The following is a 72,089-nucleotide window of genomic DNA, read 5'->3' on the forward strand; positions in this document are numbered from 1 at the left end:
GAGGGGCTGATCTGGAGAGAGTGTAATGGAGGGTAACAGGGTGAGGGAAGGAGAGAGGGGCTGATGTGGAGAGAGTGTAATGGAGGTAACAGGGTGAGGGAAGGAGAGAGGGGCTGATGTGGAGAGAGTGTAATGGAGGGTAACAGGATGAGGGAAGGAGAGAGGGGCTGATGTGGAGAGAGTGTAATGGAGGTAACAGGGTGAGGGAAGGAGAGAGGGGCTGATGTGGAGAGAGTGTAATGGAGGTAACAGGGTGAGGGAAGGAGAGAGGGGCTGATGTGGAGAGAGTGTAATGGAGGGGTAACAGGGTGAGGGAAGGAGAGAGGGGCTGATGTGGAGAGAGTGTAATGGAGGTAACAGGGTGAGGGAAGGAGAGAGGGGCTGATGTGGAGAGAGTGTAATGGAGGGTAACAGGGTGAGGGAAGGAGAGAGGGGCTGATGTGGAGAGAGTGTAATGGAGGGTAACAGGGTGAGGGAAGGAGAGAGGGGCTGATGTGGAGAGAGTGTAATGGAGGGTAACAAGATGAGGGAAGGAGAGAGGGGCTGATGTGGAGAGAGTGTAATGGAGGGTAACAGGGTGAGGGAAGGAGAGAGGGGCTGATGTGGAGACAGTGTAATGGAGGGTAACAGGGTGAGGGAAGGAGAGAGGGGCTGATGTGGAGAGAGTGTAATGGAGGTAACAGGGTGAGGGAAGGAGAGAGGGGCTGATGTGGAGAGAGTGTAATGGAGGGTAACAGGGTGAGGGAAGGAGAGAGGGGCTGATGTGGAGAGAGTGTAATGGAGGTAACAGGGTGAGGGAAGGAGAGAGGGGCTGATGTGGAGAGAGTGTAATGGAGGGTAACAGGGTGAGGGAAGAAGAGAGGGGCTGATGTGGAGAGAGTGTAATGGAGGGTAACAGGGTGAGGGAAGGAGAGAGGGGCTGATGTGGAGAGAGTGTAATGGAGGGTAACAGGATGAGGGAAGGAGAGAGGGGCTGATGTGGAGAGAGTGTAATGGAGGGGTAACAGGATGAGGGAAGGAGAGAGGGGCAGATGTGGAGAGAGTGTAATGGAGGGTAACAGGGTGAGGGAAGGAGAGAGGGGCTGATGTGGAGAGAGTGTAATGGAGGGTAACAGGGTGAGGGAAGGAGAGAGGGGCTGATGTGGAGAGAGTGTAATGGAGGGTAACAGGGTGAGGGAAGGAGAGAGGGGCTGATGTGGAGAGAGTGTAATGGAGGGTAACAGGGTGAGGGAAGGAGAGAGGGGCTGATGTGGAGAGAGTGTAATGGAGGGTAACAGGGTGAGGGAAGGAGAGAGGGGCTGATGTGGAGAGAGTGTAATGGAGGGTAACAGGGTGAGGGAAGGAGAGAGGGGCTGATGTGGAGAGAGTGTAATGGAAGGTAACAGGGTGAGGGAAGGAGAGAGTGTAATGGAGGGTAACAGGGTGAGGGAAGGAGAGAGGGGCTGATGTGGAGAGAGTGTAATGGAGGTAACAGGGTGAGGGAAGGAGAGAGGGGCTGATGTGGAGAGAGTGTAATGGAGGGTAACAGGGTGAGGGAAGGAGAGAGGGTCTGATGTGGAGAGAGTGTAATGGAGGGTAACAGGGTGAGGGAAGGAGAGAGGGGCTGATGTGGAGAGAGTGTAATGGAGGTAACAGGGTGAGGGAAGGAGAGAGGGGCTGATGTGGAGAGAGTGTAATGGAGGTAACAGGGTGAGAGAAGGAGAGAGGGGCTGATGTGGAGAGGGTGTAATGGAGGTAACAGGGTGAGGGAAGGAGAGAGGGGCTGATGTGGAGAGAGTATAATGGAGGTAACAGGGTGAGGGAAGGAGAGAGGGGCTGATGTGGAGAGAGTGTAATGGAGGTAACAGGGTGAGGGAAGGAGAGAGGGGCTGATGTGGAGAGAGTGTAATGGAGGTAACAGGGTGAGGGAAGGAGAGAGGGACTGATGTGGAGAGAGTGTAATGGAGGGTAACAGGGTGAGGGAAGGAGAGAGGGGCTGATGTGGAGAGAGTGTAATGGAGGGTAACAGGGTGAGGGAAGGAGAGAGGGGCTGATGTGGAGAGAGTGTAATGGAGGTAACAGGGTGAGGGAAGGAGAGAGGGGCTGATGTGGAGAGAGTGTAATGGAGGTAACAGGGTGAGGGAAGGAGAGAGGGGCTGATGTGGAGAGAGTGTAATGGAGGTAACAGGGTGAGGGAAGGAGAGAGGGGCTGATGTGGAGAGAGTGTAATGGAGGTAACAGGGTGCGGGAAGGAGAGAGGGGCTGATGTGGAGAGAGTGTAATGGAGGTAACAGGGTGAGGGAAGGAGAGAGGGGCTGATGTGGAGACAGTGTAATGGAGGTAACAGGGAGAGGGAAGGAGAGAGGGGCTGATGTGGAGAGAGTGTAATGGAGGTAACAGGGTGAGGGAAGGAGAGAGGGGCTGATGTGGAGAGAGTGTAATGGAGGTAACAGGGTGAGGGAAGGAGAGAGGGGCTGATGTGGAGAGAGTGTAATGGAGGGTAACAGGGTGAGGGAAGGAGAGAGGGGCTGATGTGGAGAGAGTGTAATGGAGGTAACAGGGTGAGGGAAGGAGAGAGGGGCTGATGTGGAGAGAGTGTAATGGAGGTAACAGGGTGAGGGAAGGAGAGAGGGACTGATGTGGAGAGAGTGTAATGGAGGGTAACAGGGTGAGGGAAGGAGAGAGGGGCTGATGTGGAGAGAGTGTAATGGAGGGTAACAGGGTGAGGGAATGAGAGAGGGGCTGATGTGGAGAGAGTGTAATGGAGGTAACAGGGTGAGGGAAGGAGAGAGGGGCTGATGTGGAGAGAGTGTAATGGAGGGTAACAGGGTGAGGGAAGGAGAGAGGGGCTGATGTGGAGAGAGTGTAATGGAGGGGTAACAGGGTGAGGGAAGGAGAGAGGGGCTGATGTGGAGAGAGTGTAATGGAGGTAACAGGGTGAGGGAAGGAGAGAGGGGCTGATGTGGAGAGAGTGTAATGGAGGGGTAACAGGGTGAGGGAAGGAGAGAGGGGCTGATGTGGAGAGAGTGTAATGGAGGTAACAGGGTGAGGGAAGGAGAGAGGGGCTGATGTGGAGAGAGTGTAATGGAGGGTAACAGGGTGAGGGAAGGAGAGAGGGGCTGATGTGGAGAGAGTGTAATGGAGGGTAACAGGGTGAGGGAAGGAGAGAGGGGCTGATGTGGAGAGAGTGTAATGGAGGGGTAACAGGGTGAGGGAAGGAGAGAGGGACTGATGTGGAGAGAGTGTAATGGAGGGTAACAGGGTGAGGGAAGGAGAGAGGGGCTGATGTGGAGAGAGTGTAGTGGAGGGTAACAGGGTGAGGGAAGGAGAGAGGGGCTGATGTGGAGAGAGTGTAATGGAGGTAACAGAGTGAGGGAAGGAGAGAGGGGCTGATGTGGAGAGAGTGTAATGGAGGTAACAGGGTGAGGGAAGGAGAGAGGGGCTGATGTGGAGAGAGTGTAATGGAGGGTAACAGGGTGAGGGAAGGAGAGAGGGGCTGATGTGGAGAGAGTGTAATGGAGGGTAACAGGGTGAGGGAAGGAGAGAGGGGCTGATGTGGAGAGAGTGTAATGGAGGTAACAGGGTGAGGGAAGGAGAGAGGAGCTGATGTGGAGAGAGTGTAATGGAGGTAACAGGGTGAGGGAAGGAGAGAGGGGCTGATGTGGAGAGAGTGTAATGGAGGGTAACAGGATGAGGGAAGGAGAGAGGGGCTGATGTGGAGAGAGTGTAATGGAGGTAACAGGGTGAGGGAAGGAGAGAGGGGCTGATGTGGAGAGAGTGTAATGGAGGGGTAACAGGGTGAGGGAAGGAGAGAGGGGCTGATGTGGAGAGAGTGTAATGGAGGTAACAGGGTGAGGGAAGGAGAGAGGGGCTGATGTGGAGAGAGTGTAATGGAGGTAACAGGGTGAGGGAAGGAGAGAGGGGCTGATGTGGAGAGAGTGTAATGGAGGTAACAGGGTGAGGGAAGGAGAGAGGGGCTGATGTGGAGAGAGTGTAATGGAGGGTAACAGGGTGAGGGAAGGAGAGAGAGGCTGATGTGGAGAGAGTGTAATGGAGGGTAACAGGGTGAGGGAAGGAGAGAGGGGCTGATGTGGAGAGAGTGTAATGGAGGTAACAGGGTGAGGGAAGGAGAGAGAGGCTGATGTGGAGAGAGTGTAATGGAGGTAACAGGGTGAGGGAAGGAGAGAGGGGCTGATGTGGAGAGAGTGTAATGGAGGGTAACAGGGTGAGGGAAGGAGAGAGGGGCTGATGTGGAGAGAGTGTAATGGAGGTAACAGGGTGAGGGAAGGAGAGAGGAGCTGATGTGGAGAGAGTGTAATGGAGGTAACAGGGTGAGGGAAGGAGAGAGGGGCTGATGTGGAGAGAGTGTAATGGAGGGTAACAGGGTGAGGGAAGGAGAGAGGGGCTGATGTGGAGAGAGTGTAATGGAGGTAACAGGGTGAGGGAAGGAGAGAGGGGCTGATGTGGAGAGAGTGTAATGGAGGGTAACAGGGTGAGGGAAGGAGAGAGGGGCTGATGTGGAGAGAGTGTAATGGAGGTAACAGGGTGAGGGAAGGAGAGAGGGGCTGATGTGGAGAGAGTGTAATGGAGGGTAACAGGGTGAAGGAAGGAGAGAGGGGCTGATGTGGAGAGAGTGTAATGGAGGGGTAACAGGGTGAGGGAAGGAGAGAGGGGCTGATGTGGAGAGAGTGTAATGGAGGGTAACAGGGTGAGGGAAGAAGAGAGGGGCTGATGTGGAGAGAGTGTAATGGAGGGTAACAGGGTGAGGGAAGGAGAGAGGGGCTGATGTGGAGAGAGTGTAATGGAGGTAACAGGGTGCGGGAAGGAGAGAGGGGCTGATGTGGAGAGAGTGTAATGGAGGTAACAGGGAGAGGGAAGGAGAGAGGGACTGATGTGGAGAGAGTGTAATGGAGGTAACAGGGTGAGGGAAGGAGAGAGGGACTGATGTGGGGAGAGTGTAATGGAGGTAACAGGGTGAGGGAAGGAGAGAGGGGCTGATGTGGAGAGAGTGTAATGGAGGGTAACAGGGTGAGGGAAGGAGAGAGGGGCTGATGTGGAGAGAGTGTAATGGAGGGTAACAGGGTGAGGGAAGGAGAGAGGGGCTGATGTGGAGAGAGTGTAATGGAGGGTAACAGGGTGAGGGAAGGAGAGAGGGGCTGATGTGGAGAGTGTGTAATGGAGGGTAACCGGGTGAGGGAAGGAGAGAGGGGCTGATGTGGAGAGTGTAATGGAGGGGTAACAGGGTGAGGGAAGGAGAGAGGGACTGATGTGGAGAGAGTGTAATGGAGGTAACAGGGAGAGGGAAGGAGAGAGGGACTGATGTGGAGAGAGTGTAATGGAGGGTAACAGGGTGAGGGAAGGAGAGAGGGGCTGATGTGGAGAGAGTGTAATGGAGGTAACAGGGTGAGGGAAGGAGAGAGGGACTGATGTGGAGAGAGTGTAATGGAGGTAACAGGGAGAGGGAAGGAGAGAGGGACTGATGTGGAGAGAGTGTAATGGAGGGTAACAGGGTGAGGGAAGGAGAGAGGGACTGATGTGGAGAGAGTGTAATGGAGGTAACAGGGAGAGGGAAGGAGAGAGGGGCTGATGTGGAGAGAGTGTAATGGAGGTAACAGGGTGAGGGAAGGAGAGAGGGGCTGATGTGGAGAGAGTGTAATGGAGGGGTAACAGGGTGAGGGAAGGAGAGAGGGGCTGATGTGGAGAGAGTGTAATGGAGGGTAACAGGGTGAGGGAAGGAGAGAGGGGCTGATGTGGAGAGAGTGTAATGGAGGTAACAGGGAGAGGGAAGGAGAGAGGGACTGATGTGGAGAGAGTGTAATGGAGGTAACAGGGTGAGGGAAGGAGAGAGGGGCTGATGTGGGGAGAGTGTAATGGAGGGTAACAGGGTGAGGGAAGGAGAGAGGGGCTGATGTGGGGAGAGTGTAATGGAGGGGTAACAGGGTGAGGGAAGGAGAGAGTGTAATGGAGGGTAACAGGGCGAGAGAAGGAGAGAGTGTAATGGAGGGTAACAGGGTGAGGGAAGGAGAGAGGGGCTGATGTGGAGAGAGTGTAATGGAGAGGTAACAGGGTGAGGGAAGGAGAGAGGGGCTGATGTGGAGATAGTGTAATGGAGGTAACAGGGTGAGGGAAGGAGAGAGGGGCTGATGTGGAGAGAGTGTAATGGAGGGTAACAGGGTGAGGGAAGGAGAGAGGGGCTGATGTGGAGAGAGTGTAATGGAGGTAACAGGGTGAGGGAAGGAGAGAGGGGCTGATGTGGAGAGAGTGTAATGGAGGGTAACAGGGTGAGGGAAGGAGAGAGGGGCTGATGTGGAGAGAGTGTAATGGAGGTAACAGGGTGAGGGAAGGAGAGAGGGGCTGATGTGGAGAGAGTGTAATGGAGGGTAACAGGGTGATGGAAGGAGAGAGAGGCTGATGTGGAGAGAGTGTAATGGAGGTAACAGGGTGAGGGAAGGAGAGAGGGGCTGATGTGGAGAGAGTGTAATGGAGGGTAACAGGGTGAGGGAAGGAGAGAGGGGCTGATGTGGAGAGAGTGTAATGGAGGTAACAGGGTGAGGGAAGGAGAGAGGGGCTGATGTGGATAGAGTGTAATGGAGGTAACAGGGTGAGGGAAGGAGAGAGGGGCTGATGTAGAGAGAGTGTAATGGAGGGTAACAGGGTGAGGGAAGGAGAGAGGGGCTGATGTGGAGAGAGTGTAATGGAGGGTAACAGGGTGATGGAAGGAGAGAGAGGCTGATGTGGAGAGAGTGTAATGGAGGGGTAACAGGGTGAGGGAAGGAGAGAGGGGCTGATGTGGAGAGAGTGTAATGGAGGTAACAGGGTGAGGGAAGGAGAGAGGGGCTGATGTGGATAGAGTGTAATGGAGGTAACAGGGTGAGGGAAGAAGAGAGGGGCTGATGTGGAGAGAGTGTAATGGAGGGTAACAGGGTGAGGGAAGGAGAGAGGGGCTGATGTGGAGAGAGTGTAATGGAGGTAACAGGGTGAGGAAGTAGAGAGGGGCTGATGTGGAGAGAGTGTAATGGAGGTAACAGGGTGAGGGAAGGAGAGAGGGGCTGATGTGGAGAGAGTGTAATGGAGGTAACAGGGTGAGGGAAGGAGAGAGGGGCTGATGTGGAGAGAGTGTAATGGAGGGTAACAGGGTGAGGGAAGGAGAGAGGGGCTGATGTGGAGAGAGTGTAATGGAGGTAACAGGGTGAGGGAAGGAGAGAGGGGCTGATGTGGAGAGAGTGTAATGGAGGTAACAGGGTGAGGGAAGGAGAGAGGGGCTGATGTGGAGAGAGTGTAATGGAGGGTAACAGGGTGAGGGAAGGAGAGAGGGGCTGATGTGGAGAGAGTGTAATGGAGGTAACAGGGTGAGGGAAGGAGAGAGGGGCTGATGTGGAGAGAGTGTAATGGAGGGTAACAGGGTGAGGGAAGGAGAGAGGGGCTGATGTGGAGAGAGTGTAATGGAGGGTAACAGGGTGAGGGAAGGAGAGAGGGGCTGATGTGGAGAGAGTGTAATGGAGGTAACAGGGTGAGGGAAGGAGAGAGGGGCTGATGTGGAGAGAGTGTAATGGAGGTAACAGGGTGAGGGAAGGAGAGAGGGGCTGATGTGGAGAGAGTGTAATGGAGGTAACAGGGTGAGGGAAGGAGAGAGGGGCTGATGTGGAGAGAGTGTAATGGAGGGTAACAGGGTGAGGGAAGGAGAGAGGGGCTGATGTGGAGAGAGTGTAATGGAGGTAACAGGGTGAGGGAAGGAGAGAGGGGCTGATGTGGAGAGAGTGTAATGGAGGTAACAGGGTGAGGGAAGGAGAGAGGGGCTGATGTGGAGAGAGTGTAATGGAGGGTAACAGGGTGAGGGAAGGAGAGAAGGGCTGATGTGGAGAGAGTGTAATGGAGGTAACAGGGTGAGGGAAGGAGAGAGGGACTGATGTGGAGAGAGTGTAATGGAGGGTAACAGGGTGAGGGAAGGAGAGAGGGGCTGATGTGGAGAGAGTGTAATGGAGGGTAACAGGGTGAGGGAAGGAGAGAGGGGCTGATGGGGAGAGAGTGTAATGGAGGGTAACAGGGCAAGGGAAGGAGAGAGGGGCTGATGTGGAGAGAGTGTAATGGAGGTAACAGGGTGAGGGAAGGAGAGAGGGGCTGATGTGGAGAGAGTGTAATGGAGGTAACAGGGTGAGGGAAGGAGAGAGGGGCTGATGTGGAGAGAGTGTAATGGAGGTAACAGGGTGAGGGAAGGAAAGAGGGGCTGATGTGGAGAGAGTGTAATGGAGGTAACAGGGTGAGGGAAGGAGAGAGGGGCTGATGTGGAGAGAGTGTAATGGAGGTAACAGGGTGAGGGAAGGAGAGAGGGGCTGATGTGGAGAGAGTGTAATGGAGGGTAACAGGGTGAGGGAAGGAGAGAAGGGCTGATGTGGAGAGAGTGTAATGGAGGTAACAGGGTGAGAGAAGGAGAGAGGGACTGATGTGGAGAGAGTGTAATGGAGGGTAACAGGGTGAGGGAAGGAGAGAGGGGCTGATGTGGAGAGAGTGTAATGGAGGGGTAACAGGATGAGGGAAGGAGAGAGGGGCTGATGTGGAGAGAGTGTAATGGAGGTAACAGGGTGAGGGAAGGAGAGAGGGGCTGATGTGGAGAGAGTGTAATGGAGGGTAACAGGGTGAGGGAAGGAGAGAGGGGCTGATGTGGAGAGAGTGTAATGGAGGGTAACAGGGTGAGGGAAGGAGAGAGGGGCTGATGTGGAGAGAGTGTAATGGAGGTAACAGGGTGAGGGAAGGAGAGAGGAGCTGATGTGGAGAGAGTGTAATGGAGGTAACAGGGTGAGGGAAGGAGAGAGGGGCTGATGTGGAGAGAGTGTAATGGAGGGTAACAGGGTGAGGGAAGGAGAGAGGGGCTGATGTGGAGAGGGTGTAATGGAGGTAACAGGGTGAGGGAAGGAGAGAGGGGCTGATGTGGAGAGAGTGTAATGGAGGTAACAGGGTGAGGGAAGGAGAGAGGGGCTGATGTGGAGAGGGTGTAATGGAGGTAACAGGGTGAGGGAAGGAGAGAGGGGCTGATGTGGAGAGAGTGTAATGGAGGGTAACAGGGTGAGGGAAGGAGAGAGGGGCTGATGTGGGGAGAGTGTAATGGAGGTAACAGGGTGAGGGAAGGAGAGAGGGGCTGATGTGGAGAGAGTGTAATGGAGGGTAACAGGGTGAGGGAAGGAGAGAGGGGCTGATGTGGAGAGAGTGTAATGGAGGTAACAGGGTGAGGGAAGGAGAGAGGGGCTGATGTGGAGAGAGTGTAATGGAGGTAACAGGGTGAGGGAAGGAGAGAGGGGCTGATGTGGAGAGAGTGTAATTTAGGTAACAGGGAGAGGGAAGAAGAGAGGGGCTGATGTGGAGAGAGTGTAATGGAGGTAACAGGGTGAGGGAAGGAGAGAGGGGCTGATGTGGAGAGAGTGTAATGGAGGGGTAACAGGGTGAGGGAAGGAGAGAGGGGCTGATGTGGAGAGAGTGTAATGGAGGTAACAGGGTGAGGGAAGGAGAGAGGGGCTGATGTGGAGAGAGTGTAATGGAGGGTAACAGGGTGAGGGAAGGAGAGAGGGGCTGATGTGGAGAGAGTGTAATGGAGGGTAACAGGATGAGGGAAGGAGAGAGGGGCTGATGTGGAGAGAGTGTAATGGAGGGTAACAGGGTGAGGGAAGGAGAGAGGGGCTGATGTGGAGAGAGTGTAATGGAGGGTAACAGGGTGAGGGAAGGAGAGAGGGGCTGATGTGGAGAGAGTGTAATGGAGGGGTAACAGGGTGAGGGAAGGAGAGAGGGGCTGATGTGTAGAGAGTGTAATGGAGGGTAACAGGGTGAGGGAAGGAGAGAGGGGCTGATGTGGAGATAGTGTAATGGAGGTAACAGGGTGAGGGAAGGAGAGAGGGGCTGATGTGGAGAGAGTGTAATGGAGGGTAACAGGGTGAGGAAAGGAGAGAGGGGCTGATGTGGAGAGAGTGTAATGGAGGTAACAGGGTGAGGGAAGGAGAGAGGGGCTGATGTGGAGAGAGTGTAATGGAGGTAACAGGGTGAGGGAAGGAGAGAGGGGCTGATGTGGAGAGAGTGTAATGGAGGGTAACAGGGTGAGGGAAGGAGAGAGGGGCTGATGTGGAGAGAGTGTAATGGAGGTAACAGGGTGAGGGAAGGAGAGAGGGGCTGATGTGGAGAGAGTGTAATAGAGGGTAACAGGGTGAGGGAAGGAGAGAGAGGCTGATGTGGAGAGAGTGTAATGGAGGGTAACAGGGTGAGGGAAGGAGAGAGGGGCTGATGTGGAGAGAGTGTAATGGAGGGTAACAGGGAGAGGGAAGGAGAGAGGGGCTGATGTGGAGAGAGTGTAATGGAGGTAACAGGGTGAGGGAAGGAGAGAGGGGCTGATGTGGAGAGAGTGTAATGGAGGGTAACAGGGTGAGGGAAGGAGAGAGGGGCTGATGTGGAGAGAGTGTAATGGAGGGTAACAGGGTGAGGGAAGGAGAGAGGGGCTGATGTGGAGAGAGTGTAATGGAGGTAACAGGGTGGGGGAAGGAGAGAGGGGCTGATGTGGAGAGAGTGTAATGGAGGTAACAGGGTGAGGGAAGGAGAGAGGGGCTGATGTGGAGAGAGTGTAATGGAGGTAACAGGGTGAGGGAAGGAGAGAGGGGCTGATGTGGAGAGTGTGTAATGGAGGTAACAGGGTGAGGGAAGGAGAGAGAGGCTGATGTGGAGAGAGTGTAATGGAGGTAACAGGGTGAGGGAAGGAGAGAGGGGCTGATGTGGAGAGAGTGTAATGGAGGTAACAGGGTGAGGGAAGGAGAGAGGGGCTGATGTGGAGATAGTGTAATGGAGGGTAACAGGGTGAGGGAAGGAGAGAGGGGCTGATGTGGATAGAATGTAATGGAGGGGTAACAGGGTGAGGGAAGGAGAGAGAGGCTGATGTGGAGAGAGTGTAATGGAGGTAACAGGGTGAGGGAAGGAGAGAGGGGCTGATGTGGAGAGAGTGTAATGGAGGGGTAACAGGGTGAGGGAAGGAGAGAGAGGCTGATGTGGAGAGAGTGTAATGGAGGTAACAGGGTGAGGGAAGGAGAGAGGGGCTGATGTGGAGATAGTGTAATGGAGGGTAACCGGGTGAGAGAAGGAGAGAGGGGCTGATGTGGAGAGTGTGTAATGGAGGGTAACAGGGTGAGGGAAGGAGAGAGGGGCTGATGTGGAGATAGTGTAATGGAGGGTAACAGGGTGAGGGAAGGAGAGAGGGGCTGATGTGGAGAGAGTGTAATGGAGGTAACAGGGTGAGGGAAGGAGAGAGGGGCTGATGTGGAGATAGTGTAATGGAGGGTAACAGGGTGAGGGAAGGAGAGAGAGGCTGATGTGGAGAGAGTGTAATGGAGGTAACAGGGTGAGGGAAGGAGAGAGGGGCTGATGTGGAGAGAGTGTAATGGAGGTAACAGGGTGAGGGAAGGAGAGAGGGGCTGATGTGGAGAGAGTGTAATGGAGGGTAACAGGGTGAGGGAAGGAGAGATGGGCTAATGTGGAGAGAGTGTAATGGAGGGTAACAGGGTGAGGGAAGGAGAGAGGGGCTGATGTGGAGAGAGTGTAATGGAGGTAACAGGGTGAGGGAAGGAGAGAGGGGCTGATGTGGAGAGAGTGTAATGGAGGTAACAGGGTGAGGGAAGGAGAGAGGGACTGATGTGGAGAGTGTAATGGAGGTAACAGGGTGAGGGAAGGAGAGAGGGGCTGATGTGGAGAGAGTGTAATGGAGGTAACAGGGTGAGGGAAGGAGAGAGGGGCTGATGTGGAGAGAGTGTAATGGAGGTAACAGGGTGAGGGAAGGAGAGAGGGGCTGATGTGGAGAGAGTGTAATGGAGGGTAACAGGGTGAGGGAAGGAGAGAGGGGCTGATGTGGAGAGAGTGTAATGGAGGTAACAGGGAGAGGAAGGAGAGAGGGGCTGATGTGGAGAGAGTGTAATGGAGGTAACAGGGTGAGGGAAGGAGAGAGGGGCTGATGTGGAGAGAGTGTAATGGAGGTAACAGGGTGAGGGAAGGAGAGAGGGGCTGATGTGGAGAGAGTGTAATGGAGGTAACAGGGTGAGGGAAGGAGAGAGGGACTGATGTGGAGAGTGTAATGGAGGTAACAGGGTGAGGGAAGGAGAGAGGGGCTGATGTGGAGAGAGTGTAATGGAGGGTAACAGGGTGAGGGAAGGAGAGAGGGGCTGATGTGGAGAGTGTAATGGAGGGTAACGGAGAGGGAAAGAGAGAGGGGCTGATGTGGAGAGAGTGTAATGGAGGGTAACAGGGTGAGGGAAGGAGAGAGGGGCTGATGTGGAGAGAGTGTAATGGAGGGTAACAGGGTGAGGGAAGGAGAGAGGGGCTGATGTGGAGAGAGTGTAATGGAGGGTAACAGGGTGAGGGAAGGAGAGAGGGGCTGATGTGGAGAGAGTGTAATGGAGGTAACAGGGTGAGGGAAGGAGAGAGGGGCTGATGTGGAGAGAGTGTAATGGAGGGTAACAGGGTGAGGGAAGGAGAGAGGGGCTGATGTGGAGAGAGTGTAATGGAGGGTAACAGGGTGAGGGAAGGAGAGAGGGGCTGATGTGGAGAGAGTGTAATGGAGGGGTAACAGGGTGAGGGAAGGAGAGAGAGGCTGATGTGGAGAGAGTGTAATGGAGGTAACAGGGTGAGGGAAGGAGAGAGGGGCTGATGTGGAGAGAGTGTAATGGAGGGTAACAGGGTGAGGGAAGGAGAGAGGGGCTGATGTGGAGAGAGTGTAATGGAGGGTAACAGGGTGAGGGAAGGAGAGGGGGGCTGATGTGGAGAGAGTGTAATGGAGGGTAACAGGGTGAGGGAAGGAGAGAGGGGCTGATGTGGAGAGAGTGTAATGGAGGTAACAGGGTGAGGGAAGGAGAGAGGGGCTGATGTGGAGAGAGTGTAATGGAGGGTAACAGGGTGAGGGAAGGAGAGAGGGGCTGATGTGGAGAGAGTGTAATGGAGGGTAACAGGGTGAGGGAAGGAGAGAGGGGCTGATGTGGAGAGAGTGTAATGGAGGTAACAGGGTGAGGGAAGGAGAGAGGGGCTGATGTGGAGAGAGTGTAATGGAGAGGTAACAGGGTGAGGGAAGGAGAGAGGGGCTGATGTGGAGAGAGTGTAATGGAGGGTAACAGGGTGAGGGAAGGAGAGAGGGGCTGATGTGGAGAGAGTGTAATGGAGGGTAACAGGGTGAGGGAAGGAGAGGGGGGCTGATGTGGAGAGAGTGTAATGGAGGGTAACAGGGTGAGGGAAGGAGAGAGGGGCTGATGTGGAGAGAGTGTAATGGAGGTAACAGGGTGAGGGAAGGAGAGAGGGGCTGATGTGGAGAGAGTGTAATGGAGGGTAACAGGGTGAGGGAAGGAGAGAGGGGCTGATGTGGAGAGAGTGTAATGGAGGGTAACAGGGAGAGGGAAGGAGAGAGGGGCTGATGTGGAGAGAGTGTAATGGAAGTAACAGGGTGAGGGAAGGAGAGAGGGGCTGATGTGGAGAGAGTGTAATGGAGGTAACAGGGTGAGGGAAGGAGAGAGGGGCTGATGTGGAGAGAGTGTAATGGAGGTAACAGGGTGAGGGAAGGAGAGAGGGGCTGATGTGGAGAGATATATCTATCACAGCGTGCAGCGTATCTATCACAGCGTGCAGCGTATCTATCACAGCGTATCTATCACAGCGTGCAGCGTATCTATCACAGCGTGCAGCCTATCTATCACAGCGTGCAGCGTATCTATCACAGCGTGCAGCGTATCTATCACAGCGTGCAGCGTATCTATCACAGCGTATCTATCACAGCGTGCAGCGTATCTATCACAGCGTATCTATCACAGCGTGCAGCGTATCTATCACAGCGTATCTATCACAGCGTGCAGCGTATCTATCACAGCGTATCTATCACAGCGTGCAGCATATCTATCACAGCGTATCTATCACAGCGTGCAGCGTATCTATCACAGCGTATCTATCACAGCGTGCAGCGTATCTATCACAGCGTGCAGCCTATCTATCACAGCGTGCAGCGTATCTATCACAGCGTGCAGCGTATCTATCACAGCGTATCTATCACAGCGTGCAGCGTATCTATCACAGCGTATCTATCACAGCGTGCAGCGTATCTATCACAGCGTGCAGCATATCTATCACAGCGTATCTATCACAGCGTGCAGCATATCTATCACAGCGTATCTATCACAGCGTGCAGCGTATCTATCACAGCGTATCTATCACAGCGTGCAGCGTATCTATCACAGCGTGCAGCCTATCTATCACAGCGTGCAGCGTATCTATCACAGCGTACAGCGTATCTATCACAGCGTGCAGCGTATCTATCACAGCGTGCAGCGTATCTATCACAGCGTATCTATCACAGCGTGCAGCGTATCTATCACAGCGTACCTTATTCTAGCACTGTACATAGCGGTTCCTCCAGCGGTTGTATAACATCAAGCCTCGGGCAGCTGGCAGTGTAGCTTGGCGCGTGTACACAGCCTGGTCTAGGACACAGGGCGGCCAGCCTGTGAATGGTGGTCTAGGACACAGGGCGGCCAGCCTGTGAATGGTGGTCTAGGACACAGTGCGGCCAGCCTGTGAATGGTGGTCTAGGACTTAGGGCGGCCAGCCTGTGAATGGTGGTCTAGGACACAGGGCGGCCAGCCTGTGAATGGTGGTCTAGGACACAGGGCGGCCGCCTGTGAATGGTGGTCTAGGACACAGGGCGGCCGCCTGTGAATGGTGGTCTAGGACTTAGGGCGGCCAGCCTGTGAATGGTGGTCTAGGACACAGGGCGGCCAGCCTGTGAATGGTGGTCTAGGACACAGGGCGGCCAGCCTGTGAATGGTGGTCTAGGACACAGGGCGGCCAGCCTGTGAATGGTGGTCTAGGACACAGGGCGGCCGCCTGTGAATGGTGGTCTAGGACACAGGGCGGCCGCCTGTGAATGGTGGTCTAGGACACAGGGCGGCCGCCTGTGAATGGTGGTCTAGGACACAGGGCGGCCGCCTGTGAATGGTGGTCTAGGACTTAGGGCGGCCAGCCTGTGAATGGTGGTCTAGGACACAGGGCGGCCAGCCTGTGAATGGTGGTCTAGGACACAGGGCGGCCGCCTGTGAATGGTGGTCTAGGACACAGGGCGGCCGCCTGTGAATGGTGGTGTGTCAGGTAACCACATGGATGAGCCTTTGGGCTCTGCTGTGATTTTATCTTCCCATTCACACACTTGACAATGGACTGGTTGAGCTGGAGTTACTGGTGCGCGGTGCGGTGCGTCTGGGCCTCTGTGAGTTTAGGGGATATCAGTCAGAGAAGGGCAGCTGTGTTTGTGGTGCAGGTTATAGGGCACCGTGCAGTGAGGCGTCGGTGGCTGCACCTGTTATGTAGGCGATTAGTGGACAGTCCATTTATAAAGACCCCTCTCCTGGGGGTCACGCTAGCTCCTGTCCCTCTCACTTAGTTTGCCTGAATATGATATTTACCGGGTGGTTAGCCTGCAATGTTTATCTACAGTTGCAAGAAAAAGTATGTGAACCCTTTGGAATGATATGGATTTCTGCACAAATTGGTCATAAAATGTGATCTGATCTTCATCTAAGTCACAACAATAGACAATCACAGTCGGCTTAAACTAATAACCCACAAAGAATTAAATGTTACCATGTTTTTATTGTACACACCATGTAAACATTCACAGTGCAGGTGGAAAAAGTATGTGAACCCTTGGATTTAATAACTGGTTGAACCTCCTTTGGCAGCAATAACTTCCCCCAAACGTTTCCTGTAGTTGCAGATCAGACACAACGGTCAGGAGTAATTCTTCACCATTCCTCTTCACAGAACTGTTTCAGTTCAGCAATATTCTTGGGATGTCTGGTGGGAATCGCTTTCTTGAGGTCATGCCACAGCATCTCCATCGGGTTGAGGTCAGGACTCTGACTGGGCCACTCCAGAAGGCGGATTTTCTTCTGTTTAAGCCATTCTGTTGTTGATTTACTTCTATGCTTTGGGTCGTTGTCCTGTTGCAACACCCATCTTCTGTTTAGCTTCAGCTGGTGGACAGATGGCCTTAAGTTCTCCTGCAAAATGTCTTAATAAACTTGGGAATTCATTTTTCCTTCGATGATAGCAATCCGTCCAGGCCCTGACGCAGCAAAGCAGCCCCAAACCATGAAGCCCCCACCACCATACTTCCCAGTTGGGATGAGGTTTTCATGTTGGTGTGCTGTGCCTCTTTTTCTCCACACATAGTGTTGTGTGTTTCTTCCAAACATCTCCACTTTGGTTTCATCTGTCCACAGAATATTTTGCCAGTACTGCTGTGGGACATCCAGGTGCTCTTGTGCAAACTGTAAACGTGCAGCCATTTTTTGGACAGCAGTGGCTTCCTCTGTGGTATCCTCCCATTAAATCCATTCTTGTTTAGTGTTTTACGTATCGTAGATTCACTAACAGGGATGTTAGCATATGCCAGAGACTTCTGTAAGTCTTTAGCTGACACTCTAGGATTCTTCTTCACCTCACAGTCTGCGCTGTGCTCTTGCAGTCATCTTTACAGGACGGCCACTCCTAGGGAGAGTAGCAGCAGTGCTGAACTTTCTCCATTTATAGACAATGTGTCTTACCGTGGACTGATGAACAGCAAGGCTTTTGGAGATACTTTTATAACCCTTTCCAGCTTTATGCAAGTCAACAGTTCTTAATCATAGGTCTTCTGAGAGCTCTTTTGTGCGAGGCATCATTCACATCAGGCAATGCTTCTTGTGAAAAGCAAACCCAGAACTGGTGTGTGTTTTTTATAGGGCAGGGCAGCTGTAACCAACACCTCCAATCTCATCTCATTGATTGGACTCCAGTTGGCTGACACCTCACTCCAATTAGCTCTTGGAGATGTCATTAGTCTAGGGGTTCACATACTTTTTCCACCTGCACTGTGAATGTTTACATGGTGTGTTCAATAAAAACATGGTAACATTTAATGCTTTGTGTGTTATTAGTTTAAGCCGACTGTGATTGTCTATTGTTGTGACTTAGATGAAGATCAGATCACATTTTATGACCAATTTGTGCAGAAATCCATAACATTCCAAAGGGTTCACATACTTTTTCTTGTAACTGTATATATTCCTCCTCCTGTTTGTGGCGCTCAGTATTGTATTCAGTCTGTGTGTTATCTCCTATAGGTTCTGACTCCAGGAGGAGAAGTCCCCCCGAGAGATGTCCCCGTCCTCTGTATTCCCAGGACTGTCCAGAGGAGAAGCTCCCAGAGAACCATCAGGTAGATGGAGCTGAAGTCTCCCCAGAATCTGACCAGAAAGGGACTGAACCAAAGACCATTTGACATTTCTCTTCTTTAGGATGAAAATCTGATGGATATTAAGGTCGAGGTTAAAGATGAAGAAGAAGAGAAGACGGATTTATGGGGTGATCAGCAGGGTAAGGAGGGGAGCTGTAGATGGATTTATGGGGCGATCAGCAGGGTAAGGAGGGGGGCTGTAGATGGATTTATGGGCCGATCAGCAGGGTAAGGAGGGGTGGCTGTAGATGGATTTATGGGGCGATCAGCAGGGTAAGGAGGGGGGCTGTAGACGGATTTATGGGGCGATCAGCAGGGTAAGGAGGGGGGCTGTAGAGGGATTTATGGGGCGATCAACAGGGTAATGAGGGGGAGCTGTAGATGGATTTATGGGGCGATCAGCAGGGTAAGGAGGGGGGCTGTAGAGGGATTTATGGGGCGATCAGCAGGGTAAGGAGGGGGGGCTGTAGACGGATTTATGGGGCGATCAGCAGAGTAAGGAGGGGGGGCTGTAGAGGGATTTATGGGGCGATCAGCAGAGTAAGGAGGGGGGGCTGTAGAGGGATTTATGGGGCGATCAGCAGAGTAAGGAGGGGGGGGCTGTAGAGGGATTTATGGGGCGATCAGCAGGGTAAGGAGGGGGCTGTAGAGGGATTTATGGGGCGATCAGCAGGGTAAGGAGGGGGGCTGTAGATGGATTTATGGGGCGATCAGCAGGGTAAGGAGGGGTGGCTGTAGAGGGATTTATGGGGCGATCAGCAGGGTAAGGAGGGGGGCTGTAGAGGGATTTATGGGGCGATCAGCAGGGTAAGGAGGGGGGGCTGTAGATGGATTTATGGGGCGATCAGCAGGGTAAGGAGGGGGGGGGGCTGTAGAGGGATTTATGGGGCGATCAGCAGGGTAAGGAGGGGGGCTGTCGATGGATTTATGGGGCGATCAGCAGGGTAAGGAGGGGGGGCTGTAGATGGATTTATGGGGCGATCAGCAGGGTAAGGAGGAGGGGCTGTAGATGAATTTATGGGGCGATCAGCAGAGTAAGGAGGGGGGGGCTGTAGATGGATTTATGGGGCGATCAGCAGGGTAAGGAGGGGGGGCTGTAGATGAATTTATGGGGCGATCAGCAGGGTAAGGAGGGGGCTGTAGATGGATTTATGGGGCGATCAGCAGGGTAAGGAGGGGGCTGTAGATGGATTTATGGGGCGATCAGCAGGGTAAGGAGGGGGGGCTGTAGAGGGATTTATGGGGCGATCAGCAGGGTAAGGGGGGGGCTGTAGATGGATTTATGGGGCGATCAGCAGGGTAAGGAGGGGGGGCTGTAGATGGATTTATGGGGCAATCAGGGTAAGGAGGGGGGGCTGTAGAGGTATTTATTGGTCGATCAGCAGGGTAAGGAGGGGGGCTGTAGATGGATTTATGGGGCGATCAGCAGGGTAAGTAGGGGGGACTGTAGATGGATTTATGGGGCGATCAGCAGGGTAAGGAGGAGGGGCTGTAGATGAATTTATGGGGCGATCAGCAGAGTAAGGAGAGGGGGGCTGTAGATGGATTTATGGGGCGATCAGCAGGGTAAGGAGGGGGGGCTGTAGATGAATTTATGGGGCGATCAGCAGGGTAAGGAGGGGGGGCTGTAGAGGTATTTATTGGTCGATCAGCAGGGTAAGGAGGGGGGGCTGTAGATGGATTTATGGGGCAATCAGCAGGGTAAGGAGGGGGGGCTGTAGATGGATTTATGGGGCGATCAGCAGGGTAAGGAGGGGGGGGCTGTAGAGGGATTTATGGGGCGATCAACAGGGTAAGGAGGGGGGCTGTAGACGGATTTATGAGGCTATCAGCGGGGTAAGGAGGGGGGCTGTAGATGGATTTATGGGGCGATCAGCAGGGTAATGAGGGGGCTGTAGAGGGATTTATGGGGCGATCAGCAGGGTAAGGAGGGGGGCTGTAGACGGATTTATGGGGCGATCAGCAGAGTAAGGAGGGGGGGCTGTAGATGGATTTATGGGGCGATCAGCAGGGTAATGAGGGGGGGCTGTAGATGGATTTATGGAGCAATCAGCAGGGTAAGGAGGGGGGCTGTAGATGGATTTATGGGGCGATCAGCAGGGTAAGTAGGGGGGGCTGTAGATGGATTTATGGGGCGATCAGCAGGGTAAGGAGGGGGGCTGTAGATGGATTTATGGAGCAATCAGCAGGGTAAGGAGGGGGGCTGTAGATGGATTTATGGGGCGATCAGCAGGGTAAGTAGGGGGGGCTGTAGATGGATTTATGGGGCGATCAGCAGAGTAAGGAGGGGGGGCTGTAGAGGGATTTATGGGGCGATCAGCAGGGTAAGAAGGGGGCTGTAGATGGATTTATGGAGCAATCAGCAGGGTAAGGAGGGGGGCTGTAGATGGATTTATGGAGCAATCAGCAGGGTAAGGAGGGGGGGCTGTAGATGGATTTATTGGGCGATCAGCATGGTAAGTAGGGGGGGCTGTAGATGGATTTATGGGGCGATCAGCAGAGTAAGGAGGGGGGGCTGTAGAGGGATTTATGGAGCAATCAGCAGGGTAAGGAGGGGGGCTGTAGATGGATTTATGGGGCGATCAGCAGGGTAAGTAGGTGGGGCTGTAGATGGATTTATGGGGCGATCAGCAGAGTAAGGAGGGGGGGCTGTAGAGGGATTTATGGAGCAATCAGCAGGGTAAGAAGGGGGCTGTAGATGGATTTATGGAGCAATCAGCAGGGTAAGGAGGGGGGGCTGTAGATGGATTTATGGGGCGATCAGCAGGGTAAGTAGGTGGGGCTGTAGATGGATTTATGGGGCGATCAGCAGAGTAAGGAGGGGGGGCTGTAGAGGGATTTATGGAGCAATCAGCAGGGTAAGGAGGGGGGCTGTAGATGGATTTATGGAGCAATCAGCAGGGTAAGGAGGGGGGGCGATCAGCAGGGTAAGTAGGGGGCTGTTGTCACGGATGATATAGCAGATAGCTGGAACTTATAAATAAACATCCGACTGGCTTGATCCCAAACTAAGGAGCATAAAGGTGAGCCCTATAAAACCCCTAGAGCTCTCCCTGACTGCTATGCCCATGCATAGATCTTTATGGTAGAAGATTGCATGTCCACATACCTCTTACTGTGTGACACCTGAAAACCCTATAATAGTGAGGGGACACAACCACCGGCTCTCTGCACTTAATACCGACGGAGTCAGGGTCACCTACAATCAAGCCAGCAAATAAACACAAATAAAGGAAACAGACTTATCTGAGGAATCAGCAGTAGCAGCCTCCAGCAGTGAACAACTCATCCAGGAAGAAGTATAAACCGCAAAGTGAGGCAGTATGGGAGGGAATATAAAGGGAGACAATCAGTGCAAATAGGTGACAGCTGGGAGAAGGAAAGGAGATGACAAAGTGAAAATAAAACAAAGAACTTCATGCAAGAGGTAGCGAAGAACGTCTAACAGACCTTCTCACAGAACTGGCGGTGACAGCTGTAGATGGAATTATGGGGCGATCAGCAGGGTAAGGAGGGGGCTGTAGATGTATTTATGGGGCGATCAGCAGGGTAAGGAGGGGGGGCTGTAGAGGGATTTATAAGGGGCGATCAGCAGGGTAATGAGGGGGCTGTAGATGTATTTATGGGGCGATTAGCAGGGTAAGGGGGGGGCTGTAGAGCGATTTATGGAGCGATCAGCAGGGTAAGGAGGGGGGGCTGTAGATGTATTTATGGGGCGATCAGCAGGGTAAGGAGGGGGGGGCTGTAGATGGAATTATGGGGCGATCAGCAGGGTAAGGAGGGGGCTGTAGATGTATTTATGGGGCGATCAGCAGGGTAAGGAGGGGGGGCTGTAGATGGATTTATGGGGCGATCAGCAGGGTAAGGAGGGGGGGCTGTAGATGGATTTATGGGGCGATCAGCAGGGTAAGGAGGGGGGGCTGTAGATGTATTTATGGGGCGATCAGCAGGGTAAGGAGGGGGGGGGCTGTAGATGGATTTATGGGGCGATCAGCAGGGTAAGGAGGGGGGGCTGTAGAGGGATTTATAAGGGGCGATCAGCAGGGTAATGAGGGGGCTGTAGATGTATTTATGGGGCGATTAGCAGGGTAAGGGGGGGGGCTGTAGAGCGATTTATGGAGCGATCAGCAGGGTAAGGAGGGGGGGCTGTAGATGTATTTATGGGGCGATCAGCAGGGTAAGGAGGGGGGGGCTGTAGATGGATTTATGGGGCGATCAGCAGGGTAAGGAGGGGGGCTGTAGATGGATTTAGGGGGCGATCAGCAGGGTAAGGAGGGGGGGGGGTGTAGATGGATTTAGGGGGCGATCAGCAGGGTAAGGAGGGGGGGCTGTAGATGGATTTATGGGGCGATCAGCAGGGTAAGGAGGGGGGGCTGTAGATGGATTTATGGAGCAATCAGCAGGGTAAGGAGGGGGGGCTGTAGATGGATTTATGGGGCGATCAGCAGGGTAAGGAGGGGGGCTGTAGAGCGATTTATGGAGCGATCAGCAGGGTAAGGAGGGGGGGCTGTAGATGTATTTATGGGGCGATCAGCAGGGTAAGGAGGGGGGGCTGTAGATGTATTTATGGGGCGATCAGCAGGGTAAGGAGGGGGGCTGTAGATGGATTTAGGGGGCGATCAGCAGGGTAAGGAGGGGGGGGGCTGTAGATGGATTTAGGGGGCGATCAGCAGGGTAAGGAGGGGGGGCTGTAGATGGATTTATGGGGCGATCAGCAGGGTAAGGAGGGGGGCTGTAGATGTATTTATGGAGCAATCAGCAGGGTAAGGAGGGGGGGCTGTAGATGGATTTATGGGGCGATCAGCAGGGTAAGGAGGGGGGCTGTAGATGGATTTAGGGGGGCGATCAGCAGGGTAAGGAGGGGGGGGGGCTGTAGATGGATTTAGGGGGCGATCAGCAGGGTAAGGAGGGGGGCTGTAGATGGATTTATGGGGCGATCAGCAGGGTAAGGAGGGGGGCTGTAGATGGATTTATGGGGCGATCAGCAGGGTAAGGAGGGGGGCTGTAGAGGGATTTATGGGGCGATCAGCAGGGTAAGGAGGGGGGCTGTAGATGGATTTATGGGGCGATCAGCAGGGTAAGGAGGGGGGGCTGTAGAGGGATTTATGGAGTGATCAGCAGGGTAAGGAGGGGGGGGCTGTAGATGTATTTATGGGGCGATCAGCAGGGTAAGGAGGGGGGGGCTGTAGAGGGATTTATGGGGAGATCAGCAGGGTAAGGAGGGGGCTGTAGATGGATTTATGGGGCGATCAGCAGGGTAAGGAGGCGGGCTGTAGAGGGATTTATGGGGAGATCAGCAGGGTAAGGAGGGGGCTGTAGATGTATTTATGGGGCGATCAGCAGGGTAAGGGGGGGCTGTAGAGGGATTTATGGGGCGATCAGCAGGTAAGAAGGGGGGGCTGTAGATAGATTTATGGGGCGATTAGCAGGTAAGAAAGGGGGCTGTAGATGGATTTAGGGGGCGATCAGCAGGGTAAGGAGGGGGGCTGTAGATGGATTTATGGGGCGATCAGCAGGGTAAGGAGGGGGGGCTGTAGATGGATTTATGGGGCGATCAGCAGGGTAAGGAGGGGGGGCTGTAGAGGGATTTATGGAGTGATCAGCAGGGTAAGGAGGGGGGGGCTGTAGATGTATTTATGGGGCGATCAGCAGGGTAAGGAGGGGGAGCTGTAGAGGGATTTATGGGGCGATCAGCAGGGTAAGGAGGGGGGGCTGTAGATGGATTTATGGGGCGATCAGCAGGGTAAGGAGGGGGGCTGTAGAGGGATTTATGGGGCGATCAGCAGGGTAAGGAGGGGGGGGCTGTAGATGTATTTATGGGGCGATCAGCAGGGTAAGGAGGGGGGGCTGTAGAGGGATTTATGGGGAGATCAGCAGAGTAAGGAGGGGGCTGTAGATGGATTTATGGGGCGATCAGCAGGGTAAGGAGGCGGGCTGTAGAGGGATTTATGGGGAGATCAGCAGGGTAAGGAGGGGGCTGTAGATGTATTTATGGGGCGATCAGCAGGGTAAGGAGGGGGCTGTAGAGGGATTTATGGGGCAATCAGCAGGGTAAGGAGGGGGCTGTAGATGTATTTATGGGGCGATCAGCAGGGTAAGGGAGGGCTGTAGAGGGATTTATGGGGCGATCAGCAGGTAAGAAGGGGGGGCTGTAGAGGGATTTATGGGGCGATTAGCAGGTAAGAAAGGGGGCTGTAGAGGGATTTATGGGGCGATCAGCAGGGTAAGGAGGGGGGGCTGTGGAGGGATTTATGGGGCGATCAGCAGGGTAAGGAGGGGGCTGTATACTGTGATTTAAGGCGTCGGTGGCTGCACGTGTTATGTAGGGGATTAGTGGACAGTCCATTTATAAAGACCCCTCTCCTGGGGGTCACGCTAGCTCCTGTCCCTCTCACTTAGTTTGCCTGAATATGATATTTCCCGGGTGGTTAGCCTGCAATCTTTTTCTATATATTCCTCCTTCTGTTTGTGGCGCTCAGTATTGTATTCAATCTGTGTGTTATCTCCTATAGGTTCTGACTCCAGGAGGAGAAGTCCCCCCGAGAGATGTCCCCGTCCTCTGTATTCCCAGGACTGTCCAGAGGAGAAGCTCCCAGAGAACCATCAGGTAGATGGAGCTGAATTCTCCTCAGAATCTGACCAGAAAGGGATTGAACCAAAGACCATTTTACATTTCCCTTCTTTAGGATGAAAATCTGATGGATATTAAGGTCGAGGTTAAAGATGAAGCAGAGGAGGAGATGGATTTATGGGGCGATCAGCAGGGTAAGGAGGGGGGCTGTCATGGGTCACCTGGATACTACTCCCATCATCTCATGTAATAATCCCTCCTGTCCCTGTGTGTTTCCTACAGATGGACTCATAGAAGGAAATCCCCCCGAGAGATGTCCCCGTCCTCTGTATTCCCAGGACTGTCCAGAGGAGAAGCTCCCAGAGAACCATCAGGTAGATGGAGCTGAGCCCTATACACATCTATATAGGGGGGTCCTGCAGTCATAGAGGGGTCATAGATGGTGGGGGTCTCTTATGTGGATCTGTTAGATTTCCCACCTGTCTGCTGTATTGTCCTGAATTGTTACAGATGACAAATCAGGGGGAAGATGTGACTGATATCAAAGTGGAGGATGAAGAAGAGCGGATGATGGGCGATCCCCCGTGTAAGAGTGAGGTGGAGGAGGACATTCCAGGAGATGTCACCACAGGTATGGAATAATGAATGGAGGACGGTAATTGGGAGGTTTCTTCAGGTGAGGCTCCACCTTAGAGCTGCAGTAAAGGAGCACTCCGGGCAGTGACCCCTGTGTTATGTGCAGGAGCGGAGGGAGATGTGACTGCACATAGACATCCTCTCCAGGATCTTCTCTCCACCCTCTCATGGTCCAGGCTGGACACTTTTTCATCAGGATTTGGGGGCATCGGCTGCAGTAATAGTAAAGGGGTTTCTGTCATGAGAAATAACGTTATGTAGCGCAGTGCTGATGTCAGCAGTACAGAACAGTATGCTTTATAACTCACTGCGCCAAAGGAAGGAAGCCAGCAGCTGGAGCGCGTCTTTCACTCACTGCGCCTGCGCCAAATACTAAACAGGACGGCGCAGACGCAGGATTTACGTGACGAGGAGAACTAGACAGTCAATCAATGGGATCTGGTCGTGCCGAAGGGTGAGTAGACGGAGCCTCTAGGTGCTGAAGCAACGCCCCACTAGCACCTAGAGCCTCATTAGCATATTGTAAAGTCTTTATTTTAAGAGATTGGCGCAGGCAGCGAGTTATAAAACATTCTGTTCTGTACATCGCTACATAGCGTTATTTCTCATGGCAGAAACCCTTTAAAATGTGAGAAAACCCAGTTTAACCACTTAAGCACCACAATCCATGTTGACAGCTCTTGTCTGCCCTTCTGCCCACAGGGTGTGCGCTCCTTCTTACTTTTAAAGGGCAATGTGCGCACACATTCAGGTTTTTGCTAGCCGTCTTTTTTTATGTAAAGGCTATGTACACCTTTGGGGGAATTTTTTTTTTAGGGCATTGTACTAATTTTGAGAATTTTTTTTTTTTCAATTGGTCTTTATTAAAAATGAGTCCTTTTCTCTGTTCAGAGCTGAGATGCTCCTAAAGAACCCTTTGGATTTTCAGTCTTTTCCGTCAGTCAGAGAGCTGACGGCTCCTTATCTCTGCTCTCTGACCTTATAAACATTCATTACAGCTCAGTTCTGAAATAGTGTTTATGACCTCTTGAGTTAATAGATGGCGGCACAAAGTGATAGAACCACTCACACAATCGAGAAAGTTAACCCTTTGGGACAGAACCGCTCAATATTTTTAATAAAGGTAAACTGAAAAAATTATTTTTTGCCAAAAATGAGTAACATGCATTCATAAAAAACAATTGCCTCCGAAGGTGTACCTAGCCTTTAAGACACCTTCCTCTATGTGAGGGTGAATAATGAACAGGTTTCCTCGTCTGCTGCCCCTGTACTGACTGGATTCTGACCGCCCTCTGCTTGGCCTCACCTTGGGCTGTCCCTGGTTTTGCCTGATCCCTCGGTGCTCTGCACTGGTGTCTCTGACCTCCATGGGTCAACTGTTAATTACACAGAGACTACTCCAGGAGGTGACGGCCTGGTGGTTCCCCTGCAGTGAAGTTTAGCTCCTCGTACAGGGGTTAGAGGGATAACATCAGTCGGCTGCCAGGGTATGGCTCTTAGGAGTAGCTCTAAGCCAAGTCTGTTGGTTGGCACAATGGTTCCACACCCTCTCCCATAACAATTTGCTCAGGCCATAGAACCCCCTGGCCCACTCAAGATGGGACTGTCCAAGGTATTTAAGGAAGTGACTACTCAGCGAGGTCACCAGAAGCTACTTCCATAGTACCTGGACACATTGTCTTCTGCACTTCTCCAGCCACAGCGTCTGCACCATCACCTCAACCTGTCACAGCCTTTGACTACTACAGTTTGCATCTTCTGCTTCCCACACATTATGACGGGAACCCCAACTTATGTCAGGGATTCCTGAATCAGCCACAGTGACTGGTCCAAGATAGCCTTTGTGGTCTCCCTCCTGTCTGGGGAAGCACTCGCCTAGACCCCCTTTCCTCTAGGAATGCAACAACATTTTGACCAGTAAGGTCCAGAAGTTCCTGGTTACTTTTCACAAAGTCTTTGAAAAGAGAGTCTCCGCCAGGGCAGCCTCACTGTGGGCCATACAATTCCGTAACCATGTCCTTGTCATGAAATGATGAAGCCCTGGTAGTGGCATTCTGTGAGGGGTTGTCTGGTCGCATTAAAGGGAGTCTTTCACCTAAACTGACCATTATAGAACACTAACCCCATGATCTGCATTATAGGGCCCATATTGGAATGCTACTTACCGTACAGCTGTCCGTCGCTTATTGTCGCTAAAAAACACTTTTACTCATTATGTTAATTCGGTTTTGAAGGTGCCCAGGGGTGGCGTTCAAACGGGCGGTGCCCAGACCCCTCGTCGCTTTTCATATGAAACCCCTCTGGCCCGCCCTAGGTTCTTCAGAAATCCAGCGCAAGCACCGTTCACAAGATTCGCCGCGCCTGCGCACTTCATTCCCCATTATGGGCATGTGGCGGCCCGTACAAACACCGGCCTTGTGCCTCTGCCCTCTCCTCGTCCTCCTTAACGTCTTCCCAACACCCACATAGCAGCAAGCACATAGTGGAAGCTGTTCTTCCACCATCCTTTGTTGCATCAGTGTGAGCGTTGCTCCAGGATAAATATTGGGGTTGACATTGTTAATGCTGCTGTTGTCCCTGCTCACAAATATGGTGGCCTGTTCAAAGGGCCTTAGTATGCAACACATGTGTCTGATATGCTGCCACTGCCTGAGCTCCGAATAACGCCTGCTCCCGACTGTGGTAGTCTTGTGCAAGTTGTAATCATTGACCTCTTTATGCTGCTCGTATAGACAGTCCAGCAAATGCAAGAGGGGATTGCAGTCATATACTCTCCTAGACATAGTCAGCACCTTCTACAAGCCACAATACTTTATTTTTAGCTAGCACCATGCATGGAGTGTATGTTATATCCCCCAGATGCAGTGTACCATTACACTGTACGGAGCTCACTGTCCTCTCCATGACTCCGGCCTGAGATGTGCCGTGTCTCATGTCATTACCATGTTACATGTAGACTGCGGCCATTACACTGTACAGAGCTCACTGTCCTCTCCATGACTCCGGCCTGAGATGTGCCGTGTCTCATGTCATTACCATGTTACATGTAGACTGCGGCCATTACACTGTACAGAGCTCACTGTCCTCTCCATGACTCCGGCCTGAGATGTGCCGTGTCTCATGTCATTACCATGTTACATGTAGACTGCGGCCATTACACAGTACAGAGCTCACTGTCCTCTCCATGACTCCGGCCTGAGATGTGCTGTGTCTCATGTCATTACCATGTTACATGTAGACTGCGGCCATTACACAGTACAGAGCTCACTGTCCTCTCCATGACTCCGGCCTGAGATGTGCTGTGTCTCATGTCATTACCATGTTACATGTAGACTGCGGCCATTACACTGTACAGAGCTCACTGTCCTCTCCATGACTCCGGCCTGAGATGTGCTGTGTCTCATGTCATTACCATGTTACATGTAGACTGCGGCCATTACACTGTACAGAGCTCACTGTCCTCTCCATGACTCCGGCCTGAGATGTGCCGTGTCTCATGTCATTACCATGTTACATGTAGACTGCGGCCATTACACTGTACAGAGCTCACTGTCCTCTCCATGACTCCGGCCTGAGATGTGCTGTGTCTCATGTCATTACCATGTTACATGTAGACTGCGGCCATTACACTGTACAGAGCTCACTGTCCTCTCCATGACTCCGGCCTGAGATGTGCTGTGTCTCATGTCATTGCCATGTTACATGTAGACTGCGGGCATTACACTGTACAGAGCTCACTGTCCTCTCCGTGACTCCGGCCTGAGATGTGCCGTGTCTCATGTCATTACCATGTTACATGTAGACTGCGGCCATTACACTGTACAGAGCTCACTGTCCTCTCCATGACTCCGGCCTGAGATGTGCCGTGTCTCATGTCATTACCATGTTACATGTAGACTGCGGCCATTACACTGTACAGAGCTCACTGTCCTTTCCATGACTCCGGCCTGAGATGTGCTGTGTCTCATGTCATTACCATGTTACATATAGACTGCGGCCATTACACTGTACAGAGCTCACTGTCCTCTCCATGACTCCGGCCTGAGATGTGCTGTGTCTCATGTCATTACCGTGTTACATGTAGACTGCGGCCATTACACTGTACAGAGCTCACTGTCCTCTCCATGACTCCGGCCTGAGATGTGCTGTGTCTCATGTCATTACCATGTTACATGTAGACTGCGGCCATTACACTGTACAGAGCTCACTGTCCTCTCCATGACTCCGGCCTGAGATGTGCTGTGTCTCATGTCATTACCGTGTTACATGTAGACTGCGGCCATTACACTGTACAGAGCTCACTGTCCTCTCCATGACTCCGGCCTGAGATGTGCTGTGTCTCATGTCATTACCGTGTTACATGTAGACTGCGGCCATTACACAGTACAGAGCTCACTGTCCTCTCCATGACTCCGGCCTGAGATGTGCCGTGTCTCATGTCATTACCGTGTTACATGTAGACTGCAGCCATTACACTGTACAGAGCTCACTGTCCTCTCCATGACTCCGGCCTGAGATGTGCCGTGTCTCGTGTCATTACCGTGTTACATGTAGACTGCGGCCATTACACTGTACAGAGCTCACTGTCCTCTCCATGACTCCGGCCTGAGATGTGCCGTGTCTCATGTTATTACCATGTTACATGTAGACTGCGGCCATTACACTGTACAGAGCTCACTGTCCTCTCCATGACTCCGGCCTGAGATGTGCCGTGTCTCATGTCATTACCATGTTACATGTAGACTGCGGCCATTACACTGTACAGAGCTCACTGTCCTCTCCATGACTCCGGCCTGAGATGTGCCGTGTCTCATGTCATTACCATGTTACATGTAGACTGCAGCCATTACACTGTACAGAGCAGATGTGCCGTGTCTCATGTCATTACCATGTTACATGTAGACTGCAGCCATTACACTGTACAGAGCTCACTGTCCTCTCCATGACTCCGGCCTGAGATGTGCCGTGTCTCATGTCATTACCGTGTTACATGTAGACTGCGGCCATTACACTGTACAGAGCTCACTGTCCTCTCCATGACTCCGGCCTGAGATGTGCTGTGTCTCGTGTCATTACCGTGTTACATGTAGACTGCGGCCATTACACTGTACAGAGCTCACTGTCCTCTCCATGACTCCGGCCTGAGATGTGCCGTGTCTCATGTCATTACCATGTTACATGTAGACTGCGGCCATTACACTGTACAGAGCTCACTGTCCTCTCCATGACTCTGGCCTGAGATGTGCCGTGTCTCATGTCATTACCATGTTACATGTAGACTGCGGCCATTACACTGTACAGAGCTCACTGTCCTCTCCATGACTCCGGCCTGAGATGTGCGTGTCTCATGTCATTACCATGTCACTGTCCTCTCCATGACTCTGGCCTGAGATGTGCCGTGTCTCATGTCATTACCATGTTACATGTAGACTGCGGCCATTACACTGTACAGAGCTCACTGTCCTCTCCATGACTCCGGCCTGAGATGTGCCGTGTCTCATGTCATTACCATGTTACATGTAGACTGCGGCCATTACACTGTACAGAGCTCACTGTCCTCTCCATGACTCCGGCCTGAGATGTGCTGTGTCTCATGTCATTACCGTGTTACATGTAGACTGCGGCCATTACACTGTACAGAGCTCACTGTCCTCTCCATTACTCCGGCCTGAAACGTGCCGTGTCTCATGTCATTGCCATGTTACATATAGACTGCGGCCATTACACTGTACAGAGCTCACTGTCCTCTCCATGACTCCGGCCTGAAACGTGCCGTGTCTCATGTCATTGCCATGAGGTTTCAACTTCCTTTTTAGAACCACATGGCAGGATAGTATCTGTTTCTTTGTTCTTCACAGAATCCAAATCCCCCATCATGCGATAGAAATAATGCCCATCTTTTTCAGCCTCCTTCAGTTTTCCATCAGTCACTTACATAGACAATTTCCACCATAATTCAGCTTGCACCAGTCTATTATTATCCTTCAACCAGTTTTCCACAACTTTTCATGTAGTCTTCCAGTTTCTGGCATACCTACCGCTTGGATTATAAATGTTAACTTTCTAACCGAGTCCTTTCCCTCTCTTTCCACCATTATCTGATCAGCCGTTAACAATTCGCCATTACATCCTGTGACACAAGAATTACCCAATTTTATTTAATATTTTATTGCTGTTCACCTAAATAAGCGCATACAGTCATAAAAATATGCAATCTCAACCTAATAGGGACACTCAGTCTTAAAAACGTGCAATTGTTATCTAGCCTTCGGGTCACACAGTCTTAAAAATATTCTAGCGATACTTCACCTGCGGGACACGCAGTCTTAGGTCTCATGCACACGGCTGTATGTATTTTGCAGTCCGCAAACATCGGATCCGCAAAAAATACGAATGACATCCGTGTGCATTACGTATTTTGCAGAACGGAACAGCTGGCCCTTCATAGAACTCTACTTTCCTTGTCCGTAATGTGGAATAACTCACTACTCGCAGAACTCTCGTCCGAGTCTGGCTGGGTTCCAACCCTACATCACAGGATATGCGACTATCGGCTGTCTAAAAGCTTCCGTTCTACTTGGCACGTCAACACAACATTAAAAGCCAACATAAAGATGGAATTCATAACCCTACCCCACTATGTTACTATGCTAAAGAAGGAATTCATAGGGTTCTTTCATTCTAAAGGACAGATCAGCCGTAACTGAACCCTTAACAGTAAATACCACAAATGTAACACTTAGAAACAACCCAAACGTTTCGAAGGAGATTTCTAAGAAATAAAGCAGCGAATAATCTCATCTAACAGTTCCACTTAAGCCTTTCTTCCTCAGTTTAATAGATGCTATTCAGGCTGAAGCTGTCCACGCAGGGAGGCCAATTTGTTATCGCTAATCCAATGATTTTCGTCTTCTTTGTGTGGTGCCAAATCAATTAGAGGTATAGGTATGAGCTCATACAGCTTTCACAGTGAGACCAAGATACAGGCTGGTATCATACAAAACATTCTCTTATATAGCAGGTATGAGATAGACAAGAGGGGTGCTACTTTGGAAGAGGTAATTGGCTCCTTAACTAGATGGAAGTGGTTCTGCAACTTCAACCTTGAGTTTTATAGGTACATAAATGTTGCAAACTAACTTTTCCATCATCCCCCCCAGTGAATTTGAAACAAAGACCATGTGCGTTTACATGGCTTATTAGCTGCCCTCTACTGGTCATATATAAGTAAGAGAGATATATATATATATATATATATATATATATATATATATATATATACAGTACAGACCAAAAGTTTGGACACACCTTCTCATTCAAAGAGTTTTCTTTATTTTCATGACTATGAAGGCATCAAAACTATGAATTAACACATGTGGAATTATATACATAACAAACAAGTGTGAAACAACTGAAAATATGTCATATTCTAGGTTCTTCAAAGTAGCCACCTTTTGCTTTGATTACTGCTTTGCACACTCTTGGCATTCTCTTGATGAGCTTCAAGAGGTAGTCCCCTGAAATGGTTTTCACTTCATAGGTGTGCCCTGTCAGGTTTAATAAGTGGGATTTCTTGCCTTATAAATGGGGTTGGGACCATCAGTGGCGTTGAGGAGAAGTCAGGTGGATACACAGCTGATAGCCCTACTGAATAGACTGTTAGCTGCTTTTTTCTTGCCATAATACCAATTCTAAGTAAAGAAAAACGAGTGGCCATCATTACTTTAAGAAATGAAGGTCAGTGAGTCAGCCGAAAAATTGGGAAAACTTTGAAAGTAAGGGCTATTTGACCATGAAGGAGAGTGATGGGGTGCTGCGCCAGATGACCTGGTCTCCACAGTCACCGGACCTGAACCCAATCGAGATGGTTTGGGGTGAGCTGGACCGCAGAGTGAAGGCAAAAGGGCCAACAAGTGCTAAGTATCTCTGGGAACTCCTTCAAGACTGTTGGAAGACCATTTCAGGGGACTACCTCTTAAAGCTCATCAAGAGAATGCCAAGAGTGTGCAAAGCAGTAATCAAAGCAAAAGGTGGCTACTTTGAAGAACCTAGAATATGACATATTTTCAGTTGTTTCACACTTGTTTGTTATGTATATAATTCCACATGTGTTAATTCATAGTTTTGATGCCTTCATAGTCATGAAAATAAAGAAAACTCTTTGAATGAGAAGGTGTGTCCAAACTTTTGGTCTGTACTGTATATATATATATATATATACACACACACATTTTTATGCATTTTATATAAGAATCTAGCTCTCACGAAATGAGGAGAATCCCGGACGTTCTATTTTTCCATTATACATTGTTAAACCAAGCACCATAATGGTGGTTTCACAAATTTTGTTTTTGGGGAAATAAATACAATTTTGTGGCAATTTTTCAAGCAGGTCTTTTGAGCCAAAGCCAGGGGTAGATTCAATATATGAATATAAAGGAAGGACTTTTCCTTCCTGCTGGATCCGCTTCAGATGTTGGCTTGAAAACTGCAAGACAAACTACATGTGTCTGTCTAATCGGAATGTTATTAATTTGTCTACTTGTGGTTTAAAAAAAATCATAAAATGTATTTTTAATTGTAACAGAAAAGCCCAGTAGAAACCCAGAAGGAAACTTCATGTTAAATTATAAAGAAGAAGATATCATGCAGCGCTCTTCAGGGGAAAACCTAATTTCCTGTAAAGTACTTCCAGGAGATCACAGTACAGATCTATTGTATAATCTCCCTAAATCTGAGGAACCTTCTCCCGACTTGCAGATTGTTACCATGGCTCCAGATCTATCATATAATCCTCTTAATCATGAGGAACCTTTTCCTGACCAATCACAGATTGCTACTACAAGTACTGAGCAGAAAGGGGGTAAAATGTTTAACTGCAGTGAATGTGGAAAACAGTTTGCTTACAGCTCCGGTCTTTGTAGACATAGACGAATTCACACAGGAGAGAAGACATACTCATGTTCACTATGTAGGAAATGTTTTTTAAATAAATCAGATCTTGTTAGACATGAGAGAAGTCACACAGGAGAGAAGCCATATTCATGCTCTGAATGTGGGAAATGTTTCACTGAAAAATCAGCTCTTGTTAATCATGAGAGAATTCACACAGGAGAAAAGCCATTTTCATGTTTACAATGTGGGAAGTGCTTCACAGAAAAATCAAATCTCATAACCCATCAGAGAATGCACAGAGGAGAGAAACCATATCCATGTTCAGTATGTGGGAAATGTTTTACAGGTAAATCAAATCTTAATCGGCATAAGAGAATTCACACAGGAGAGAAGCCGTATTCTTGTTCAGAATGTGGGAAATGTTTCAAAGAAAAATCAGGTCTCTTAACACATGAGTTAACTCACACAGGTGTGAGGTCATTTTCATGTTCAGAATGTGGGAAATACTTTACAAATAAATCAAATCTTCTTATACATCAGAGAATTCACAGAGGAGAGAAGCCATATTCGTGTTCAGAATGTGGGAAATGTTTCACAGTGATATCAAATCTCCTTACACATCAGAGAAGTCACACAGGAGAGAAGCCGTATTCATGCTCAGAATGTGAGAAATGTTTCATAAATAAATCAAATCTTATTATACATGAGAGAAGTCACACAGGAGAGAAACCATATTTTTGTTCAGAATGTGGGAAATGTTTTACAAACAAATCAAATCTTAGCAAGCATGAAAGAATTCACACAGGAGAGAAGCCATTTTCATGTTCAGTATGTGGCAAATGTTTTACAAATAAATCCGATCTTTTTAAACATGAGAGAATTCACACAGGAGAAAAGTCATATTCATGTTCAGAATGTGGGAAATGTTTTACAACTAAATCATATCTTATAAGACATGAGAGAATTCACACAGGAGAGAGACTTTATTCATGTTCAGTATGTGGGAAATGTTTTACAAATAAATCTGATCTTATGAAACATGAGAGAATTCACACAGGAGAGAAACCATATTCCTGTTCAATATGTGGGAAATGCTTTACAAATAAATCAAATCTTATTACACATGAGAGAATTCACACAGGTGTGAGGTCTTTTTCATGTTCAAAATGTGGGAAATACTTTACAAATAAATCAAATCTTCTTATACATCAGAGAAGTCACACAGGGGAGAAGCCATATTCATGCTCAGAATGTGCGAAATGTTTCATAAATAAATCAAATCTTCTTATACATCAGAGAAGTCACACAGGGGAGAAGCCGTATTCATGCTCCGAATGTGAGAAATGTTTCATAAATAAATCAAATCTTATTATACATGAGAGAAGTCACACAGGAGAGAAACCATATTTTTGTTCAGAATGTGGGAAATGTTTTACAAACAAATCAGATCTTAGCAAGCATGAAAGAATTCACACAGGAGAGAAGCCATTTTCATGTTCAGTATGTGGCAAATGTTTTACAAATAAATCAGATCTTTGTAAACATGAGAGAATTCACACAGGAGAGAAGTCATATTCATGTTCAGAATGTGGAAAATCTTTTACAACTAAATCATATCTTTTAAGACATGAGAGAATTCACACAGGAGAGAGACTGTATTCATGTTCAGAATGTGGGAAATGTTTTACAAATAAATCAGATCTTATGAAACATGAGAGAATTCACACAGGAGAGAAACCATATTCCTGTTCAATATGTGGGAAATGCTTTACAAATAAATCAAATCTTATTACACATGAGAGAATTCACACAGGAGAGAAGCCGTATTCTTGTCCAGAATGTGGGAAATGTTTTACAAATAAATCAGATCTTATAAAGCATGAGAAACGTCACACAATGTTAATGCTTTGATTAATGTTTTACAAGTAAATCACATCTATTACGTATGAACTCATCAGAGAATTCACACAGAGAAGAAACCTTATTTTGTTCAGAATTTGGGGAAATGCTATATTCTTATTCACAAACATTAAAGAGACAAAAAAAAGTTTACTTTTTGGGTGGATCTATCAAATGCGCAAAATATATTTACCAGAGATTACCTGTGATTGTGATTCAAGGAGGAATAATATTGTGGATGTAAGGAAGAAAAAAGAAGTGAAGCTAAGTTGTCCCCATTAAGCTAGTTTACTGTATTCATACCTCCACCCATACTGCAGAAATGTCCAGGGTGTCACAGTGAAAAAGGAAGCACACCTCATGTAGATGTAACGTATGTGGACACATCAGTATTTGGTCTTTATTCATAAAGTATGTCATGGTAACCGTGATGGAATTGAATAAAACAACAATAAAATTTGACTTTGCAATAATTTGTAAAACATAAAATTCCTGATCTGCCGTTTCTTTTTGTCTTGAATACCCGATGTTGTCCCTCCAGGAGATTCTTATTTTACTGCCTGTTTCATACTTGTGTCATGAACACGACATCTCAGCATGTGATAGGGGCGCAACTGCAGGGGGTCGATCTTTATGAACCCATTCAGTCTTGCACTTACATTTCACTCCAGGCTGCAAAAGAAGAGTAAATTATACCCCAACTACATTGCCTTTTGTTATGGTGGCCAAGAAGCCAATCTGTAAGAAAAGAAGGACACACCACTTTCAGGCATGACTTTTTGAAAAACTGTGGGCCATTAGACTACGAAGACTAAAAATTAAGGGTTTAATAATAAAAAAAAAAGTAAGAGTGCTTCCAAAAATATTTAAAAAGACAAAATGACTTAGAAACGTAAAAGTTTTAAAATAAAGGGGATCAAGTAACAGGATCCCTAACACAAGTCTTCTGTGCCTCGAGGGTAGGCAGAGCAGTTGAATTCATACCTCTGAGGTGTAACAAGGATGGAGAAACAGAGCAAAAAGTGGGGTGTATTAAAACTTGTGTCATTGTATATGTCCTAAATGATTGAGGCGAACAATAAGTGAAAAATAAAAATGAAGATATCTGAAGATCTATCTAAGGATAAAACACCAGTAACTAAACCATAAGCGCAAGGGTCCTAGGAAGGGTAATAAAATGATTCAACTCTTACCCTTAAAGGGGTTCTCTGGGAATTTTGCTTGTTGCTAATTTGTGGAAGGAACATGTTTTACGTAGCACTTACCCTCCCTCACTTCCACTATGTCGCCGTCTTCTCACACTGTGGGCCCTTCTGCCCGGGTCCCAACTGGATGTGGTCTTTTCAGCTACATTGACTATAATGCAGCTGAACAGGAAAAGAAGCGGCCACATCCAGTCAGCACCCGTGTGGAAGAGTCCACAGCAGTGAGGGAGGGTAGGTACTATGTAGAATACATCTTGAGGGTTGGGTCTCCTGTGTTGCAAAGTACGGTAAGGTTACTATCCCTATTAATTCCTATATGGGAGTAGCCAGGTGGTTGTAATCCCTAAAACTCTAACTACAGAGCACCCGCCTAATAAGGGTGACACCAACTAGAACCTCTCCCTGTTTATGGTCCTGCATCCTTCAGTGTCCCTAGGGACTGTCAGTTTAAAAAAATTAACCACATCTAATCTGGAAACAGGATGTCCATATATGGTCGTTCCTGTAGCCCTTTGGAGACCACAGACTCTAATCACCCCCTGCTGAGATCACTTCACACCTTGGAAAGCTTCTAAGGACAGACCCCAGCCCATGCGTCTCCTGCCCACCTTTGAAACCATGAAAGCTAAACACATGCTAGTTGGCCCTTCCTTGCAGCCTGCTCAATTTACACATCAGAAGCAGAGATAGCTGGGAGGGGGGAGCGCATAGGAGAGACATGTGAACCGTGCTCTGAGAACCCCAAAAAGCATATTGGGGCTATATGGAGTTATGACCCAAAAATGTAGGTACCCTCAAAGTGCACCTCTCACCCAGAGGAACCAGGAGAGTCCAAACTTGGCAGCTCTGGGGTCTTCCCAGACTGGGAAATGGGTTACTAGTCACCTGGAGGGGAGAGAGGTGGGGTGTCACCCATAGAATCGTCCATAAATTCATGGGGGACCCCGCACAAGTGCCCGGTTTTTCATATTTATTACGCCGGCAAAGTTATGGGCCTCTTTTGTAAAATTAGGGAAAAGTGGCCTGGCCGGCAGCAGGGAGGGGCGAACAAGCCCTCCCAAAACCCTCCTTCAGGAACACCCAGCGTGCAGCCCTTGGCCAGCGATTGGCTGGGCCAACCCCCCTTACCCTCCCACAGAATGGGGCATAAAGGTCAGTGCGCAAGGGGAGAGGGGAGCTTTTTGCCCTGTGGTCACATCGCCGATAGGCTGTCCGTTGGAACGTAAGTTTGTGCCTGGATTTTGCATAGGCAAAGTCCAAGATAGTATTTCTCTTTTTATCCCTGTTTATTTTCCACATGATTCCAGCTTGCTATTGTAATATTTTTCTGTAAATTTTTGTATGCATTGTTTGTTTCACTTCTGTGTTACTTATAGTAAAAGATATTTTCATATCTTTTAAATTGTCTCTCTCTTATTGCTCTAAGCCCCACTGCAACAAAGTACTCGTACGCCCTGAAGAGACCTACCTGTTTTATAGTAGACTGATATTAGAGACCTAACTGTTTTATGACTCGATTGGGTTAGCTTGTAGCGTGATAGTGGGGCTGATCTGTGAGTGGTCCGAACCCCTATCCCTACAATTATAGAGTCGTTCACTCACAAACGTGGTGGCAGCAGAAAATAAGGGGGGTGCAGGATTGACTGTTTGGGTAATTCTGAATCCCCCCCCTGTCGCGGTCCACCCTCGGTTGGGCTTTTCTCCACGCTGGGGCGTCCTGGCGGTCAGAAGTCTGATTTAAACGGGGGTGGTCGTGACACCTAGCACCTCCCTACATGTCACTTGTTTATGGACAGGTTTAGTCAATGCTAACCATTTAGCTATTGACAAGATAGGGACAATGAAGATCATACCCAGAAACTGTGTTTACTGACCAGGTCCTAACACACAGTCAGTGGGCAGAGACTCCACAGAGATCATCCCTGTTATGGGCGCTGTGTGTTGTATGATATGGAGCCTTAGAGGTCTGAACAAATAGGAGCGACAAGTAGCTCACTACGATTCATGCAATTGCTGCTGGATGAGTCTTAAATCTTTGAAGAATCAGATTGAGATTACGCAGACTTTCTCCAAGGAACATGAATAACAGCAAAGAAAAACAATTGAAAAACACCTTAGAACGCTTTCAATATCATCTTAAAAAATCAAGCATAGACAATTTACTGGTGACTTGGCCGACTTCAAAGAGAATGACGTGTATGTACTATTAGAAAAAAACACCTCTAGAGACAGGCACAGATCCTTCAACCAGAGACTGAAGCCTCAGAAGAGGAGAGGGAATCAGCATATGGGACAAGGTAGTTGTGGAGTCGAGAGGGCAAGACAACCTTTTTTTTTTAGATCAGAGAGCATACTGGCTTCTTTGGAATCAGAGGTCCCAAAATCTAACATAGGGCTTCAAATTAGAAATTAATCCCATAATATCAGGTCTAACATTCAAACCTCAGTCCTCAGTAATTGTGTATCTTGACAGGGGAAGCACCAGACAGGGGAAGGCTACAACTTAAAGGGGAAGTGCACACACAAGCCACCACATTGCCACCGACAACAGCATGTGTGGCAACCATGTCACGGCACACACAGCCAAAGCCAAGACACTGCCACCACATGCCATAATAGCAACACATTGCCAATGGCAACCGCAAGCATGGCAGAAGTGTCAAGGCGCACACAGCAAAGGCCGTGACAACAGCACTATAGAAAAATATTGTTTGAAATTAAAATATTGGGACCCTGAGTGAGGCGGTTTCTTAACACGTATGTGTTTGCCATCCAATGCCCCTATGCAGTTTGGAAACTGTGCAGATTGATGAAACCCATCAGCAATTCTAAGCCAATCTTCTGCCTTGGGTTGGGGCATCACCGCATCTCTGAGTCGCTGCCAGATAAGTTGACCTGTGTGACAGACGATCCCAGATATAGTTGAGATTCCCAGCAGATACTCCTAATGCAAGGAGGCAAAAGAGTTCCCAGTGAAGAGAAAAAATACATTTATAAGTTCCTATTTTTTAAATCCGAATATTTTGCAGTTATAATTAAGGATAGACTAATAAACTTACCTCATCGTGACTAGAAGTCTTTCTTCATGGGATATGCAGCGGCGCCTCTTGTTTGTGTCCTGGAAAGTCAGTCCAGAACGGAGAGACGCCAGCAACATATCAAAAGTAGCTACTGACATACGGCAATAACCCTGAAATTTATCAGGGAGCTGCCGCAACTCGACGTACAAGGTGTGAAAGTGGCCCTTCTGTAACGCTGGGAGACAATGGGATGAACCCACCGCCTCCTCCTCCTCGGTTCTTCAGACAGCATAGCTGGCTGCCGTCCAAATCTCGGAGAAACTAGCCAGTACAGAAGAACCTCTCGTTCATTAGCCATGATACACAAGAAATACAGCCCAAAACCGTGGCCGACCAAGCACAAGTTTCACACTAAGCTCTCTGTGCAATCAAAGCCAGACAAAATGGCGCTAACGCAATCTGACAGGATTATTTTATATACGTCACCTTTTTTTTTATTCAACACTTAAATCTTTATATAAAATGTAAAATACACCTTCCGGTTTTTTGCGGATCCGCAAAAAACTGAACATTTTCTGAATGGATCTGCATTTTTGCGGATCCGCTAAGCTTTACGGTCGTGTGAATGGGCCCTAATAGGTAAATGTGCGGTTCTGCTTTATACTGATAAGATGAATGTAATCAACCTGATTATGTCTGCTGATAATAAATTACTCTGCAGGACATTGTTCTCCAGAGAAAGACATTGTATCTGTGTCCATAGGATGGTTCATACTGGAGAAGACCAGTTCATACTGGTATAGTACTGGGCAGGAGACCCTCCATATGGACATATAAAAGACACCTGGAGACATTGTATCTGTGTCCATAGGATGGTTCATACTGGAGAAGACCAGTTCATACTGGGATAGTACTGGGCAGGAGACCCTCCGTATGGACATATAAAAGACACCTGGAGACATTGTATCTGTGTCCATAGGATGGTTCATACTAGAGAAGACCAGTTCATACTGGTATAGTACTGGGCAGGAGACCCTCCATATGGACATATAAAAGACACCTGGAGACATTGTATGTGTCCCTAGGATGGTTCATACTGGAGAAGACCTATTCATACTGGTATAGTACTGGGCAGGAGACCCTCCGTATGGACATATAAAAGACACCTGGAGACATTGTATCTGTGTCCATAGGATGGTTCATACTGGAGAAGACCAGTTGATACTGGTATAGTACTGGGCAGGAGACCCTCCATATGGACATATAAAAGACACCTGGAGACATTGTATCTGTGTCCATAGGATGGTCCATACTGGAGAAGACCAGTTCATACTGGTATAGTACTGGGGGCAGGAGACCCTCCGTATGTACAAATAAAAGACACCTGGAGACATTGTATGTGTCCCTAGGATGGTTCATACTGGAGAAGACCAGTTCATACTGGTATAGTACTGGGCAGGAGACCCTCCGTATGTACATATAAAAGACACCTGGAGACATTGTATCTGTGTCCATAGGATGGTTCATACTGGAGAAGACCAGTTCATACTGGTATAGTACTGGGCAGGAGACCCTCCGTATGGACATATAAAAGACACCTGGAGACATTGTATCTGTGTCCATAGGATGGTCCATCCTGGAGAAGACCAGTTCATACTGGTATAGTACTAGGCAGGAGCCCCTCCTTATGTACATATAAAAGACACCTGGAGACATTGTATCTGTGTCCATAGGATGGTCCATACTGGAGAAGACCAGTTCATACTGGTATAGTACTGGGCAGGAGACCCTCCGTATGGGCATATAAAGGACACTGGAGACATTGTATCTGTGTCCATAGGATGGTCCATACTGGACAAGACCAGTTCATACTGGTATAGTACTGGGCAGGAGACCCTCCGTATGTACAAATAAAAGACACCTGGAGACATTGTATGTGTCCCTAGGATGGTTCATACTGGAGAAGACCAGTTCATACTGGTATAGTACTGGGCAGGAGACCCTCCGTATGTACATATAAAAGACACCTGGAGACATTGTATCTGTGTCCATAGGACGGTTCATACTGGAGAAGACCAGTTCATACTGGTATAGTACTAGAGGCAGGAGCCCCTCCTTATGTACATATAAAAGACACCTGGAGACATTGTATCTGTGTCCATAGGATGGTCCATACTGGAGAAGACCTATTCATACTGGTATAGTACTGGGCAGGAGCCCCTCCTTATGTACATATAAAAGACACCTGGAGGCCTCCGGTTCCGGCGCTGGAATGCAAGACGCGGAGTGAGTGAGCTCCGGCGCCTGTCCCTCTAATATCTCCTGCACTCCGTTCACAGCGGCATTGAAAGTCTCTGAAAAACACCTGGGAGACTTCACACAGCGGCGGTGACCGGTCCATGGATCGTTATTTGCTTAGGAGCGGCAGACGGCAAGTGACAAGCGGGGCAAGTCAGATCGCAAACACTATGCAGGGCAAGATGGAGGATTCCCGCCCAGCCTCCCCGATTAACATCATGGGAATTGATAAAGTGGCTGTGGATGGCGGTAAGCCGAATAATGAAGTGCTTAAACTTGACTATAAAACTTTAGCCATTGAAGTGGCCAAGTACTTGGCTCCAGACATTAAAGAAACGCTCGCTAAAACCCTCACACAGTCACTGCATGAACTGCATGAAACGGTAGCCAGACATGAGGGGAGCATAGAGGAGCTGGAGCAGAGGGTGGCGGTAATGGAGGAAGATATCTCCAGATGTACCCGCGATAACCAAGATCTGTTTAAACAGAACATTGTGCTTAGAGATCGCCTGGAAGACCTAGAGAACCAGTCTAGGCGGAATAATCTGCGGATAGTGGGCTTACCAGAATCTATCAAGCAGACAGCACTGAGAGAAATATGTGAAATGGAGATTCCACAAGCCCTGAATCTAAGTGGGAGACACAAGGTGGAAAGGGTTCATAGGGTGGGACCCGCCATGGACTCTCAATCACAAAATAACAGCAACTCTCAAAGTGCGCCATTAAAATCGCGCCAAGTCATCATGCGCTTTCTTGATTATACAGACAAGGAATCCATTCTGAGGGCCTTTAGAGCCCGCAAGGGGCCGCTGAAAGTGAGAGGACATAAGCTTCTGATGTTTGCGGACTACTCAGCTATGGTGGCAAAGAGGCGACGTGAATTTAGCTCAGTCTGCTCGGAATTGTACAGGCAACAAGTGAGATTTCAGCTACTGTATCCGGCGATTTTAAAAGTTACTTTAACGGAGGGTGAAGTGAAAACTTTTTAAGACCCGGAAGAGGCAGCGGATTTTCTTCTCGCGAATAATAGAAAGGGAGAGCAGCGGCAAAGAGGCAGATCCCCGGAACAACATCAACGTGACAAAGTGTAGAATAACGTCCTGCATTACTCTATTTTTCAAGAAATGCTTTAGAAGGAGCCCAACAAAATGTGCAAAGTTTGTGATGAAAGATAAAATTAGAAGGATTTAATTCTCATAAAAAGAAAGTTACAAAGTTTAGAAAGAGAAAAATATAGCACAGCAATAAGTCTTGAAAGGTTACAAGCAAGCAATTAAACAATTAAAATAAGTGAAAAAGCTTATTTCCCCAAAATAACGTGTATGTGTGAATCTGTGTGTGTGTGTGTGAGAGCAACAGGTGTCCGTGCAAGAATGCTCTGCTCTAGTAAAAGATGAAGCTTTCTTTATAGTCTGACCCTCCATTGAGTTACATTGTATCCTAAATTTACCATTTTAACAGACATATATGGTTAACAAGTAAATTCCCTTACATCATGGTTTTCTATGTATACCTTATTTGTAAAGCTAATAATAATATGCTGAGGAGGAGGATTCCTAATCTTCCCAAATGCTATTGTCGTCTCAACCTGTCAAAAATTGACACTTCAACACAAGTGCTGCCCTTGCATGGTCCTCTAAAATAACCCTAGCCTGATAAAAAATGTTAGTTTATAATTTTACATTTCCCCCTGATTATGATTTGAAATATAAATCTTCAATCATAACCTCCTAATCTAATGCAATTACTCATCATTCGTATCTCATTCGTATCACATTCACTCATTGACCATGTTATAGCACTTGGTTGTTTGATCCATTTTTGATTCAGTATTCCATATAGAATTGGTATACTGAGTTCTTTTTAACATTTCTTTCAAAATGTTATCTCCTTTGTTAATTTCTTTCTTTATATTACTATATGTTTTCTTGATCCTATACATAACAAAAACTTGATAGATAATACACAAAAATATAATAATAAATATAATAATAATAGGATGGGATAACGTATTCTCAACTGCTGTTTGTGTAGAAGATTTTGACCACATATTTACAGATTTCTTCAATTTTCCCCACCAAGATGTTCCAGACATGATATTCCATTCATGTTCTATTTCTGATAATTGTCCTTGTTTATGATTAAATGCAATTTCTGCTTCTTTTATTTGTTCACTTAATATTTTTAAAAGACCTTTATCTTTTTTAATTTCTTTTGTCCACTCATCCCACGGAAATTTGTCAATTTGAGTGAGATTAAATTTCATTGGAAGGATTTTCAATTGGGTTGTATTTATGGAAGAAATATTGAGTCTTCCTAAATTCATAGAGATTGCTCTCCAGTCTCCTTCCAAACAATATAAACCCTTGGTTAAATTCTCGTGATGTACACAAGAAGAAAAGAATGCTACAACCTTTTCTTTCTCAGACATCACTTGTACACAAACTTTGTTTGGACCAACTTGAGTTACCAAATCATGAATTGAGTATACATTCTCAATTCGTGCATGGCAAGAAGTTTGATTATGGAAACAAGAATGATAAATCTCCTTATCTTGTTCCGGTAAACAGATTATTTTAGAAACAAAGTGTAAACATGAAGAAAGATCCAATTGTTCTATATGAGAACCATCATATGCAAATTCCGTATATTGCAATTGATAAAAAATCAACTGTGTTTCACTCACGGGAACTCCTAAAACAGTTACTGGAACTACCATTTGTTCTCTTCCAGCTACTGGAATCAATGAGGTAGCTATACATGTGTTCTTATTACATCCTAACCACTTACTTACCCATAAATCTATATGTCTCATACTATCTCCAATTTTCCACCCAATTTTCATCAACTTTTCCTGTTATGGGAAAAATTTATGAATCCATTCTTTTTACATAATTCTGGGTTTGAAACCAAATTCCCTCTCGAGATTTTCCCACTTTTCCTAATGCTATCTTATCATTTGTGAGATCTCCGGACCATGTAGCTGGCTCATTTCCTTTTATCACAATACTCCAGTATAATACATCTATTGATGTACATTCCCATGAACCAGTTCTATTATCATGTATGAATGTTCCTTGTAATTGTGTGAACTTTGGTTTGGGTCCTGCTGTTGCATGTAATTCAATGTGTGTATCATGTCTGAAGTGTATTTCAATACAACAGTTAACTCCATAACCCATACAAAGACTTCCGGAAATGTCTCTGGAATTGTCCTGAATTTGTTCTTCCAGAAAATCCTCAAGACAAAATCCTCTTCTTCTACGTGCAAGGATTGAAGTCTCTTTGTCATGATTACTCTTTTTATCATCAAGGAATTCTGTGAACGTAGCAGTTGTAAATATCATCATCAACAATGACATTCCCATCATGAAACAGCTTTTCCGAAGACATCCTTGTTTGTTGTGGATTGTGTATAACGTGAAGAGTTTCATTCCCTGTGAAGAAAAGCAGTATCATTATTTTGGTACATACAATTTACACTGATCAACATGTACCCATAGTTTTTGTTGTCTACGAGTATTCTTTGAAGCATTTGGTGCTCTTTGAACCAAAATCATTACTTGTCCCCTAGTGTCAATTATTTCGAAGGGACCTTCCCAATTGCTTTCCCAAGGTCCACTCTTCCTGAAGGTCTTAATCATTACAAAAGCACCTTTTACAAATTTAGAAGAGTGAGGTGGTATCATGCGTTGCATTTTAGATGCAGCATATGGAAGAATTGTACTTAAATTCTCCTGCAATAACTGTAACCACTTGGACCTTGCTATTGCATCTTTTTGAGGTGTAGACAAGAATGGTTCGTTTGGGAATATTAATGGCATTGTTCTTCCCGTCATTAATTCAAATGGAGTATACTGTGTTGTAGAGGAAACGGTTCCTCTTATACTCATAAGAACAAAGGGTACTGCATCAACCCATGTATTTCCTTTATCTAATAACATTTTTGCAATTCTTGTCTTAATTGTTCGGTTCATTCTTTCCACAATGCCTGCTGATTGTGGGTGATACGCTACATGGAACTGTTGTTGTACTCCTAGAATAGTACAAACAGTTTGCATGATTTTTCCTGTAAAATGACTTCCTCTGTCAGAGGTAATCATTCTTGGGATCCCCCAAGTACAAAACACATGATTTACCAATGCCCTTGCTGTAGACAGAGCATCATCTTTCCTGACAGGTAAGATCTCTACCCATTTTGAAAATACATCCACCACCACTAATGCATACCTGAGTCCATGTTTACCTGAAGGTAGAGGACCAATGTAGTCTATCTGTAATGTAGACCAAGGACCATCAGCAGGTGCAATTCGTAAAAGTGGAGGTTTTTGTCCTTTAGGTCGTGGGTTGACTTGAGCACAAATGAGACATGACTGAACAACATCTTGAACAGTCCTCTCCATTTTGTCCCAATAAAATTTCTCTTTGAGAACTCCTAACAATTTTTCCTGACCCAAATGACCTAAACTCTCATGATTGTATTTGGTGAATTCCATTTGTAAATGTTTTGGGACAACAGGACGCAATTCCCCCTGACAGTCATGACACAAAACCCCGTTTTCACAAACAAAGGGAGGTTTTGGATCAACCTGAGAAGCTGCAAGGGACGAATCCTTCGCTTGTTCTTCTGCAAAAGAAGGAAAATGCGTGTCTGTTTTCCTCACTGGTAAAGCTTTCAAAGATTCAATTTCTTCCTTCAACTCTCCTGTCATAGCTGCTTCCTTAGCCAATGTGTCTACAGTGTTGTTTCCAATAACTAACTCATGTTCGCCTTTCTTATGTGCTGGGACTTTGACTATAGCATAGCTATTAGGATGTTTTGAAGCTATTTTGAATATGTCCTTGAGTGTATCACTATGAACCAGGACCTTGTTAGAGGAATCTACAAATCCTCTCCTTTCCCACACTGGCAAATAGTCTGTCAGTGATCTCACGACATATGAGCTGTCACTATAAATGACCAATGGATTCTTGTTTTCTTTCTCATCAATTGTCAGTACTGTCTTGACTGCTTCTAACTCTGCTCTCTGAGCTGAATAATGTCCTGGCAGTCTATGCTGAACTGCATATCCTCTTTCAGGATACAAGATAGCATAACCTGTATAATACTTTCCCCCTGAACAAAATCTTGAACCATCAACAAATACTGGTTCATCACTGTTCTCTGCATCTCTCCTAAACAAGCTAGGATATGATTCATAAAATGTTTCTGAACATTCATGAGTTTTCCCTTCATACTGCATTAATTGAGGAAGTACATACTTGGCCTTGTGATCAATCTCAATTTGTTTTGATGATAAGGACAACAACCAATGTGCAAATCTTTGATTTGACACACCTGGGAGGTTTTTCTCAAGGAGAAGTTTTAGTGTGGAGTGAGGAGTCTGCAGAATGATTTTGTTAAATCCAACAATGTGTTCTGTTGCCTTAACAGCAAAATAAACACCCACCAAATGTTTTGCACAAATTTCAAACCCTTTTTCCACAGGTGTGAGAAGCTTAGAGAAATAGCCCAAAATCCGCCATTCTCCCCCTTGCAACTGCAAGAGTACAGCTGACACAGCCGTGTCTGAGGAGTGAACCTGCAAAGCAAAAGGTGCCTGAGTCATAGCTGTTGACAATGCTGGAGACTTTTGCATACTTCGCTTTAAAAGTTCAAATGCCTTCTGTTGTTCCTCTTCCCATGGTCCAAAAGAGTCATCATCATTATTTTTCAAGAGATCATAAAGAGGTTTAGCTTTTTCTGCAAAGCCTTCTATGAATTCTCTGGAAAAGTTTACCAGACCCAAGAAATGTCTCAGAGCCTTGTGTGATGTTGGAATGGGAAGAGAAGCAATAGCCTCAATCCTATCTTGAAGTGGCTGTCTCTTTCCATGACTGATTAACACTCACTTCAGTCTGTAACAGATTGACTTTCTTGGTGCTCAATTTCAAACCTGCTTCATGCAACAATGAAAATAATTCTGCTAAGAGAGATAAATGCAACTCTCTATCCTCAGTGGCTAAAAGAATATCATCAACATATTGCAACAGACAATCGGGTCTTGAAAATTTGGACAATACTTTTGCAACTGCCTGATGGAATATGCTAGGTGATAAATGTGCTCCTTGAGGTAATCTGCAAAATACATATTGTTCATCCATGAAACAAAATGCAAATTTGTATTGACAGCTCTTTGCAAGAGAAATGCTGAAAAAACCATTACTGATGTCTAAAACAGAGAAAAACTTTGCCTTAGCATTCAGTCGTGCCATTATGTCATAAGTATCTGCAACAATGGGTGCCACATTTGGGGTATACTTATTCAGCAATCTTAGGTCCAATAACATTCGGTATGAACCATCAGGCTTCACAGTACACCACAAAGGATTGTTTGTTACTGAATTAGCTTTTCTAATGACACCTTGATCAAGCAATTCCTGTATGATTTTAGACATGGGACCAATTGATTCAGGTGGCAATTTGTACTGCTTTTGGGGAGGAGGGTCTCTCCCCTCCACATTGACTAATACATCTTTCATTGTGCCCACATCATTCCTGAATTGTGCCCACAAAGAAGGAGTATATTGTACAATTTCTTTTAGAACTTCATCATCACCAGTTTCTGGCCACAAATGTTCAGAAGAAACAACTTCGGTTAGGCAAACAGTACCAACATGACTGTATTCAGTGGGATCAATGACTACAGGTTTAGATCCATCAACATCTTTCCAGATCACCTTATTTCCTAAGTCAATGACCCAACCCCATTTTTCCATTAGGGCAGTTCCTATGATGTTTTCAGAATTAGTACTATGCCAAATGTCTATTTTAGTTTTCAGATAGCCTGGTATTTCCAAATTAACATTCTGTGCTAAAGTTGCCTTAGTGCCGCTTTTCCTACTAAAACCAACAATTGTACAAACAGGTGCATTTGGAGTTAGAGGCAAATCCTGATTAGTCACACTTAATTGAGCTCCTGTGTCAATGAGAAATGTCACCTCTTTGCCCTGTAAGGATCCCCTTACAAATGGTCTTCCACACTTATCTAATGAAACTGGAGCTACTAATTCCAAAGGACGAGAGGTCATAGTTCGTCCTAGTCATGGGGAAGGTAACAAACTAGCTGTCTCCTCAATTTTATTACCATAAGATTTCCCCTTGTACGAATTATTCAATGTTAATTCTCTAATTTGTCTTATTAAAGGTGCATATGGTGATTGTGACTGATCCTGCTCTGGAGAAGGAGCAGTTGGCACAAAACCATTTTCTTTCCCTGCATTCTGTGACTCATTTAGGAATTTCCTACATTGCCATTTTAAATGTCCTATTTTTCCACAATAATAACAAGTAACTTGTCCTCTTTGAAATGACACCTTTCCTTTCTGTTTATATTGGTCTCTTTTCATGGGAGGGTTTGATTTAGGACTATTTGAATTTGTTACCTGATTTTCATCCTTTTTTTGGACTGCAGCAACTTTGACCCTTATACTACTTTGTTTTACTGATCTCCTTATTTGATCAATAAATGTTGCCGCTTCCTGTAACGTAGGCTTTCCTAGTGCTAACTCCCTGGAGACTGGATCAAGATATTTGAACCGTTTTACAAATGACTTTATCATTGCAGTGGGTTCAGAATCATCCTCAATTTCCATGACCATTCTATACGCCTGTTCAAATTTTATCAAGAATGCAAATGGATCATCCTGTAAAGTGGGCTTTAACATGTCAAGGATTTCAAATGTAGGAGTAGATTCTCCAGTAGTAAATAAAAGTAGTTGCCTCAATCGATCTGCTGAGGAACTATGTATTATTTCACGTTCATCATTTACTCTTGGTGTGATCTCTAATCTCCTTGCCATATGTGAGGGAAGCCATAATTTAAATACTTTGTTTTTCTGTTCATTATTTAGATTGAACTTATCAGTATTAGATTCAAAGATATCAGCATTGTGAAATGCATCCATCTTATCCGTATAAGCTGGGATATCTTTACAAATTTTTATTAACTGATCATGTATTTTTAAATTTAACTTGGCTGCCCTGTCATGTAATTTCCTCCTTTTAACTTCCTCAGTCTCTATGTCTTCATTTACATCAGCTGGACTAGTGTCTGGAATGTAGGACGCACCCGTATCTATGCCACTTTTTGTAATAATAGAAACTTTTTTCGTACGATGGCATAATTTTGATATGAGCTGTGTCCTAGTTTCCATCTGATCTTCCAAATCTTCTATGTGTTGTGCCAAAATTTGACACTTTGGACAATCATTAAAATCATCCTCTTCTATGTGTTCCTGTGTGTCTGTATCATGTGTGTCCTTATTATTCACACATATACTATGTGTCTGAGTCTGTGGCTGCCTGTCTTCAAGAACTAATGTATTGAATATTTTCACCATATGTAATACATTCCTGAGCTTCTTCTGCAATTTATCCATACACAACAACTTTTTGTCAATACTTATGTTTTCTTCTTCACATTGATTATATAAACTTGCCCATAATTGTGCATTAGTATGACTACTTACAACTTTAAACTCCAATTTACTTTTATCTGAATAAGAATTAAGAAATTCCATTACTTACTCAGGTACCGTATCCTTGATGTCTCCTTCTTACGTCTTCTTCCCACAGTCAATGGAAGGATCTCTGTGTAGTTTCTTCACAAGCCTCCGTCTGTAATACGTCTGGGAAGTGACACTTTGAACAGATGTATGGCTCACGTCTTCTTTCTTTAGATTCGTTGTTGTTTTCCTGAAGCTTGTAATAATAGTAATTACTCTCTTGGGCCCACCTCTTTACAAACTGAAGGAATTCAACAAAAATCCGCTGGCTCGCCAATGTAGAATAACGTCCTGCATTACTCTATTTTTCAAGAAATGCTTTAGAAGGAGCCTAACAAAATGTGCAAAGTTCGTGATGAAAGATAAAAATTAGAAGGATTTAATTCTCATAAAAAGAAAGTTACAAAGTTTAGAAAGAGAAAAATATAGCACAGCAATAAGTCTTGAAAGGTTACAAGCAAGCAATTAAACAATTAAAATAAGTGAAAAAGCTTATTTCCCCAAAATAACGCGTATGTGTGAATCTGTGTGTGTGTGTGTGAGAGCAACAGGTGTCTGTGCAAGAATGCTCTGCTCTAGTAAAAGATGAAGCTTTCTTTATAGTCTGACCCTCCATTGAGTTACATTGTATCCTAAATTTACCATTCTAACAGACATATATGGTTAACAAGTAAAATCCCTTACATCTATATATACCTTATTTGTAAAGCTAATAATAATATGCTGAGAAGGAGGATTCCTAACCTTCCCAAATGCTATTGTCGTCTCAACCTGTCAAAAATTGACACTTCAACACAAGTGCTGCCCTTGCATGGTCCTCTAAAATAACCCTAGCCTGATAAAAAATGTTAGTTTATTATTTTACACAAAGTCAGAGCAAAGAGTCCGGAATGGAGACGCTCGCCACCCACTGACAGGCGGAGGAGAGACTGGGAGCTGGTTCCGGTGGACAAACGATATCCTCGCCCCAGAAGAAGGGACTCATGGTCGCGATGAAGCGGTTTCTACAGGTGGCTGCGTCAAAATTGATTACAGAACTCATGCGGCCTGCATAGTTCCAGCGTATTGGGGAATATAATAGAAGAAACCTTTATAGGTTCAGAGTTATGTGGGTGTAAAGCCTCTAGTTTTGCCATTATGACCGTCTTAATAATGTGAATACTTGGTTTGTGGTTTGCACCATTATGAGGGAGGGGGACAGGCAGTTAGTCTTGGCAGTCCAGAAAAAAGGGAAGTCTTGAGAAATAGTAAGGGGGTACTGTACAGATTGATGTGCTATAGTAGGAAATTAGTGCTAGGAGACGATTCTAGTGATCAGGGGGGGGGGGGGGGGGGGAAATGTTCTATTTTTATTTCTATTTTCATCTATGTTGTATTGTAAAGAATGTTTTCTATGTTCATGCATCAGCCGATGTTTGTCCTCAGAAACATATGTCCAGGGGCTATATACTGCGTGCAGAATTATTAGGCAAATGAGTATTTTGACCACATCATCCTCTTTATTCATGTTGTCTTACTCCAAGCTGTATAGGCTCGAAAGCCTACTACCAATTAAGCATATTAGGTGATGTGCATCTCTGTAATGAGAAGGGGTGTGGTCTAATGACATCAACACCCTATATTCGGTGTGCATAATTATTAGGCAACTTCCTTTCCTTTGGCAAAATTGGTCAAAAGAAGGACTTGACAGGCTCAGAAAAGTCAAAAATAGTGAGATATCTTGCAGAGGGATGCAGCACTCTTAAAATTGCAAAGCTTCTGAAGCTTGATCATCGAACAATCAAGCGTTTCATTCAAAATAGTCAACAGGGTCGCAAGAAGCGTGTGGAAAAACCAAGGCGCAAAATAACTGCCCATGAACTGAGAAAAGTCAAGCGTGCAGCTGCCAAGGTGCCACTTGCCACCAGTTTGGCCATATTTCAGAGCTGCAACATCACTGGAGTGCCCAAAAGCACAAGGTGTGCAATACTCAGAGACATGGCCAAGGTAAGAAAGGCTGAAAGACGACCACCACTGAACAAGACACACAAGCTGAAACGTCAAGACTGGGCCAAGAAATATCTCAAGACTGATTTTTCTAAGGTTTTATGGACTGATGAAATGAGAGTGAGTCTTGATGGGCCAGATGGATGGGCCCGTGGCTGGATTGGTAAAGGGCAGAGAGCTCCAGTCCGACTCAGACGCCAGCAAGGTGGAGGTGGAGTACTGGTTTGGGCTGGTATCATCAAAGATGAGCTTGTGGGGCCTTTTCGGGTTGAGGATGGAGTCAAGCTCAACTCCCAGTCCTACTGCCAGTTTCTGGAAGACACCTTCTTCAAGCAGTGGTACAGGAAGAAGTCTGCATCCTTCAAGAAAAACATGATTTTCATGCAGGACAATGCTCCATCACACGCGTCCAAGTACTCCACAGCGTGGCTGGCAAGAAAGGGTATAAAAGAAGAAAATCTAATGACATGGCCTCCTTGTTCACCTGATCAGAACCCCATTGAGAACCTGTGGTCCATCATCAAATGTGAGATTTACAAGGAGGGAAAACAGTACACCTCTCTGAACAGTGTCTGGGAGGCTGTGGTTGCTGCTGCACGCAATGTTGATGGTGAACAGATCAAAACACTGACAGAATCCATGAATGGCAGGCTTTTGAGTGTCCTTGCAAAGAAAGGTGGCTATATTGGTCACTGATTTGTTTTTGTTTTGTTTTTGAATGTCAGAAATGTATATTTGTGAATGTTGAGATGTTATATTGGTTTCACTGGTAAAAATAAATAATTGAAATGGGTATATATTTGTTTTTTGTTAAGTTGCCTAATAATTATGCACAGTAATAGTCACCTGCACACACAGATATCCCCCTAAAATAGCTAAAACTAAAAACAAACTAAAAACTACTTCCAAAAATATTCAGCTTTGATATTAATGAGTTTTTTGGGTTCGTTGAGAACATGGTTGTTGTTCAATAATAAAATTAATCCTCAAAAATACAACTTGCCTAATAATTCTGCACTCCCTGTATACACCCAGCTGCAATCCTAATCATTGGCATATCAGATATTGAAAGTAGAGGGAAGTATGAAAATAGTTAGTTGGAATGTGAAGGGCTTACGCTCGCCGCAAAAGAGGTGGATGATCTTACGTCACCTTAAGAGGATGAAACCTGACATAGCTCTGCTTCAGGAGACTCATCTATTAGCCAGAGATTTTGGGAGAATGAAAAAATTGTGGGTTGGACAAGTGATTGGATCGGCTTCCTCTGAGCGGAGAGCGGGAGTCCTGATATTGTTTAACAAAGCTTTCAATTTTGTCTTATTAGGTTCTGTAGCAGATGATGAAGGGAGGTGGGTCAAAGTAATGATACAAGTCCAAAATGTACAGTACACTATTTATAATGTATATGGCCCAAACGCTAATAATGCTCAGTTTTTTAGGACATTGGAAGGTAATCTACTCGCAGACAAGGCTTCTAATCTAATAGTGGGTGGCGACTTCAACTCTGTAGTAGAGGTAAAGGAAGATAGGAGAACCAATTGAAAGGAGGCTAGAACTAACATGGCTCAGGACGCAGTCTTGGGACCTATGATGGAATCGGTGGGATTGATGGATCCCTGGCGGCAGTATCATCCAGATGATAGGGAGTTCACGTTTTACTCTCACGCCAGAGACTCATGGTCACGTATCGATTGTATACTCACTCAGGTCACCTTATCAGGCTTAGTGGAGCATGCTGATATAGGGGACATAGCCATATCGGATCATGCTCCAGTGACCCTAGTTATGAGGGACTCGTTTTTGAAAGGGACAGATTATTTATGGAGGTTCCCTTCAAGCTTAATAGATAATGAGGATTTTAAAAATAAACTAGTAGGTTGGTGGGAAGAGTACAAGGAAGATAATCAGGTCCATTTAGATGATCCGGAACTGTTTTGGCACACGTCTAAGGTGGTATTGAGAGGGCGCATTATGGGATATGTATTCAGTAGAAAGAAAGCATGTCAGCAGTTGCTGGAACAAGCGAGTGCTAGAGTGAGACAAACGTACAGACAATTTACGGAAGCCCCTAATGCGGAAAATAAGGCGAATTGAGTCACGCCAGGCATTTGAAATAAGTGAAAGGGAAAGGGAGGCTCTCAGACAAACGCAATTTGAGACCAAGTTGTACAGGTATGGTAACAAAGCGGGTCGCATGTTAGCAAACCTAGCTAAAGGTCAGAGAGCGCCCCAATTTATATCTAGCATCAAAAACAACAAGGGGGAGGTGGTTATTGACCCGGCGGGTATAAATGAGATATTAGGTCAGTATTACAAAACCTTATATGAGGATAACTTCTCATCACCAATAATTGATACCCTGTTAGATCGGGTAAAATTACAACTTCAGAAATTAAATGCTGAAGTATCCATAGAGGAACTCCAAATGGTCATCAAGGGCCTAAAAAATGCTAAAGCCCCTGGACCGGATGGATTTTTGGGGGAATACTACAAAATACTAATCTCACAGGTATCCCCAGTAATGCTGAAATTGTACAACGACGTACTTAAGGGCAAGGTAGTCCCGGACAAGGATAATGTATCTTACATCAAGCTTCTTCCAAAACCAGGGAAAGGGGGCGGAGTCTAGCAGCCGAGCCGGATGCAGGCTGAGTGAAGAGCTCTGCTGCTGACCGAGCCTCTTTGAGCTTATTACAGCGATTTTCAAAGCACAAAATGGGGAAGATTAACAAGGATAAACCCAAAGAAACACCTGGGAAGCTGAAGACCGCTTCAAACCAAAGCGATTTGGACAGATTCGTGAGGAAAACTGAAGTAAGATCTGAATCCAAGATGGCGACCGCACGCCGAGCGGCTCTGACTGCAGGTAAAGATGATGACTCAGAGGGGGAGAGAGATAGCGACACAGAGGAGACAGCAGCTACAGACGACTTACCTCTGTCCAGAGTCTTTATGAGAGACCTCCTGCATGATGCGTTAGAGCCACTCAGACAGGACTTATCTGAGATAAAGCAGGATATGCACCAGCTTAGTGCCAGAGTCGATGCACTAGAATCTGGACAACAATCCCTCATTGAACATGGGGAACATGTGGCAAGCAGTATGGACAATGCACAGGCCCACGTTAACTATTTGTATGCCCTAGTCGAGGATCAAGATAACAGGGGCAGAAGAAATAATATAAGGCTCAAAGGAGTCCCTGAATCTGTCTCTATGGAGTCCCTGAAACAAGAGGTGGAGCTGTTTTTTTCCCGCCTTGTACCAGAATGTCCTCCTGAAAAACTAGAGATGGACAGAGTCCACAGGGCACTGAGACCAATCCCAAAGCCACAAGATCCTCCCAGGGATGTCATTTGCCGCATGACTAACTTTATAGTAAAAGAACAGATCCTTGCAGCAGCGAGAAATAATAAAACGGCGGACATAGAAGGTTCTGTTGTCACACTGTACCAGGACTTGTCGCCCATGACTCTCAGGAAGAGACGGCACCTGAAACCTCTACTAGATATTTTGCAGCAAAAAAAGCTGACATATAGATGGCTGCATCCTTTCGGATTACTGATCAACACGCCGATCAGAAAACAAGTTATCTGATCACATGCTGATTTACAGAGGGTGTGTGATGTTCTGGACATTAAAGATCTGGATGTTCAGGACTGGTGCCCTGCACAAAATCTGGCTTCACTACCTCCACTACCTGTAAGGGACTCTTGGCAAGAAGGCTCAAGTAGGAGACAGAAATCAAAGAAAGCCCAGAGTCGACCACCCGTCTGAGGTCGGATCAACATAGGACGGAGTTGAATAACCGTCTAAATATTGTCTTTCTGGAGACATAAGAACACCAGAGCACATTACCTCCTGTTGAATGTAAAATGGGACTTCATCTCTGGTTCCTGACATGTTTTGATAATTGTAGTTCCTGCAGTATCATTATTCCTGTCTCTCCTCCTTCTCTTGTTTAAACTAAGTGTTTATTGAGTTGGAAGGCCACTTCCATTTTCACTCTCCTCAAGGTTTACTGTCTCTTCAACAGATTTTATATGTTTAAGATGCACAGTGATTCACTGGTTAAAAGTTGTGGTAAAGATTTATAGGCAAATGGTGACACCTAGTGGCGAAAGATTTAAATGCAAGTATTCGCAGCTAGTCACCCTTTTCTGCCGTCATTGTTACCTCTCAGGTTATCTGTTCAGTTTCTATGCTCCTCACAATAGCTAGCTCAAATGGGGACTCGGTCCACCCGATATAGACTAGCTCCCGAGTTCAAACGTCTCATATGTGGAGACGCCAAGTTATATGCCTAAATGTAACTAACCATTACTACTGTTTTTCTTTTTTTTGTTTTAGGTCCTCCCTCTTTTATCCTCATCCCCTCCTCCCCCCCTCCTATTGTTGCGTGCATTATTGGTACAGGATACAGGTATGGTTGTTGGTTCATGAAGTAGGGGTAAAAGTATATGGCTAACTTACAGATTTGTTCATACAACATTAGAGGCTTAAATGCACCCTCTAAAAGAAGCCAGATATGTCGTTACTTGCATAAGTTGAAAGTGCAAGTAGCTTTATTACAAGAAACCCACTTCCACACTAAACACGTTCCAAAACTTTCTCACTTACTGTACAACCAATGGTTTCATAGCACCTCTCCATCCACAGCCACAAAAGGAGTCAGTATAGCCATACATAAAAACACACCGTTTATTCTTCAAGACACCTTGGTGGACAGGGATGGTAGATATGTCTTTGTGAAAGGGTTAATAGGTCCCCAACTATTCACCTTCTGCAATATATACGTGCCTAACACTGCACAAACCACATGGATCCTAGAAAATATAAAAAATCTTGAATCTTTTGCTGAAGGCATTGTAATCCTGGGGGGTGATTTTAATGTCGCATTAGTCCCTAGCCTTGATTCTTCCACAGGATCCTCAGCCATGTCAAAAATATCGCTTTATAAGATTAAAAAAGCACTTTCTCAACAGGGTCTTATAGATGTCTGGAGGGCTATGCATTCAAATGAGAAAGACTATACCTATTTCTCTTCTGCACACTCCTCTTACCAGAGGTTAGACTACATCTTCCTTAGTACTCAAGCACTCCAATATTGTGCATCGTCCAGGATTGGAAGTATTCTTCTGTCAGACCATGCCCCAGTCCTCCTCACGTGTTCTATTCCCAATATGCCCAAAACGGAATATAGATGGAGGTTAAATGAAACGTTGCTGAATAGCTCTAATATCCCTAAATTAGCAGGTCTGTTAGAGGAATATTTCACCTTGAATGATTCAGCTGATATATCTCCAGCGGTGTTGTGGGACGCCCACAAAACTGTTACGAGAGGCCACTTGATTGCCTTAGGTGCGCATATCAAAAAAGTGAAAATAAAGAAAATAGAGGAACTCACTTCAGATATCTCCAAGCTGGAGACTCAACATAGGCGTTCTTTGAACAAAAATACTTTGGCACACCTGGACACCCTCAGATCAGAATTAAAAAATATACTAAACGCCAATACTGCAAAACTGTTTCTGTCCACTCAATATAAATATTATGCGCACGGAAACAAAGCCACCAGGGTCCTCATGTCTCAAGTTAAAAAACGGAAAATTGCATCATATATTTCCCATATAAAACCTCTAAACTCACAAGCTGTCTATAAAACTGAATTAATTGCTGAACAGTTCTGCAAATATTACAGCCAACTATATAATCTACATACAAATCCAAGTACGTCCCAAATTAGTGAGAAAAAACTACTCATTCAAAACTGGTTAGATACTATTAATCTCCCTACTTTAACTACAGAACAAGTTGGAAAACTGTCTGCCCCACATACTCTAGCTGAATTGAAACTAGCATTAAAAAACTCCCCAATGAATAAAAGTCCTGGGCCAGATGGCCTACCAGTCTTTTATTACTCATCATTCAGTGAAGTCTTACTGCCGCGACTATTGGCAGTTTGTAATGAGGCAGGGGGGGGGGAAACCATTCACCAGAGATATGTTGTCGGCACAAATATCCATTATCCCTAAACCTAATAAAGACCACTCACTGTGCTCAAATTACAGACCAATTTCGCTTCTCAATAATGACCTAAAGCTCTATGCGAAAATGCTTGCTAATAGGTTAAAAATATATTTACCTGAACTTATTTCAGAAGAGCAAGTTGGTTTTATACCCGGAAGAGAAGGGAAAAACAACATTGTCAGGGTTATAAATCTTATACAACTAGCTTCCAAATCCAATACGCCACTAGCTTTATTAAGTATGGACGCCGAGAAAGCGTTTGATAGAGTGGACTGGCTCTTTATGACTCAAACGTTAGCAAAATTTGGAATCCCAGATTCTTTCATAAGGGGGGTCATGGCAATGTATAACAATCCTACGGCGCGGATCCTGGTGAATGGTACCCTATCTCCAGTATTTACAATTTCGAACGGTACACGTCAAGGCTGCCCCCTCTCTCCCCTATTGTTTGTTCTGGTGATAGAAACGCTTCTTCAGTCTTTCAGACAAAATGCTGAAATAGAGGGAATGAAAGTACGGTCCTTGATACACCAATCAGCTGCTTTCGCGGATGATGTGCTTTTATTTATCACTAATCCAGCCCAAGCTTTTCCAGCAATTATGTCTACTCTTCAAACATACCACTCCCTATCTAATTTTTCAGTAAACTTATCTAAATCCACTGTTCTGAATGTGACCCTGGGGAAAAAATTTATGGCTAAGATGAAAGAAACAACCCCTTTCCAATGGACCACTGAGTCTATAGTATTCCTAGGGATAACACTGACCCCAGACTTCTCGAATTTATTTCGAGATAATTTCCAACCATTACCAAAAAGATTAGAAGACCTATTAGGCTCTTGGGATATCCCATTTATATCATGGTTCGGTCGTAGGACACTGATTAAAACAATATTGCTGCCCACTGTCCTTTACTTTTTACAAGCTTTGCCTATCCCAATCCCAAAGGCTTATTTTGTAAAATTACAGGGAATATTATCCAAATTCCTCTGGGGTGGTAAGAGATCTAGATTACCTCTTACTCTTCTAGTGCAACACCCTACAAATGGGGGGCTTGGTATTCCGGACTTATATACCTATCATAAAGCAGTAATAGCACTTACATGCCTAGAATGGCTGAGACCTTACCCAAATCGATTAGATCTAATTATAGAAGACAATATGTTAAACCTCCCGCTTCACTCTTTAGTCTTTTTGGACCAATCTCCAAAATACGCCAGGTTACAAACAGATAATACCATCACTAAATATACTTTTGACATGTGGAAAAACTCTAGGTGGAAGGACCATTTATTAACCAATTATCTGGCTCTGATGCAAGTGCGAGATGTCCTATGTCATTCATCTACCCAGTTCTGGGAAACTATATCGGACAAAGCCTAAGCTGTCACTACGCCGGTTCTGTCCTTATGTCCAGATAATGACGTCCCAATATCCGAGGAACTAAAAAAACACCCTAAAGTAGCTTGCCTTTCTAATTTCCAATTGGCTCACTTTATTCATTTTATGAAATCCCACCTCAAAAATCTCAACTTGACTTCAGAAAAATCTGTTTTTGAGAAACTAGCCTTACAATTAAAAGAACCAAAAGGAAAGATATCCAAGCTATACAGCCTTCTACTGACCCTAACGTGCCCGGAAAAAGTTTCCTTCATCTCTAAATGGGAGAATGATTTAAAGATCCAATTCTCAGCAAAAGAAGTGCTTAGTGTGCTAAAAGCGCCCCATAGGGTGTCCAGGTGTGTCAAACTACAAGAGAATAGCTATAAAGTGCTTTCCCAGTGGTATTATACCCCACAAAGAATTAACCGTATGTTTCCGGAAAGTAGCCCGTTCTGTTGGAGGTGTGAGTCGGAAGTAGGCACTCACTGCCATATATGGTGGAGCTGCTCTAAAATTGCTTCTTACTGGCAAAAGATATGTAAAGTCATTTCAGATGTGTGCAAAGTTAGTTTTCCGATCTCTGCAAAAATGTGCCTTTTCGGGGTGTTCGGGGGTCTCAGATGCTCTAGAGACACACAAAAACTGGGTCAAATTTTATTGGCAGCAGCCAGATTACTCATTGCTGTATACTGGAAAAAAGTGGAGACACCCCCACTAAAACATTGGATTCAAAGATGTGACCAATTGTTTCGCCTTGAACAGATGGCACACTGGGAGGCCCGAACACCACACAGATTTGAGGCAATTTGGAGACCTTGGAAAGATTTTAGGGGATTTACGAAGTGATAACTTTGAGTATATTGTTCGTGAACACGTTGGATAGTGTCCAATTAATTATCCGTACCCTAGAAAGAGCATTTTGCATCAGAAATGGTGCCATTACCCCCTCCTTCTCTCCCTCCGACCTTCCTTCCTCCCTCCCCCTTTTCCTTTATTACTTTAAATCTTATAATTTTTTATAATTTTTTATAATTTGACTGTTACCAGCCTGATTGTACGGTATTTACTGTATTTTCCTCATTGGCGCCCTCTTAGGGCATATCAATAATTGTATGATCTTTATGTTGGAAAAACAATAAAAACAATTTTAAAACAAACAAAACCAGGGAAAGACCTCCTGATACCGGGATCTTACAGGCCTATATCCCTAATAAATGTGGATACAAAAATAATATCCAAGATTTTAGCTGATAGATTGGCTTCCTTTTTGCCGTCCCTGATTGGGATTGAGCAAGTGGGGTTTGTAATGAAGAAAATATAAGGCTGGCACTCAAATATGTGAAATCAATAGAAGTGACAATTTATTACATAAAAACCAATACAATGCACAATCAATTAATTAAGATATGTAGGAAAATACACAAAATAAAAAATGTAAAAATGCCGCAGATTGAAAATGCACTGTGGACTGCAATCTAGGGGTATTATATCCCTTGAGAAGCTAAAGATGTATCCCTTAGTTAGGTCTGTGTGGAAACTTATGGAAACAGTTTCTCTGTGATGTAAGGTAATGTCCTCCTTGGAATAATCCTCTGATTAGGATGCGGGCTGTTCCAGGAACGGCACTGTGGCCGATGGTAATGGCAATTCCAGGAGAAGATATCAAGTTCCAACTAATGTGGATATACCACAAAGTAACTGTAAGGCTGCAGGTGGGGAGTAAAGCGGGACCGGTGTATCTTACCCTTCTGGTTCGGGTCCGGTAGCTGGGAGGTCTCTTCCTCTTGCCGCTACTCACCACGATGCGCCGGCTTCTGCTCACGCTGTTCGGTGTCCTCGCTCGAGACTGTCGTGTCACGTGATACTTGTCTCGCGGGATTTGCCTTTCAGGAAGTTCAATCTGTTCTTTTCTCCGGCTACTTTCGCATTAGATATCTGTGGAGCGCTCCAACATCCGAAAGTCTTAAGAACTTGTTTAGTGATCCCAGATCATTCTTTGGGGGTGAACTTGCCAGACGCGTTTCGGGGACGTCTCTCCCCTTCCTCAGTGGCTCTACCCCCATTGTAGTGTCACTTCTTTTTATAGTCCGCTCAGTGCCATCCAAAATCTGGATCAAAAGTCCGGTTTTAGCACTGATGCTTGCGGCATCAGTGCGGTTTTCGTGCGATATTTCTGCAGCACATGCGTTTTTGCTTATATTCTCTCCTTTATACTATAATGATATCATATAGTAAAGGAGATGTTTACACAACAGTGCTATCAACGGCAAATCACATAAGAACATAAAAAACATATAAATACATATATAAATACATATATAGATAAACACATACACTGCGTGCAGAATTATTAGGCAAATGAGTATTTTGACCACATCATCCTCTTTATGCATGTTGTCTTACTCCAAGCTGTATAGGCTCGAAAGCCTACTACCAATTAAGCATATTAGGTGATGTGCATCTCTGTAATGGGAAGGGGTGTGGTCTAATGACATCAACACCCTATATTAGGTGTGCATAATTATTAGGCAACTTCCTTTCCTTTGGCAAAATGGGTCAAAAGAAGGACTTGACAGGCTCAGAAAAGTCAAAAATAGTGAGATATCTTGCAGAGGGATGCAGCACTCCTAAAATTGCAAAGCTTCTGAAGCGTGATCATCGAACAATCAAGCGTTTCATTCAAAATAGTCAACAGGGTCGCAAGAAGCGTGTGGAAAAACCAAGGCGCAAAATAACTGCCCATGAACTGAGAAAAGTCAAGCGTGCAGCTGCCAAGATGCCACTTGCCACCAGTTTGGCCATATTTCAGAGCTGCAACATCACTGGAGTGCCCAAAAGCACAAGGTGTGCAATACTCAGAGACATGGCCAAGGTAAGAAAGGCTGAAAGACGACCACCACTGAACAAGACACACAAGCTGAAACGTCAAGACTGGGCCAAGAAATATCTCAAGACTGATTTTTCTAAGGTTTTATGGACTGATGAAATGAGAGTGAATCTTGATGGGCCAGATGGATGGGCCCGTGGCTGGATTGGTAAAGGGCAGAGAGCTCCAGTCCGACTCAGACGCCAGCAAGGTGGAGGTGGAGTACTGGTTTGGGCTGGTATCATCAAAGATGAGCTTGTGGGGCCTTTTCGGGTTGAGGATGGAGTCAAGCTCAACTCCCAGTCCTACTGCCAGTTTCTGGAAGACACCTTCTTCAAGCAGTGGTACAGGAAGAAGTCTGCATCCTTCAAGAAAAACATGATTTTCATGCAGGACAATGCTCCATCACACGCGTCCAAGTACTCCACAGCGTGGCTGGCAAGAAAGGGTATAAAAGAAGAAAATCTAATGACATGGCCTCCTTGTTCACCTGATCTGAACCCCATTGAGAACCTGTGGTCCATCATCAAATGTGAGATTTACAAGGAGGGAAAACAGTACACCTCTCTGAACAGTGTCTGGGAGGCTGTGGTTGCTGCTGCACGCAATGTTGATGGTGAACAGATCAAAACACTGACAGAATCCATGGATGGCAGGCTTTTGAGTGTCCTTGCAAAGAAAGGTGGCTATATTGGTCACTGATTTGTTTTTGTTTTTGAATGTCAGAAATGTATATTTTAGAATGTTGAGATGTTATATTGGTTTCACTGGTAAAAATAAATAATTGAAATGGGTATATATTTGTTTTTTGTTAAGTTGCCTAATAATTATGCACAGTAATAGTCACCTGCACACACAGATATCCCCCTAAAATAGCTAAAACTAAAAACAAACTAAAAACTACTTCCAAAAATATTCAGCTTTGATATTAATGAGTTTTTTGGGTTCATTGAGAACATGGTTGTTGTTCAATAATAAAATTAATCCTCAAAAATACAACTTGCCTAATAATTCTGCACTCCCTGTATGTGTATTGCCATCTTCTTTCCTTTATAAAAACAATATTCCTGCGGTCTTTGTATTTAAATAGCCATAAAATTCACATAAAATAAATGCATGAAAAAACATTTGAAATATATAAAAAAATGTAAGAAGGATAGTAAGACAACGTCCAATCCAATAGTCACCAATAAAAATGACATTATATGGAGGAGGGGACACAATTTCTGGATTGTTCAGCACATATAATATTTAATATCCTAAGACCCAATGGAGATTGTCTCCCTGTTCTTTTGGTGTTTGTCATTGGGGTAGTGGGTATGTGAGCCTGTCTCCAAGGGGGGGGTCACAGCGCCGATAGACGGCCTGACATGCGACCCCCTATTGGACGAGAGGCACACAAACCAAAATCTATAGGAAACCAAAAATCTCAAGTTCGGCGTTAAGGCCTGCCGGAATCAGGCTGCCAAAATCATATATACGTCGTGATTCTGCCCGGGACATTCGTTCCACATGATTCCCCCCTCTCCAATGTGTATCTATTTTCTCTAGGGCCATAAATGTCAGTCCCCTAGGGTCTTGATTATGGGCTTCTTTGAAGTGCTTTGAAAGTGAGTGTTTCAAATATCCTTTTCTGATATTAGAAACATGTTCGGATATCCTCACCTTCAAAGTTCTCTTCGTTCTCCCAATATACTGCCTGGAACAGGGGCACTGGACGAGATATATCACACTCGTTGAATTGCAAGTCAGGAAATCTCTGATTTCCCATAAAAAACTGTTCTGTGTTGAGCCAATCCTTTTAATATTTTTCGGGGCTTTGGTCACTTTACAGCCGGCACATTGGCCGCATCTGTAAAACCCTTTTAGGCTCATCCAATTTCCAGTGTCTGGGGATTTTTTCAATTTATTTTTAACTGACGCAGCTATTTTTATTCCCAGATTTGGTGCCCTTGTGAAGGTAATTTGTGGTCTCACTGGGATCAGTGTGCCCAAAATTTTATTTTGCAGTAAATGAGACCAGTGTTTTCTGATTATCTCTTTAATTTTCTTATATTGTACAGTGTAGGGGAGTATTATGCGAAATTGAGATTCTTGTTGTAATTCTTGGGGAGGTTTATTTATTAGAAGACTACTTCTGGGTATTTTCCTGACATTCTCCAATGCATCATCCAATATCGCACTTGGATAGTGTTTGGAGACAAATCTCTTCCTCATGTCCAATGCTTCTACTTCAAATTGGAAGTCTTCGGTACAGTTCCGTTTCAATCGCCGGAACTGTCCGAATGGTATATTTAATAACCAATTTGGTAGATGACAGCTCGAGTGCAGGATAAAAGCATTTCTAGCTGAAGGTTTTTGATATGTCTGACATATATATTTGTTATCTCTCTTAGTAATTAACAGATCCAGGAACTCCGTACCCTCCAATCCAATTTTGGTAGTAAAAACTAGATTAAAAACGTTGTCATTCAATATGGTTATAAACGAACGTAACATTTCTTCATCTCCTTTCCAAATTAAAATCACGTCGTCTATATATCTCTGCCAGAGCACCAGGCTGCCCCCGCGATGTGGATCAATGGCAGCCTGTTCCCATTGAGCTAGGAACAGGTTTGCGTAGCTGGGGGCAAACCTGGTGCCCATGGCAGTCCCTCTAATCTGTAAGTAAAAATCCTTCTCAAAGTAAAAATAATTGTGCTGTAAAATATGTCTAATTCCTTCTAATATATACTCTATTTGTTCCAACTTCATTGTACTATCTTTCTGCAATTGTCTGCTGATGGCCTCAATTCCTTGTTCGTGGTTAATAACCGTATACAACGACTGGATGTCAAGTGTAGCCATAATCCAGTCTGGTTCGACAGTAAGTTCTTCTAAAATGTCAATAATTTGTGTTGTATCTTTTAGGTAAGACAAAGTTGTTTTCACCAATGGTTGTAGCCAGGTGTCAATGTATCTCGAAAGATTAGATGTCAGGGAGCCTATACCAGATACTATGGGGCGGCCCGGAGGACTCTCCATGTCCTTATGTACCTTAGGAAGGCAATAAAAGACTGGGAGTCGTCCGGGCGTCCCCATAATAAAACTGGATTCTTGGTTAGATAGGATCCCCATCACAATATTCACGTAAATTCTCACAGAATTTCAAAGTTGGATCGGATTCCAATTTTTTATAGGTTGAAACATCGGAGAGCTGTCTTAGACATTCTTCTGTGTATTTTGCTGTCTCTAGAATCACGATTGCTCCGCCTTTATCCGCGGGGCGAATCGTTATGTTTTCATTTTTCTGTAATGTTTTTATAGCTGCTATCTCTTTATTTGATAGATTTTTTTCTATAAAATGTCTTATCCTTTATTCTTCTAAGGTCGATTTCAAAATTTTTCTGGAAACTGCTAATTTCTGGGCCTATCTCATTTCGAGGAAATTTTTTGGACTTATTTTTTAAAGTAGTGTGTCTAAATTTGCCTGTTTCTTGGGTATTCATCATTATTGGGTTTTTAATAAAATATTTTTTGAGGCAGATATTTTTGATAAATTTTTGGACACCTATATAAGTGCTGAATTTATCCAAATGGGCACTAGGGGCGAATTTCAAACCTTTATTTAGCAGGGACATTTGGGACGGTGTCAAAATTATATTGCTCAAATTAATGATATTCTTTTCGTGATCAGTGTCTAGTGTTGTTACCGGTGATTCCTTCTTCTTTCTTCCCCTTCGTGTCTTCTTGTTCCTGTTTGGTGGTTGTGATATGACGTGTTCTGAGTTTCTCTCGTTTTGGGGACCGTGATTGTCTGTGTTTGACTCGTGGTGAATGGTGTGGAGAGGTCCTGTCTAAAAAAGGTTGCTGTGCGAGTGTCTCGAATCTGTTTCTAATTGGTATATTGGATCCCATATGTTCTATGGGAGTCTCAATAAATACCTAATTTCTCTCTAGATGGTTTTCATTTCTATTATGTGTTTTTATATTACTATGTTTATTACTCTTTTTTGAGATTATTTCTGATTCAGTTTTATCAAGACTCTTACATATCCGCTCTTGCCATAAATTAAATATACTATCTTTAGGTAATTTCTCTATTTTAATTTTCATTTGGGTAATATTTTCTGTTAAAAATCACAAAATTTGTGTTCTTCTCTTAATGATGAGTTCCATCAGGCTGCGGGACTGTGTGTGGAGGAGGTTTTCCCATTCTATGTTAAACTCTTCTCCATACAAGTCCTGTGCAGGGGTTTTATATAGTTTAAGACCCTTGGGAATTTTGTTCTGTGCCAGATATTGGCGTAATGATCCAATCTCCCAATGTTGTCTAAGTTGTTTTAAAACAAGGTTTTCTAATTCTCTAAATAGCTCGTTAGTCGAGCTGGCCTCAATAGTCGATGTCTCCGATGGTTCAAATATAAATGAATCTACTTGTGCAGGGCCGCTCGGCAGTTATGAATATTAGGACGGTTCTGGCAGTTTTGGATAGGGTACGTCACAGTCCTAGGGATGGAGGGGCTCCAGCCATGCTCACCTTGGATGCTGAAAAAGCTTTTGATAATGTAAGGTGGGCATGGCTGGAGGCAGTCCTAGATAAACTAGGATTTGAGGGGGCTTTCAGAACGTTTATAGAAAATCTATATAAATATCCTAGGGCAAGGGTATATACTCAGGGTTATTTATCCAAACCTTTTGATCTAAAGAAAGGCACGAGACAGGGGTGCCCGCTCTCTCCATTGCTGTTTAACCTGGCATTGGAACCATTGGCGCGGCTTCTATGTTCGTCGGATCTGTACGAAGGAATAGGGGTAGGTTCATTGCAAGTAAAAGCAGCACTTTTTGCCGATGATGTGGTTTTATTCCTAGCCAAACCGGAGAAGCATATTCCAATTGTATTTCAAGCTTTGGAAGCCTTTGGAAAGTACTCTGGATATAAGGTGAATATATCTAAATGCGAATGCCTACCTCTATTACCCATGCGGGAGGCCCTAGACAAAAGATTAATTAGCACACTGGGAATTACATTGGCAAAATCATATATAACATACCTGGGGATAAAAATTGGGAAAGACCCTCACTCCTTATATCAACTTAATTTTCCACCATTTATATCCTGAATCAAGGCGGATTTAGATAGATGGCAGGGATTACCTCTTTCCTTAATGGGACGGTGTTGCTTGGTGAAAATTATGGGGGTTGCAAAACTGTTATATCCCATGCAAACAATACCACTCTTACTACGACATGCAGATGTGACACTATTGGAAAGTAGGTTTATTCAGTTCATATGGCAAGGCAAAAAATCGAGAATTGCTCTGAGCAAGCTAAAGGTGAGGAAAGACCTAGGTGGCCTCAATTTCTCAGACATTAGAGGATATAATATAGCTTGTAACAGTAGATACAGACTAGACTGGGTGAACCAGACATCCTATTATTCCAATCTCAATCTGGAAGCACAACTAGCTAAACCTTGGAATTTGGTGGCACTATTGCACACTAGTATCTCTAAACTACCAGAGCCAGTAAATAAATCCCTGGTGCTGAGAGACACAATTATTGTTTGGAAATTGTTGCGGAAAATGTACGGTTTGTCATATCAAATGTCTAAACACCTACCAATAATGGCCAACCCTAATTTTGAACCGAGTAAAGGTGACAAACTCATGAGCACTTGGACAAAGGCGGGGATTAGGAAAATGGGAGACTTGTTTCATGAGACTGAATCTAGGTGGTTGACACAGACAGAGATGAAAAAGAAGTGGAATCTGAGGGAGCCAACCTTCTTCCCGTATATGCAGATCATGTCATACGGTAAAAGTTTATGTAAAGACCTGACTCAAGAGTGGAGAGTGAATAACTTTGACTCGCTGTTAGGAATGAGAATCAGACCGTCGATTTCACTTCTTTATCAATCTCTTAGGGACAGATGGGAGAAAGTGGATCCAAAAAAAATGTTTCAGAAATGGGAGACACTTCTGGAGTTAAAGGATATATACTTACCTATATGTTCAGGAATAGGAGCTTTGTATAAGGCCATCCCAAATGAACAGTGGAGAGAGACACACTTAAAGATACTGCATCATGCAATTTTTGGTTTTGACATCCCTATTTCTGACTCAAGACGGGACAGACTGACTGCGTGTCCAAAATGCAGCCTTTCAAAATCGGACTTATTCCATGGGTTGTGGAGTTGTCCGAAGTTGAAGGAATATTGGAATGAGGTAAACAATTTGATGAAAAGATGTGGTGGGAGTGAAGCGGATGTCACCCCTGCAATGGTAATAACACACGTTCAAATTGTAAAGTCGGACCCATCAGATGATTATTCGATGGAATCTATCACTCCGATGGGACATAAGGTCTTGCTTGGGGCAAAAAAAAGTATACTAAAAGTTTGGCTCCAATCTCAGGCCCCTTCTGTTTCCATAGTTATTGCACAACTTAAGCACGTCTTTCACTTAGAGTGGACTGAGGCCTTACAACAGAAAGAAGCTTTGGGGAAAAAATTGTACCGAACCTGGCGCAAATTTGTGCTAGGCTATTTAGAGCCTTGTGAGTACTCAAGAATCATGTCTCCTTTCAAACTGACGACATGGTATCTGTTAGAAGATTTAAAGGATGCACTGGGAATTCTGAAAGTGATATAAACTGGTATTTTGCTTCTGATGACTAGAGAGGTGGATGCGGAGAGTCGGCTGATGCAGGGGATAGTTGGGGGGATGACGGGAAAGGGGAGGGTATGGGGATATTATTTTGTTATCATAATATGCTATATAACAAGACAAAAATGTATGATCATATCCATGACCATATTGATGTAATTTATGTCATATGTCAGATAATAATATGACTGTTATTATTTTTGAAATGGGAGAAAACTAATAAAAACTATATTGGGAAAAAAAAAAAAAAAGACACCTGGAGACATTGTATCTGTGTCCATAGGATGGTCGATACTGGAGAAGACCAGTTCATACTGGTATAGTACTGGGGGCAGGGGACCCTCCGTATGGACATATAAAAGACACCTGGAGACATTGTATCTGTGTCCATAGGATGGTCCATACTGGAGAAGACCAGTTCATACTGTATATTACTGGGGGCATGGGACCCTCCGTATGTACATATTAAAGACACCTGGAGACATTGTATCTGTGTCCATAGGATGGTTCATACTGGAGAAGACCAGTTCATACTGGGATAGTACTGGGGGCAGGGGACCCTCCGTATGGACATATAAAAGACACCTGGAGACATTGTATCTGTGTCCATAGGATGGTTCATACTGGAGAAGACCAGTTCATACTGGTATAGTACTGGAGACAGGAGACCCTCCGTATGGACATATAAATAACACCTGGAGACATTGTATCTGTGTCCATAGGATGGTTCATAATGGAGAAGACCAGTTCATACTGGTATAGTACTGGGGGCAGGAGACCCTCCGTATGTACATATAAAAGACACCTGGAGACATTGTATCTGTGTCCATAGGATGGTCCATACTGCAGAAGACCAGTTCATACTGGTATAGTACTGGGGGCAGAGGACCCTCCGTATGTACATATAAAAGACACCTGGAGACATTGTATCTGTGTCCATAGGATGGTCCATACTGGAGAAGACCTATTCATACTGGTATAGTACTGGGCAGGAGACCCTCCATATGGACATATAAAAGACACCTGGAGACATTGTATCTGTGTCCATAGGATGGTCCATACTGGAGAAGACCAGTTCATACTGTATAGTACTGGGGGCAGGGGACCCTCCGTATGTACATATTAAAGACACCTGGAGACATTGTATCTGTGTCCATAGGATGGTCCATACTGCAGAAGACCAGTTCATACTGGTATAGTACTGGGGGCAGGGGACCCTCCGTATGGACATATAAAAGACACCTGGAGACATTGTATCTGTGTCCATAGGATGGTTCATACTGGAGAAGGCCAGTTCATACTGGTATAGTACTGGGGGCAGGGGACCCTCCGTATGTACATATTAAAGACACCTGGAGACATTGTATCTGTGTCCATAGGATGGTCCATACTGGAGAAGACCAGTTCATACTGGTATAGTACTGGGGCAGGAGACCCTCCGTATGGACATATAAAAGACACCTGGAGACATTGTATCTGTGTCCATAGGATGGTCCATACTGGAGAAGACCTATTCATACTGGTATAGTACTGGGGGCAGGGGACCCTCCGTATGGACATATAAAAGACACCTGGAGACATTGTATCTGTGTTCATAGGATGGTCCATACTGGACAAGACCAGTTCATACTGGGATAGTACTGGGGGCAGGAGACCCTTCATATGGACATATAAAAGACACCTGGAGACATTGTATCTGTGTCCATAGAATGGTTCATACTGGAGAAGACCAGTTCATACTGTATAGTACTGGGGGCAGGGGACCCTCCGTATGGACATATAAAAGACACCTGGAGACATTGTATCTGTGTCCATAGGATGGTTCATACTGGAGAAGACCAGTTCATACTGGTATAGTACTGGGGGCAGGAGACCCTCCGTATGGACATATAAGACACCTGGAGACATTGTATCTGTGTCCATAGGATGGTTCATACTGGAGAAGACCAGTTCATACTGGTATAGTACTGGGGGCAGGGGACCCTCCGTATGGACATATAAAAGACACCTGGAGACATTGTATCTGTGTCCATAGGATGGTTCATACTGGAGAAGACCAGTTCATACTGGGATAGTACTGGGGGCAGGAGACCCTCTGTATGGACATATAAAAGACACCTGGAGACATTGTATCTGTGTCCATAGGATGGTTCATACTGGAGAAGGCCAGTTCATACTGGTATAGTACTGGGGGCAGGGGACCCTCCGTATGTACATATTAAAGACACCTGGAGACATTGTATCTGTGTCCATAGGATGGTCCATACTGGAGAAGACCAGTTCATACTGGTATAGTACTGGGGCAGGAGACCCTCCGTATGGACATATAAAAGACACCTGGAGACATTGTATCTGTGTCCATAGGATGGTCCATACTGCAGAAGACCAGTTCATACTGGTATAGTACTGGGGGCAGAGGACCCTCCGTATGTACATATAAAAGACACCTGGAGACATTGTATCTGTGTCCATAGGATGGTCCATACTGGAGAAGACCTATTCATACTGGTATAGTACTGGGCAGGAGACCCTCCATATGGACATATAAAAGACACCTGGAGACATTGTATCTGTGTCCATAGGATGGTCCATACTGGAGAAGACCAGTTCATACTGTATAGTACTGGGGGCAGGGGACCCTCCGTATGTACATATTAAAGACACCTGGAGACATTGTATCTGTGTCCATAGGATGGTCCATACTGCAGAAGACCAGTTCATACTGGTATAGTACTGGGGGCAGGGGACCCTCCGTATGGACATATAAAAGACACCTGGAGACATTGTATCTGTGTCCATAGGATGGTTCATACTGGAGAAGGCCAGTTCATACTGGTATAGTACTGGGGGCAGGGGACCCTCCG

At 45.8% G+C, this 72,089-nt stretch overlaps 1 protein-coding gene across 1 annotated transcript; it reads left to right on the plus strand.

The window, feature by feature from the left end:
• The first annotated feature begins 24,393 nt into the window (after positions 1–24,393).
• Positions 24,394–41,863, plus strand: LOC120997459 (zinc finger protein OZF-like). Its single transcript, XM_040427537.1, has 3 exons — positions 24,394–24,447; positions 33,040–34,263; positions 41,811–41,863. Exons 2-3 carry the CDS (start codon positions 33,072–33,074, stop codon positions 41,861–41,863), a joined length of 1,245 nt encoding a protein of 414 aa, XP_040283471.1. The 5' UTR covers positions 24,394–24,447; positions 33,040–33,071.
• The last annotated feature ends 30,226 nt before the right edge of the window (positions 41,864–72,089 follow it).

Source organism: Bufo bufo, chromosome 4 (genome assembly GCF_905171765.1).
Source record: "Bufo bufo chromosome 4, aBufBuf1.1, whole genome shotgun sequence".
Taxonomy (NCBI): Eukaryota; Metazoa; Chordata; class Amphibia; order Anura; family Bufonidae; genus Bufo; species Bufo bufo.

Excerpts from the sequence above, each read along its gene's own strand:
- LOC120997459 (XM_040427537.1), top strand. The coding sequence starts at position 33,072 with ATGTTAAATTATAAAGAAGAAGATATCATGCAGCGCTCTTCAGGGGAA. Across the intron at positions 34,264-41,810 it reads GTCATATTCATGTTCAGAAT|CGGCATTGAAAGTCTCTGAA; the intron begins GTGGGAAATGTT and ends CTCCGTTCACAG.